The sequence below is a fragment of the Carcharodon carcharias genome, chromosome 2 (assembly GCF_017639515.1).
Source record: "Carcharodon carcharias isolate sCarCar2 chromosome 2, sCarCar2.pri, whole genome shotgun sequence".
Taxonomy (NCBI): domain Eukaryota; kingdom Metazoa; phylum Chordata; class Chondrichthyes; order Lamniformes; family Lamnidae; genus Carcharodon; species Carcharodon carcharias.
This window is the reverse complement of record NC_054468.1, coordinates 236,750,035-236,811,292: the sequence shown is the minus strand read 5'-3', so window position 1 is coordinate 236,811,292 and position 61,258 is coordinate 236,750,035. Positions and strand designations below refer to the sequence as shown.

Genomic DNA, 61,258 nt, shown 5'->3' with positions numbered 1-61,258 from the left:
GGGAGAGAGGGAGAGAGGAGAGGGAGGGAGGGAGGGAGAGGGAGGGAGGGAGGGAGGGAGAGGGAGGGAGAGAGAGGGAGGGAGGGAGGGAGAGGGAGGGAGGGAGGGAGGGGAGGGGAGGGAGGGAGGGACAGGGAGGGAGAGGGTGTTGTGGGGGGAGGGGTTTGGGGCGGGCAGGGGGGGTAATTGGGGGACGTGGGGGTGGGGGAGGAGCTTGTGGCGTCCGGGGGCGGGGCTGGAACCTGTGGGCGAGGCCTGTGCTGGTGGGCGGGGCTGGAGCCGGTGGGCGAGGCCTGTGCTGGTGGGCGGGGCTGGAGCCGGTGGGCGAGGCCTGTGCTGGTGGGCGTGGCTGGGGCCGGTGGGCGAGGCCTGTGTTGGTGGGCGGGGCTGGAGCCTGTGAGCGAGCACAGTGCTGGTGGGCGTGGCTGGAGCCGGTGGGCGAGGTTTCTCCCGGTGGGTGGGGCTTGTGCCGGTGGGCGTGGTCCATGTGGCTGCATCTGCCATCTCCGATTGGCCCCGGTCCCGACACTGACTATTACCCGCGAAAGCCGGGCACACGTGACCCTGTTTGGCGCGAAAGCTGTGATGGCGATGGCGGAGGATCCGAATGTGAGGGAGGCCCAGCGGCAATACCTGGATTTCCTGGATGATGAGGTACAAGCGGGAGAGAGCGGGGAGCGGGAATGGAGGGGGGGAGGGGGCGGGGGGGAGAGGGGCAGGGGTGAGGGGGCAGGGGTGAGGGGGGAGGGGTGGGGGGGAGGGGCGGGGGGAGGGGGGAGAGGGGCAGGGGTGAGGGGCGGGGGCGGGGGTGAGGGGGCGGGTGAGGGGAGAGGGGCAGGGGTGAGGGGGCGGGGGCAGGGGTGAGGGGGCGGGGGCAGGGGTGAGGGGGGAGAGGGACAGGGGCGGGGGTGAGGGGAGAGGGGCAGGGGTGAGGGGGCGGGGGCAGGGGTGAGGGGGCGGGGGCAGGGGTGCGGGGGCAGGGGTGCGGGGGGAGGGGTGGGGGGGAGGGGGGGGGAGGGGGGAGAGGGGCGGGGGTGAGGGGGGAGAGGGACAGGGGCGGGGGTGAGGGGGGGAGAGGGGCAGGGGCGGGGGTGAGGGGAGAGGGGGCAGGGGTGAGGGGGAGAGGGGCAGGGGCGGGGGTGAGGGGAGAGGGGGCGGGGGTGAGGGGGGAGAGGAGGCAGGGGCGGGGGGAGAGGGGCAGAGGGGCGGGGGGAGAGGGGGAGAGGAGGCAGGGGGTGAGGGGGGAGAGGAGGCAGGGGTGAGGGGAGAGGGGGCAGGGGTGAGGGGGCGGGGGTAGGGGTGAGGGGGCGGGGGCGGGGGTGGGGGTGAGGGGAGAGGGGCGGGGGTGAGGGGAGAGGGGCAGGGGTGAGGGGAGAGGGGGCAGGGGTGAGGGGGCGGGGGCAGGGGTGAGGGGGGAGAGGGGGCGGGGGTGAGGGGGAGAGGGGGCGGGGGTGAGGGGGAGAGGGGGCAGGGGTGAGGGGAGAGGGGGCAGGGGTGAGGGGAGAGGGGGCAGGGGTGAGGGGGGAGAGGGGGCAGGGGCGGGGGTGAGGGGGAGAGGGGGCGGGGGTGAGGGGAGAGGGGGCAGGGGTGAGGGGGCGGGGGCGGGGGTAGGGGTGAGGGGGCGGGGGCTGGGGGTGAGGGGAGAGGGGCGGGGGTGAGGGGAGAGGGGGCAGGGGTGAGGGGAGAGGGGCAGGGGTGAGGGGGGAGAGGGGGCGGGGGCGGGGGGTGAGGGGGGAGAGGGAGAGGGGTGTGAGGGGGAGAGGGTGGGGGGGGTGAGGGGGGAAGGGTGAGTGAGGTGGGGGGAGAGGGGGAAGGGGAGTTGGGGGGGAAGAGGGGGAAGGGGGGAGTGGGGGGGAAGGGGAGAGGTGGGGGGGAGGGGAGGGGTGGGAGGAGAGGGAGGAGGGGGGAGAGGAGTGGGGGAAGGGGAGGTAGGGGGAGAGACAGCGCACAGGCCTGCAAACTGCGTAGGGCTGTGGAGAGGGGGGAATGGGCTGTGGGGGGAGTGGAGAATGACTGGAGGGATATTCTGAAGCTGCTGAGGCCCCTCTTAGCCGAGCAGCAGCATCTCCATGTCTCTATTCACTGCATCATTGGGTGAATGCTCTTGTTAAATTCACTGAGCCCCTCCAACCCATTCAATCACATCCTACCTCACCTGTGTCCCTGTTCCACCCTCCCTCTCCCCTGCAGTCAATGCTGACAAGTTAGTTTTCTTTGCTTCTGTTATGTTTTATGTTTTTGGAGGCACTTGTCATAGAATATTGCTGTTTTGCTCCCTCTGACCTTTATGCCCCCCCCCCCCCAACTGTTGATAAGCAACAGTTCATGGTGCCTGATGCAATTCTCCAACCCCATTCATTCATAACAACTGGAAGTGAATGTTTGGGATGCAGAGCAATGTTTGCTACGTTCAGTCATTGTCCTGTTTATGGGTGAAGTTACTTTTGGAGTAACTGAGTCAGTCCGACTTAAACACAGTCACTCATCACCAAAGGTGGCACATCCCTGATGAGAGATTCATCAGTTTCTCTGGGTATGCCATGAGGCTTTCTATACTGTCACTAGCTGTTGTAAAGGAACCGCTGAAAGGATTAAGTTTTTGAATTTTTGTTCACAGCAAGATCAGGGGATTTATCAGAATAAGGTGAGGGATATGATCAGTGAGAACTTGTACCGACTGATTGTCAACATCAATGACCTGCGCAGGAAGAATGAGAAAAGAGCAACACAGTAAGTATCTTCAAACAGTGAGTAAGCTCAATTTTGTCACCCATTCCTGATCTTCAGCCCCTGTCATTGAGGGTTATTCTCTCTAGCTTAACGTTAAACTTATAGAGCAGAGGGGCAGGGGTGCAGGCAGAGCTGTCAGGCTCCTGAACCTGCTCTGCCATTCAGTAAGATAATAGTTGACCTTCCACATCAACTTCAACTTCCTGTCCCAGTTTCCATATTTCCTTATGCACCTTGGCCTTGTAGTGTGCAATGAGGCATCCACAGCTCTGGGGTAGAGCGTTCCAGAGAGTCCCTACCCTCTTAAGTGAAGACTTCTGTGCTTAAGTTTGAAACCTGCTTTTTTAATGTGGTTCAGTTGGCTGAGTGATCATATCCCTCTATTGGAGTGATGTTCTCCTGTTCTGTTCACACGTACCAATAGAATTGCAGCGCAGGGGGAGGTGATTTGATCCATCATGTTAGTGCTGGCCCTTTGAGAGAACTGTCCACTGAAGCCAACGTTTCTGCTCTTTCCTGCAGCCCTGCATATCCCTTTTCTCAAACATTTAATTGATTTCTTTTTGAAGGTTACTCTGTTGGCATCTTTTAGTGAGTTCCAGATCATAATAACTCCCTTTTCAAAAAAAAAAATCTCCTCAACTCTCCTTGTTTTTTTTTTACCAGTTATTATAAACCTGTTTCCCCTGGTTACTAACCTCCTGCTACTGGAAACAGTCAATAAAGTGGAACAATCAAAGCCCCTCCATGTTTTGACTGTCTCTCTGAGGCATGTTTTTATTGGCAGTGCCCTGCCAGTGTGTTGCTATTGAAAAGAGCGGTCCAGGTGGGATACTTAATTCTACCTGCCCAGGCATGTGGGAGACTAGAGACACTGCACTTGCTCAGCAAGAAGTCAGAGATCTTAAGGGCAGGTCACCCAATGACCATGGTGTGCCTGGCACAGTGATGTGGCAGCAGGATACCTACTGTACCTCTGGTTGGAGAAATTCTGTTCTCCGGGGCTGGGAAGGGGGTTACGTTGAACATTCAAAAACCCTGTGCTGAAACCTGAGTCAAGCTATTGCCTGTTACCTCTGTCTAACCCTCCCGCAGGCTTCTGAACAATTCTTTTGAAGAACTCTTGGCCTTTCAACGAGCATTGAAGGATTTTGTTGCTTCAATTGATGCTACCTATGCCAAACAGTTTGAGGACTTCTACATCGGACTGGAAGGCAGCTTCGGATCCAATCATGTCAGCCCACGAACCTTGACCTCTCGTTACCTCAGTAACGTTGTCTGTGTGGAAGGGATCGTAATCAAATGTGAGTCTTTTGATGGGGTGAGACTGGGTGGACTGGGCCCCAATAAGATGTAGATTGCAGTGCATCTTTTCATTTTAGTTTTTTAGCTCATGGCAGCTCACTGGTACTGTTGGCTGTGGGTTTAAGCCCATTGGGAGAAGTGAGCAGGTAAATATAAGTTGATACTTAGTGTAGAACTGTGGGGGAGGCAGTGGTGTGGTGGTATTGTTGCTGGACAAGTAATCCAGGCACCCAGGGTAATTCTCAGGGGCAGATGGTGGAACTTGAATTCAATAAAAATCTGGAATTAAAATGGAACCATTATTATACTGTCTTGTGCCGTGCATTGTCGACTAATGTCCTTCAGGGAAGGAAACCTGTCAGGCCTTCCCCGGCCTGGCCGACATGTGACTCCTCTGAAATGGCCACTCAGCCTTAACAAACAGCTACAAAGTCACCAAAAAGGAATGAAACTGGACAGACCACCCAGCATCAGAAACGACAATGGCAATCTCAGCCCTGTCAACCCTGTGAAGTCCTTCTTACTAAAATCTGGGGGCTCGTGCCAAAATTGGGAGAGCTGTCTCACAGACCAGTCAAGTGACAGCCTGACATGGTCATCCTCACGGAATCATAAATTACAGCTAATGTCCCACACTCCACCATCACCATCCCTATCCCTGGGTTTGTCCTGTCCCACCAGCAGGACAGGCCCAGCAGAGGTGGGGGCACAGTGGTATACAGACGGGAGGGAGTTGCCCTGGGAGTCCTCAACATCGACTCCGGACCCCATGAAGTCTCATGGTATCAGGTCAAACATGGGGAAGGAAACCTCCTGCTGATTACCATGTACTGCCCTCCCTCAGCTGATGAATCAGTGCTTCTCCATGTTGAACATCACTTGGAGGAAGCACTGAGGGTGGCAAGAGTGCAGGAGGGCACGCCGAGAGCAGCACCAGGCATACCTAAAAATAAGATGTCAACCTGGTGAAGCTATGACACATGCTGTTTGGCATGCAAGTAGTCCTAAGCAGCAAGTGATAGACAGGGCTAAGCGATCCCACAACCAACGGATCCGATCTAAGCTCTGCAGTCCTGCCACATCCAGTCGTGAATAGTGGTGGACAATTAAACAACTCACTGGGAGGAGACGACTTCACAAATATCCCCATCCTCAATGATGGAAGAGCTCAGCATGTCAGTGCAAAAGATATAGCTGAAGCATTTGCTACAATTTTCAGCCAGAAATGCCAAGTGAATGATCCATCTCAGCCTCCTCCGGAGGTCCCCAGCATGACAATTGCCAGTCTTCAGCCAATTTGATTCACTCCTTGTGATATCAAGACATGGCTGAAGGCATTGGAACAGTTATGGGCCCTGACAATATTCTGGCAATAGTACTGAAAACTTGTGCTCCAGAACTTGCCATGCCCCTAGCCAAGCTGTTCCAGTACAGCTGCAACACTGGCATCTACCTGGCTATGTGGAAAATTGCCCAGGTATGTCCTGTACACAAAAAGCAGGACAAATCCAACCCAGTCAATTACCGCCCCATCAGTCTACTCTCGATCATCAGTAAAGTAATGGAAGGGTCATCAACAGTGCTATCAAGCGGCACTTGCTTAGCAAAAACCTGCTCGCTGGTGCCTAGTTTGGGTTCCGCCAGGGCCACTCAGCTCCTGACCTTAGTTCAAACATGGACAAAAAAGCTCCTGAGGTGAGAGTGACTGCCCTTGACATCAAGGCAGCATTTGACCAAGTGTGGCATCAAGGAGCCCTAGCAAAACTGGAGTCAATGGGAATCAGGGGAAAACTCTCCACTGGTTGGAGTCATACCCAGCACAAAGGAAGATGGTTGTGGTTGTTGGAGGTCAGTCATTTCAGCTCCAGGACATCACTGCAGAGTTCCTCAGGGTAGTGTCCTTGGCCCAACCATCTTCAGCTGCTTCATCAATGACCTTCCTCCCATCATAAGGTCAGAAGTGGGGATGTTCACTGATGATTGCACAGTGTTTAGCACCATTTGCGACTCCTCAGATACTGAAGCAGCCCATGTCCAAATGCAGCAAGACCTGGACAGTATCCAGGCTTGAGCTAACAAGTGGCAAGTAACATTCACGCCACGCAAGTGTCAGGCAGTGACCATCTCCAACAAGAGAAAATCCAATCTTGTACCTTGACATTCAATGGCATTACCATCACTGAATCCTCCACTATCAACATCCTGGGGGTTACCATAGACCAGAAACTGAACTGGACTAGCCATATAAATACTGTGGCTACAAGAGCAGGTCAGAGGCTGGGAATCCTGTGGCGAGTAACTCACCTCCTGACTCCCAAAGCCTGTCCACCATCTACAAAGCACAAGTCAGGAGTGTGATGGAATACTCCCCACTTGCCTGGATGAGTGCAGCTCCCACAACACTCAAGAAGCTGGACACCATCCAGGACAAAGCAGCCCGCTTGATTGGCACCCCATCCACAAACATTCTCTCCCTCCAGCACTGATGCACAGTAGCAGCAGTGTGTGTACCATCCACAAGATGCACTGCAGGAATTCACCAAGGCTCCTTCGACAGCACATTCCAAACCCATGACTGCTACCATCTAGACGGACAAGGGCAGCGGATAGATAGGAACACCACTACCTGGAAGTTCCCCTCCAAGCCACTCACCATCCTGACTTGGAAATATATCGCCGTTCCTTCACTGTCGCTGGGTCAAAATCCTGGAACTCCCTCCCTAACAGCAGTGTGGGTGTACCTACACCACATGGACTGCAGCAGTTCAAGAAGGCAGCTCACCACCACCTTCTCAAGGGCAACTAGGGGTGGGCAATAAATGCTGGCCCAGCCAGTGAAGCCCACGTTCCATGAATGAATAATAAAAAAATAAAACCAGAAAGTTCTGGAATAGCTCAAGTCTGGCAGCATCTCTGGAGAGAGAAACAAAAAGAGTTAACATTTTGAGTCCAATGCAACCACTGTAGAACATCAGAGTGTTCCAAACAAAAGTCACATGGGACTTGATGTTAATTCTGTTTCTCTCTCCGCAGAGGCTGTCAGGCCTGCTGAGTTTTTCCAGCATTTTCTGTCTCTCTTTATGATTTGCAGCATTTTGCTTTTATTTTGGTGTAGTACTGTGTTGTGAGCGCTATTCTCTAGTGAAGATGTGAAGCTAAAACCAAACTGCTTATTCTTGTGGTTCAGGTAGTTTTTAAAGATCCCAAGGCATTATTTGAAGAGGACCCAACAGGACTTCCTGCCTCGTCAACTTTCCCCCCTGAGTCAGTGCTGCCACGCGCTGATTGAGTGATAGTTGCTGGTTGTGAGGTCTTGCTTGCTGCAAATGGCTGTATAAGCCAAGTGATGAGGCAGGGTATGGATGTAGATGCCCGTTCTAACCTCGCTGTGTAATCTCCTGCCCAGACCACAGCCAGGTGAGCATTCGCCATGTATGGGTAAGATTTATCGCCCTTGCTTTTTGTTCTCATTGCAGGTTCACTGGTGCGTCCCAAGGTGGTTCGCAGTGTCCACTACTGTCCTGCTACAAAGAAATCCATTGAACGCAAGTACGCAGACATGACATCTCTTGAAGCCTTCCCCTCCAGCGCTATCTACCCGACCAAGGTGAGGTTTCTGAAGCACAGCATGGGGGTGCTGAACTGGTTTCAGAGTTACACAAATTATTCTTGGCCCTCTGGAACTCGGTGCATTTCAGTTCACCTACAGAGCGTGTATCCTGAGGTGTGAAGTAAGGATGTGGATACTCATTACTGGGTGTGGGATGGACTCAACTTGTTTATTGTAACAGTGGCATTTACACTGAGTGCTCAGCTGTATTTTTGGTAACAAAATGTAGCTTCCATGAGCCATCACATGTCTTTGGGATCCAGGGGCCTATGAGTGGAAGTAGAGTGTCACAGGACTAACTGTTACGCATGTACTGAATTTATACCAGAGATTAAACACCAGCACCCTGATCCCTTTGAGAGTCGGAAAAACATGGCACTGGGAGTGAAACTGCCACTCGGGGCTTTTTATGGGGATTAGAGCTGCACTCGAGTTAAAGAATATCTCACAATTTTGATGGTATGGATACATATAAAATAACAGAGATTAAAGGAGATTACAAGAACCTTTGCCAGATCATTCGCAAAGATACCATAAAGTAACATAAAGAGACTAGAATATTAGTTGAACTACTGTAAAGCGATTTAAATCATTTTCTGTAGGGAATACATTCTCACCAGCTACATGGTGCCTCCTGTTGGTGGTAAACAGTCACCACCATCACAAAGCTGTCTGGATATTCATTTCTAGCAGACAGGATGGTTCCCCCATTGGGTTGTGGTTCTGTTCAGTTGGTCTCACTGGTCAGAGAAACTGTTCTGTTGCGATAAATCAAACCCCTTCATACATACCAGAGCATTTCAACCTGCAGAGAGAGTGTGATTTCATCGGGGGGCCAGGGAGAGGTACTGTGGGGGTGGGGGGTGGGGGGGGGTGTGGGGGTGTGCCAGGGAGAGGTACCGTGGAGGGGGGGGCCAGGGAGAGGTACCGTGGAGGGTGGGGCCAGGGAGAGGTACCGTGGAGGGTGGGGCCAGGGAGAGGTACCGTGGAGGGTGGGGCCAGGGAGAGGTACCGTGGAGGGGGGGGCCAGGGAGAGGTACCGTGGAGGGGGGGGCCAGGGAGAGGTAGACTCGGGGTGTGGAGGGTGGCAGGGGGAGGTAGAGTGGGGAGGGGTACAGTTGGGGTGGGGGAGGTTCAGTGATCCATGTGAGCTCCTGATGTTCTGCTATCTGATTTCATCTCATCATCTTGAGAATAATCTCGCCCAGTCATAATTGTCCAAGGAGACTGGCAGATGTTGATGTGGGATAAAAACTACTGCAATAAAGAGATCTGCAAGTGACATTCCCACCACTTTACTGATGTTTCTGGGAAAGGAATAAATTTAATTTTCCCAAGTAAACACTGTTTCCCAGGTATTAACTCACTGGCAGACATGGCCACTTACCACGTAGTGTTAAGCACAGGGGCTGGCTACTCCATTTGTGTGTCCGCTTCGCTTACGTTGTCTGCTCTTAACAGATCTATCCCTGGAGTTCTGGACATGTTGGTTCTTCTGACCCTCCTGAGCTGGCTGGTCAGAGTACGTGAAGACTTATCAGTGGATTTGACACTGTTCACAGTAATTGTATAACTTTAAGATGTGAACCTGAACCTTGTCAGCCTGGTCCGAGCTTGTTGGCATTCTGCCCTGTGTGGCAAATGTATCACCTGCAGCTAGTTTCACAGATAGATACAGCTCCATCCAAACCCCTCACGTTATGAGATAAAGTGAATGGACAGTGTTGGGACAGCCCTTTCCTGATGGTTTATGAGGCTTAGTAACTCTTAGCTTTTTGTGTGTTTGTTTCAGTGTTCTTAGACATCTCTCTTGTACAACACAGTTCCCCAGTTCATTCCATTGAATTTTTGGTGCCTTCTACAACGAAATAATTTTGAGCTGTGCTGGTCGTCTGTCTGATGAACAACTACAGAAATAATCTTAATGTTGACATCAAATTTGCAAAGCAAAAAGATTGTCTTTTTGTTAAGAACAGAATAGGTCCAAGTGAATTCCTCTTGGGGGCGCTTTGGCCTGTAATGTTGAAAGTTTGTACATCCCTGTAATCTAATGCCTTACAGACCTTGCCTCCTCTAAATATCACTGGCATCCTTTTTGTACTGTTTTTTTTTCTGTGGAGGAACAACCGAATGGTGAGGTTACTTGGCACAATGAATGGGAAGATCATTATCCTTTTGCCTAAGGCACGCAACATATGGCACCTGCTCAGGATTTAGCTTGTGGTAGCTCTGTCGAGCTGAGGAGAAACCTTCTGTAGCTTTTGGATACAGCGCCCAGTGACTCAGCATGTTAAAGCTCCAATGTTTGGGTTCCACCTGCTGCGATTTCCCCAGCGCACGAGCTCCCTGCATCGATCCTGCTTACTTACAGCAAAAGTCTTGCACTTCCCTATCAGCTCTTTCCTTCCCTGAAGACTGAAGATCAAGCAATCCGCTCTCATGAAAACAGGTTGAATTAATGTGTTTGGTTTGCCTGTTCGTTGATGTAGGAAATCTTAGTCGTAAGCTTCCATTAAGGTGCTGCCATGTCACCATCAAGACTCTCCTTTTCCTTTCGATTCAGCCAAACAGCAGCTTGTGAGTTGGTGACCTCTGACTGGTGGGGTAACTGAATAAGTATTATCGCCAAGTCCTTTAATGAGCTTGGGTTAGGCCTGGACCTTTCACTGAAGGGTTTGGTGTTACTGTGCCCCCTTCCTTTCTGTAGACCTGTTAAGTGAAGTCTGGATGCTGCAGATATGCTGCTCAGAGTTAAAGTAATATTTGCTACAAAAGAACGTTGGAGAGCATTTAAATAACCGCCTCTGTATCAGCTGCATAAACTTGTGCACTTTTATTAAATCCCCAGGACGAGGAAAATAATCCCCTGGAGACTGAGTTTGGACTGTCCTTGTACAAAGATCACCAAACCATAACCATTCAGGAGATGCCAGAGAAGGCTCCTGCTGGCCAGCTGCCTCGCTCAGTTGACATCATTCTGGACAATGACCTAGTGGACATTGTGAAGCCTGGTGACCGGGTGCAGGTCATTGGTACCTACCGCTGTCTGCCTGGAAAAAAGAACGGTTACACCTCAGGGACGTTTAGGTATGTCTGACGTGACTTGGTGCAAATGGCTTTAATCATTAGCACAGGAACGCATTGCACTTGGGGCCACCTAGTGCTGGGGTTTGAATGGAGTGAAATGGTGAGAAACATAACCCGTACACCTTTAACCTAATTCTTTATTCGGCTTCCAGTCTCCCACAGAAGGCCAGGTAAACTGTTCACCTTTTCAAGCTCTACCTGAGGGATTCGCTGCATTACTGCATGTTCCTTGATTGGTAAGGGGGATCAAAGGTTACGGGGAGAATGGGGCTGAGAAACTTATCAGCCATGATTGAATGGCGGAGCAGACTCGATGGGCCGAATGGCCTAATTTCTGCTCCTATGTCTTAGGGTCTTATGGTTTGACCTCTCTGAATCCGTCTATCCGAGAGTAAATATTAGTGTCAAAGATTGAGGAACCCAGTCTGTCAACCCCCTTTAGAACCTCAAATGTGTCAGTGAGAGAGTCTGCAAACTCCCCCTCGTGCCTTACAGAAGTAATGGGGAGATCATCTGGTTGAATCAACTCGTAAATAATTTTTTTTACTGAGGTGACCATTAAACAAGGTGAGCTTTACTGCACAAAAATTAAGAAATAATTGTTGGGGAAACATTTTATCAACATCTACTAACAGATATATTAAAAGCCTAAAAGTACCACCGCAGCTGTCTAAGAACAGTAAAAAGGGACTGCTTAGTCCATGGTCATTCTAAAAGATTTTGTAGCACCATTAAGCTTTTGTGCCAACCACTGTGATCCTTTCTTATCATTGCTGGGGGGGGGTGGGGGATTGGAGAGATGAAGAAATGTAATGGTTTGCACCTTATTTTTGCGATATTGTCTGGTGAAGTGGATGCTAACCCTTCGCGATATTGTCTGGTGAAGTGGATGCTAACCCTTTGCGATATTGTCTGGTGAAGTGGATGCTAACCCTTTGCGATATTGTCTGGTGAAGTGGATGCCAACCCTTTGCGATATTGTCTGGTGAAGTGGATGCTAACCCTTTGCGATATTGTCTGGTGAAGTGGATGCTAACCCTTTGCGATATTGTCTGGTGAAGTGGATGCTAACCCTTTGCGATATTGTCTGGTGAAGTGGATGCTAACCCTTTGAATAATTAAGGGGGAGTGATCTGGATGTACTTTTTCAGGTCAGTAAAAGCCATGTAATGAAACTGTTCTCTACAGGACAATCCTGATTGCCTGCAACGTCAAGATGATGAGCAAGGAGGTGTCACCGATGTTTTCTGCAGATGATGTGGCCAAAATCAAGAAATTCAGCAAATCCCGCTCAAAGGTAAGATTTGTTGAATGTGGTAATAGAGTCAATGATGTTAGGTTGGGGGGGGTTGCTGATACCATGTGTAGTTGATTGATATCAACAAAATAAATCCTCCGCTGATACCATGTGTGTTTGATTGATATCAACAAAACAAATCCTCTTTAATAATCACTTGCTTGAACTTGGATATTGCTGAAAAGAGAGACATAGCTAGGGATTTTCATCTTGTACTCACGGGTGTAAGAGGAAATGGTGTATTCCTGCCTCCTCAGCAATATTCTCAAAGAAAACCTTCAGGCCAGTTGATGCGTCTTGAATAATAAGTGAGTGTTTCATTTTTATGTTACAAAATTTTACTCTAGAGAGTCTGACCTCAACTTTTTACTTGTTTAAACGTTTCTGGGAGGTATTAAGTGTGTGTTATTTCCCTGAGGTCAGAGTCAGAAAGCCCAATTTCAATCTTTTTGAGGAGTCACTGTGTTCATTCACACTGCTTTCCTCTGCTCTGTTTCCAGGATATCTTTGAACAGCTTGCCAGGTCCCTGGCTCCCAGTATTCACGGGCACGAGTACATCAAGAAGGCAATCCTCTGCCTGTTGCTGGGCGGATCAGAGAAAATCCTCGAGAATGGGAGCCGGATCCGTGGTGATATCAACGTCCTGTTAATAGGTGCAGTCTGCAAGCATTACCACTGAGAGCTGGCGAACGTTCTGCTCTTTGTAGTTGCATTAAACTGATGGGTGTTTGATTTATCATGTTCACAGCTGAGGCTGAATCTTGTCACAGATTCTGTTGATATTTATCTTTGGCTTCTGGCTGTTTGCTCATGGTGGAGCTACAATTGGCTCCTACTTGGCCAATCACAAAACTGTGGGTACAGGAACAGGTCAGAGGTTAGGAATCCTGTGATGAGTAACTCACTTCCTGACTCCCCAAAGCCTGTCCACCATCTGCAAGCCAGTAGTGTGTTTGAATACTCCCCACTTGCCTAGATGAGTGCAGGTCCAACAATACTCAAGAAGCTCGACACCATCCAGGACAAAGCAGCCCCACTTGATGGGCACCACATCCACAAATTCATTTCTTCCACCACCAGCACACGGTAGCAGCGGTGTGTACCATTTACAAGATGCATTGCAGCAACTCACCGAGACTACTTAGACAGCACCTTCCAAACTCATAACCGTTACTATCTAGGTGGACAACGGCAGCAGACATATGGGAACACCACCACCTGGAAGTTCCCTTCTAAGCCGCTCACCATTCTGACTTGGAAATATATCGCCGTTCCTTCACTGTCACTGGGTCAAAATCCTGGAGCTTCCTCTCTAACAGCGCTGTGGGTGTACCTACACCACAGGGACTGCAGTGGTTCAAGAAGGCAGCTTGCCACTTTCAAGAATAATTAGGGATGGGCAATAAATGCCAGCCTTGCCCCAATACACCTCCCAAAACTGACTTTAAAAGAAGTAAATTTATTATCCTGTTCTTCCTGTCAGGTGATCCATCGGTGGCTAAATCTCAGCTTCTGCGTTATGTGCTGTTCAGTGCTCCAAGGGCCATCCCAACCACTGGCCGAGGCTCCACTGGTGTGGGTTTGACTGCTGCAGTCACTACTGACCAAGAAACTGGTAAGAGTTGATGATCAGCCGGTGCTGGTGGCACAGTTGGAGGCAGTAGCGAGGGAGGGACTGTAAAATTACCCCTTATGTAACGTCGGTGAAGTGGGGTGAGGGTGATTGTGTTGGGCGAGCGTGATTCGGAGCTACGTTTTGAAATGTCATTCAGTGTAGCTGTGTCACGTGGGCCCCGCGCACTCGTCTGTTCGAAAAGGAGCATGTCTGTTTCACTTTTATTCAGAATTCTTTTTGGGACTAATTTCAAATATTTGTAAAGCTTCCACCTGCCAGAGGGACCTCGCTTGTCAGTTTGGAATGTGGTTTCAGTGCAACTTCCCACAAATGATGTGGGGGTGCGGGGTAGGAGGTTTGATCTTTGTGGTCAGGGGGCTGGCACTTCACCTGAACTTGCTTTTGTAGCGCCTGTTGCTACTGTGGAGGTGCAGTGTGCTCAATTATTTTAGCAGTGTGTGTTTGCCATTTCATACATGTTGCTTCAACCTATAACCGTATACCTTCGAGAGCGGCCTGTACCCCAGGTTTTAGGATTCACTGGATGCAGCCATGCAAGCTGTGCAATGTCATTTAAAGGAAAGAGATTCTTGGAGGAGGATGCTTTCAGCTTGAGTTTGTTTGTAAAAGGATTTCTCCTGTAATAAGGGAAACTAGTTGAAGTAGAGAGGCAATGGCCTGCTGTGCAGCTTCTCAACAGGCTCTGTCCATCGTGGAGATGGGTGTTCCTGTACAGCTCTGAACCAATACTCAGTCCTTGCTCTGTGAGGAAGATGTGCATCATTCTTAGCTGGCCTTAGATATCACATTGATAATAACTGCTCAGAATATTTAGTGAGAACTGGGGAAATACTACAAGCGCAGAATAGTCATCCACACAACCTAAACTGAAGTGTTCCACAAAAACAACAGCATTGGCTTGAGCTATTTGTGAGTTGTGAAGGGTTTACTAGTGGTTTCTCATCTGCTGTCTTTAGAATGAATTGTTGGTCCGTTAGTGAGAGTTGCGGGGAAGCAGGAGTCTCTTCCTTCCGGGGCTCAATAAGAAGTTTGTCTGCTGACACCGCTTAAGTACATTGTTTAAAAACAGATTTCCGATTTTCTCTCCGCCAGGAGAGCGGCGGCTCGAGGCTGGAGCTATGGTTTTGGCAGACCGAGGAGTCGTCTGTATAGACGAGTTTGACAAGATGTCTGACTTGGACCGTACAGCCATTCATGAAGTGATGGAACAAGGTCGTGTGACTATTGCTAAAGCGGGCATTCATGCCAGGCTGAATGCCAGGTGCAGTGTGCTGGCCGCAGCGAATCCAGTCTATGGAAAGGTGAGGATCTGAGCTGTGATCAGGGGAGTCAGTACATATTGGGATTGGGAACATCTGGTGTGTTCTGCTGATCAGAGAGTTCATTTGTTTATCAGTCGATGTGCTTGACCTAATTTGTTTCCATTTTGTATGCTAATTGAGGTTTCTATGCTCTCTGCCTCTGATCAAAGGGCTGATGCAATATTTAACTGCGTACCCAACAAGTGTCAACATGTCAATGTTAAAGTAAAATACTGCGGATGCTGGAAACCTGAAACAAAAACAGAAAATGCTAGAAATACTTAGCAGGTCAGGCAACATCTGTGCACAGGGAAGCAGAGTTAATGTTTCAGATCATCAACCTTTTCATCAGAACACATCTGTGTGAACGATCTGTGAACATGCAGGCAGTTGCCCTGGGTAAAGAGGGTGTAATCTGCTGTTCAGTTACAGTGCTTGGTGATCTGTTGTTAGCAGCCTTGCCAGTCAGAAAGCAGAGTGAAGATGGATAAAAATGCTTGTTTATGTAGCATAACAATACTGTCACTGAGTGCTATCCTTCCTATCTTGTTTTATTTGGAGGTGGCCATGTTGACCTTTACACCTCCAGAGGGTAAATCGGTTACAAAACCAGGCACCTAAACTGGATTAGCACCTTTTATTCTAGCAGCCAGTGAGGGGGGAGGGGGGTTATGATGGTTAGGGGAGAGAATCCCTCCTATACCTTCAGCTCAGTGACCACTAATTTAATTGAAAGCAATGCAGAGAGGTGTGTATTGGCTCAGAGTCTCGTATGAAGCCATGAGGCTAATCTTGTTCCATTACAAGTCCATCTTCTCTCCGTCTTGTTGACCACGGTGGGACATTAATGCTTGTGTATCTCAGCTGAATTGCTTATTCTGTGTCATCTCTTTGTTTCCCAGTACAACCAGTATAAAACTCCAATGGAGAACATTGGCCTCCAGGATTCCCTGCTTTCCCGTTTCGACCTGCTTTTTATCATGCTGGACCAGATGGACCCAGAACAGGACCGGGCAGTTTCTGAGCATGTGCTGCGAATGCACAGATACCGAGCTGCAGGGGAACAGGATGGCGATGGTAAGCTAAGCGAGGCGCTTGGAGAATCCCTGATGTTGGTACTTTCTTGCTAATTGTCCTGATGAGTGCAAGACGAAAAGCTTCAACAAAAAAGTCTTTTCTCAGCAGTGCTCAGAAAATCATTGACCCAACGTGATTTTATAAAGGAAATCTTGTTTGACAAAATGGGTATTTTTGAGGATCTAGCCAGCAGGGTAGAAAAGGGGGAAACCATCAGATTTAGTGTATTCTGGATTTTCAAAAGACATGTGGTAAAGTGCCATGTAAAAGGTTATTGCACAAGACATGGGTTCTTGAGGTTAAGGATAACCTATTAGGATAGATGGTGGAGCGGTTAAAGAGGAGAAAACTGCTAATTTTCACATTGGCAGGCTATTAAAAGGGGTGTGACACAATGATCAGTGCTGGGGCCTCAACTTTACAATTAATGAGTTGAATGGAGAGGCTGAGAGTGATGTATCCATGTCTACGAACAATACCAAGCAAGGTGAGATGTGAGGAGGGCACAAAGACTGTAAAGTGAAAGATGGGAAGGAAGTTGGCAGACAGGGTATAATATGGGGAAATCTGAGGCTATTCATTTTAGTAAGGCTAGAAAAGCAATATTTCAAATAGCGGAGAGCTATTAAAAGATGATGTTCGGAGGGATTTGAGGATCCGTGTACATGTAATGCAGTTAACATGTAGGCACAGCAAGCAATTAGGAAAGCAAATGCTATGTTGTTTTTTATTGTATGGAGGTTTTTAATCATTTCACAGGATTTGGGTGTCGCTGGCTGGGCCCAGCATTTATTGCCCATCCCTAGTTGCCCTTGAGAAGGTGGTGGGTGAGCTGCCTTCTTGAACCGCTGCAGTCCATGTGGTGTAGGCACACCCACAGTGCTGTCAGGGAGGGAGTTCCAGGATTTTGACCCAGCCATTTCAGAGGGGAGTTGAGAGTGAACCACATTGCTGTGGGTTTGTAGTCCTACGTAGGCCAGACTAGGTAAGGATGGCAGATTTCCTTCCCTATAGCACATTAGTGAACCAGATAGGTCTTTACAACAATCAGTGATAACCTCCGTAATGGTGACCATGAAACTAGCTTCATATTCCAGATTTATTAATTGAGTTTAATTTCCATGGTAGGATTTGAACCCTTATCCCCCAAGCATTAGACTGGTCCTCTGGATTACTCCAGCAGTGACATTAACACTACTCCACTGTGCCCCACACTGCCACATTCACGAATGGGCTGCTAGGTTTCTTGCTACTTCTACTTGTTCAGCCTGTCATGAGCTGGTAGTTGATCTGTTGGTTGTGTTCTGAAAAGTGTAGGTGACAGTTTGTAGCTGGAGGTTTAATGACCTGAATCTCTTGTTTCTACACTGCTGGTGCCAAACCTGATGTTTGCGGACATCTTTTAGCTTTGCCCCTCGGCAGTGCTGTCGAAATCCTGGCGACAGAGGATCCAGATGCCACGCAGGAGGAGGAACAGGAGCTCCAGATTTACGAAAAGCATGACAACCTTTTACATGGAGCCAAGAGACGCAAGTAAGTCCCAGCAGAGTTTATCAGCACACTGCGCAGGCAGGAGTGAGTGTGGAGTAAACAGGAAGTTAAAAAGCTCCTCGCAGGTAACAGCACACACCATCTGTTTGTGCCAGTTAAGGTGTGAACACCCAGGTGGATAACTGAAATTACTGAGAAATCTTCACAGGTTGGCAGCATCCGTGGAGATAGAAACAGTTAACGTTTGGACTCATGTTTGATGCGGAAAGAGAGGAGGTGACTATCCTGTTATGTGGTGTTTTGAGCCACTGCTAGATATCACACTTGATGTATCTAGTCAGTTTGAGATGCACTAGGAAGCAAAATATCACAGCAGAATCAACTCAAACTCTGAGACCTGGGCTCAAAGCCAATACAAAAGGATGAAATAAAATTCCTGGAAATCTGTAGGATGTTGGGAAGGGACGGGTGGTGATCTAAGGGATGCTGTTCTTAAAATGTAATTTGGAAGTTGCAGCAGAGGCAGAAGCAGTTTGTAATGTTGGGCTGCTGTGCTGAAGAGATGATTGGGGGTTCAGTGTTAATACTGACCAGTTGAAGAAATGACTGGTCAGTATGAAGCAGTTATCAGTAGGTATTTGAATATTACCCTGCATCTGGAGGTATTTCACCATCCACTAGGATTGATTCAAGTCTTAACCTTATTTGCAGATGTGTCTACCTTTGGAATATTGAAGTCAGTTTAACCATTTTAACCTCCTGTAGATCGCAGGTGGTTCAGGGCAATGCTGGGGACATTCCTCGGACACGAGGTGAAATTGAGATGTCACTGAACTGAACTTGCCTCACTTTGAAAGCTTGGGAGGAAATGTGATCAGAGACTGAGAAGGATTCTTTCCCCAAATGTCAGCAGCTGTCGCTGGTAATACTTCAGTAAAAGGAGCTGGGTGAATATTGATTTGGAAATGGTACTGAGGTTTGTGGCGATTAGGAGAGTGGCGATTGACTGTCAGGAACCTGAAGCCTTCCAACCTGTTGATTGTCATGTCCAGGGTGTGGAATTGGATGGGTCTGTGCAGGAGGGAGATGCCAGAGAACCTTTCCTTGCAATGTTAATCGGATTGAGCCAAGTTCCATCGTGCAGGTTGTGAATAGTCGGGAAGTTGAGGGTTCGATGGGTGGAGTGGCCTTCTCTTCAAGGTGTTTGATGTCACACCTCATGTGGGATATGTTTGTATGGGTTGAGTGTTTGAACAGTCTGGACTGGCTGTGTTGCTCATCTTAAGATGTTGTCTGAATTTGTTGAATTTGTTTACTTCCTCTTAAATTCATGAGAAGCTGTTATCGAGCATAAGACCACGCTGACTTCTTTGTTTATTGCGAGGAGAGTGCACAAGCTTACAAATATTCATGCTTCATCTAGTTGTAAAATATAAAGGGTACAATACACCCTGAGTTTCCTGAGTTATTGAGAATATCCTGTTTTGCCTCAAATAATGAAACATAACTCTAATGAAGAAACCACATTAAAGACCTTGTAATACTGATGCACCACAACCTACAATGGTACTCCTTTCTTAGGCTCCCTGTCTAATAGTGAAGTGAAATGATTTGTACATAGTCTGCCTCGAATTACAATGTTCAGAGTGCAAGACTGGCTTAACTTGTGGAAAGCACAGCAGTACGTGGTCAGTTAACACATATCAAAAGGCACAATTGTGACTGATTTAAATTGAAAGGACTTTGTGGGCATGAGGTTTATTTGATTGTGAATTGTGGGTTAATGATTATGAGCAGTACAGTCAGGGCAGCTGGTGTAGCATTGGTGGTGGTGTCAGGTGGAACGTGCACACGTCTGGAATGGGTTCCTGTATCCAAACCGTCTCCTTGCTGAAATTCCTTACCCTTGGTCAATCTTGGGGAATCTGTTTGCTTCTGCTCTGTTTAGTGGGTTATAGTGCATTGTAACAGCTTACATTTTGTAACATGTACCTAAGTACTTCACAGAGGCAAAATCAAACAAATATTGGTTAGAAAATTGGTTAAATAGTCGGTGTTTCAGAAGGTGGGAGGGAGATCCAAAACTTGGGGTCCAAATAACTAAAGACTTGGCCCCTGATGGTGGAGTGAAGGGAGGCGGTCAGACAGACAAAGGACCAGAGTCTGAACAATGGACAGTACAGGATGGGTTGCAGGTTTAAAGAGGATTAGAGATAGGGAAAGAGGAATCTGTAGGGGGATTAATACAAGGCTGAGAATCATTTTAGAGTTGAGAAATTTGGTGGGTCAGGGGTTGGGGTGCGGTGGAAGATTGTGTAGGTCAATGAGCAGAGCACTGAGGCCTGAATGGGGTATGCTGCAGAAACAGTGAGGACCGCAACTTTCTGGATGGACAGAATACGAAAAGCCGGCCAGAACAGCATTGGAATATTTAAGTTTGGAAATGACTGATGAGGGTTTTTTAGCAGCAAAGATGGATAATGGTATAGAGGTGGCTGTTGACATTGTCCAGTGTCAGATGTGGACCTAATCTGGAAGCCTGACATAATGCTGGGTGGAAAGTTTTAGTTCTCAGTGCAGAAAGTTTAATTGCAAGAAGAAACTGGAAACTGCTGTGATGCTCTCATGGAAGTTGTTTACTCGTAATGGGACCTGACGCCGCTGGTGAATCCCCCATTTAGGTCAGACTCGATAGGTTTGTGTTAATCATCACGGGTTGTGTGTGAGAGGAAATCGTGCACATGAAAAGACCGAAATTGAAGTGTTAATGGCAATGGCGTTATGTTAGATTGTGCCAACTTCCTTGTGAAATCAGGTTTCCGTGGCAATTCTCCGGGTGTGTCAGTTTAGCTAAAGAGATGAAGATTTTGTGAAAAGCTGGTATTTGAGCTTGTTTTGTAGTTTGGTCTGTGTGTCGGGTCAATGAGGCAAAGAGTGAAAGAGATTTGAATGCGTCCGTTTTAAAGCAAATGGGACCATTTACCCTGACTCACTGGGCTTGGTGGGCAGGCTGACTGTTGTGCAGTGCTGTTTTTGCACTCTGCTTGGTTTCATTTTCTTAAATTAATGAAGACTAATATTGAGCGAGTGTAAATCCAGTGATACGTTCGATCCCATGGATTTCCTATCCAGCCAATTAGGTTTAAAATTTTACCCTCAAACCAGCTGTGTCCAGCACTGAGGGGGCAACACAGGATGGAGCCTCATTTACACTGTTCTATAAATATGCCTTAAACGTAATGTCACATTGTTGCCCATGCCCCATCGCAACATTTCCACATTCCTACACAAGGCACACTCGAGGTCTCTGAGGCAACACCACAAGCTTAGGCTCAGTGTGCCTGGAGCTAGTTGGTGTTGATTAGTACCCAGCCAAGGACAGATTTCAAGCTGTCCAAACTTCTGTATCTCTTGGGAAGGAGGCTTTTAGCCCAGTCATTTGAGCTGGATTAAATTAGCACCTGCGCACTGGATCTTAAAATACTACACTAAACTGAACCTGAAGTTAAGCCACATGAAGTGGGCAGTCTTTTTTGATGAATGTGGCCATTGTCCAGAATCGCAGATTATTACAGCTCAGAAACAAGGGCATTCAGCCATATCAGATATGAGAGCAATATTCTTCACAGTTTACCAATGAACTGATTCCTTTGTGAAAGTACATTTTAACTTTTCAGCAATGGCTTGTGATAGAACCATTCCAATCACGTGACTTGTGGAAAAGTTTCTAATCTCGAGATAGATAGGTTCTTGATTGGAAAGGGGATCAAAGGTTACGGGGAGAAGGCGGGAGAATGGGGTTGAGAAACTATCAGCCATGATTGAATGGCGGAGCAGACTTGATGGGCCGATTGGCCTAATTTGTGCTCCTGTGTCTCATGGTCTGTTGTGATAAATTTGTTCCCTTGCCAGCCAAAGGCAGTAGTATATTTAGTTTCATCTTAACCCTTGATACACTTGAAGATCCCGCAGATCAACCCTCAACCTTTTTCAATAAAAAATAGCTGTAATTTCTTAAGTGAGTCATGAATTGAAACCTGACTCCTCACTTCTGCATTGGCACACTCAGTGCAGTACTGGAGGGGAGCTGGAGTAAAAGATCCTGCGGCTCTTTTGAGCCCCTGGTTAATATTCATCCCTTGACCAATGCCCAAGTATTTAACAGCTTTATTCATTTTGTTGCTGTTTATGGGACCTTGCTGTGCTTCATTTGTCTATGAAACAGTAAAGTCATTCAGTGACTAAAATGACTTCACGTCCTATGAACATGCTATAAAATTCCTTTGGGCACCCTGCAGTCTCTCTGGTGTTAATATTCATTTTTTAATAACCACACGTTGGCTACATCATGCATGTTTTAGTATTTTTGGTTTTAGTTCCGCACCAACATTTTTACTTTTTTTTCACTTTTTCCAAAGCATGTTCAATCATTACTGTAGCATTTTCTGTATCTGTGTATCTCTTGCGCTCTCTCCTCTCCCACGTTCCCTCTTCTGTGCATATCTCTTATTGCTTTTATTAAATTTCCCGTTGTTGCATCCTGATTACCCCCCCTCCCTCCCTCTGCCTCTTTCCACCCATGGATTTTCTTAAATGCTTCTTCTCTGTCTTCAGCTCTGAAAGGTAATTTCTAAAACAGTAACTTGTCCTTTCCTGCCTGCACGTGGCATTTTCAGTATTTTTGATACCTTAGTGAAGCATCGTACACTTATAGTAGCTCTGTCCTTCCTGTAATGAGCTGTCATAAACTGTACTCAAATGCTGTACACGCTCCTTATATTTAATATTGTGAGAGACACATTGAATTCGCAGCAATTAAAAGTGGCAGGTTCAAGGAATAATCTGTTTTACATTCTACTGGATTTCTGTGGCCTCATGGTGATGTATTTTCAAAGGGAAAGTAAATACTTCCTTGAAAATGAATATTGAAGGGGTGACAGGGATCACACTAGGCAGCTCATATGAAGAAAATTAGCACAGATTTGGTGATCTGAGTGTCCTGTTTCTGCGTTGTTACATTCTGTGATTCAGAACTGCTGGATAATTTCCCTGCAGAGGCTGCAGTGGTTAAGCTGCTAGATGGAGTGTGACTTGTGAGAGGTATGATGCAATTGAAAAGCTTTCTTGAACTGAGTGATGTAAAGGTGTATTCAATGGTGGTGTGATTTTCTTCTGAAGCTTCTTACAGAGGAAATTCAGAGTGCTTTCTTTCTCTTTCTGTCCCTTTTTCTCTCTTTTTCTCGCTCGCTCACACGCTTTTGCTGTCGAGCTGGTGTGCACCTTACCAAATAAACTGTTTTACTTCCTAGGTATTCCTGCTACTCTTAGGTAAATCATCAGACTTGCGAGGGAAGATCCATTTGCTTTGGAGGTAGTGTTCCCTGTACTCATTATTTTTGAGCACCGAGGTTGACCCAGCACAGACCTCTGGGGTGCCCCATTTCCCATTTTGAATCTGGGTAACAACCATTTTACCCCAACTCTGTTCCTAGTCAACAAACAAACATTTATGTTTACGTTTGCTTCAGATTTTCTAACGAGCCTGTTTGAGGCACCTTATTGAACACCCTCTTTAAAAAAAATCCATATATCTGCATTTACAGCATTCCCTTTATCCGGTCAATTGCCTCTTCAGACACACTCTTACAATTGGCACATGCATTTTGCCTTTAACGCTTCTGTGCTAACTATCCTTGACTAATGCATGCAGTTCTAAATACTCTAATATTATATTTCAGTTTGCCAACAACTGATAGACAAGTTCACCTCTAATTAGCCCTTCTCTCTCCTTGAAACAAGAGATAATAATGTAGCTCCCTCAGTCCTCATTCAAGAATTTAATTATATCTAATATTCCAGCTCCTTCACTCAGCACTAAGAGATTCATTGATTTTTATCTACTCATAATCCAGAAATTTTAATTTGTGTTAAAGTTTTGGGCAAATTACTGGACTGTTACTCTGACATTTAACTGCACCTTGCATCAATTGAATAAAGGAAGGACAATTAATGTAAGTTGGATGATTAATTTTGGTACAGGTACTTGGGCTGCCTCCACAAATAGAATGGTATCAGCAGCAGTCAAATCTAAGTATTGATCTGCACTGTGGTTTAAATACAAGCGCAATCTGCACCCTTTTATCAGATTGTAAAGTGCAAAATACATAATTATACATCCTCGTGACCTGCAGTGCACACTGAGTCACCCCATGTTCTGAGCAGCGGGTTACTGCAGCATTGACTGCCTTTCAGCTCTCGGGTTGTCTGGCCATCAGAGCCTGGGTTCAGAATAAATAATCAACATCCATTAGAAATGATTCAAAGTAGCTGCATGTTTTGTTTGGTTATAGTAGGGGAAGGGTTCGAGAGTCATTAACTTGTAGTTTTGACCTGGACTGAATGAATATAAAAATCATCGGAACCAGCTCGGGGAGGAACTCCTGAGTGAAATCAGAAAACGACCTCACACAGAAGGAGCCTACTTGACCTATGGGTCCTGTGCTGGCTCTGTCAATGAGCAGTCCAGTTAGTGCCCCTCCTTATTTCTGCAGCATTTTCTCGAGGTAGTTCCTTTATGGAAGGCTACTATCGAATCGGGCAGTGAATTCCAAATCCCTAACCACATGTTGCTTAACCTTTTTCTCATATCACCTCTAGTATTTTTTTATCAATCACCTTAAATCTGTGTTCTCCAGTTATTGATGCAGCAATTTCTCTTTATTTACTCTGAAGCGTTCACTATTTTAATTCTTTCAGATTTCTGTTCTTAGAAGAGCAACCCGATTAGATTAACATCAGCGGAGATAACTGACGTCAGTATCACTCACTGTTCTACTTGCTTTTTAATTGGATCCCCAGTGCTATTGAGTTTCAATTTGCCCAGACTTATTTCTATCTGAAATCTGGAGAAGGGCTCAGCCAAAGCATTGACTGTTCTTTCCACAGGAGCTAACTGGCCTCTTCCAGGGCCTCCGGTTGCCTTTATTGCGGTGTTTACAGTACAGAAACGGGCCATTCAACCTGCCAGTGTTTATGCTCCATAAAAGCTTCCTCCAACTCCCTCTTCATCCAACTCCATTCTATTCCTCATTTGTTTATCTAGCTTCCCCTTAAATGTATCAGTGCTGTTTGCCTCAACCACTCATTGTGGTAGCGATTTCCCCATTCGTACCTTGTCCTTTAAATTCTGTCTCTTTTACATATTTACCCTCATTCCTGGCCTCCTGGACAAGTGGAGAGCTGAGTGTTGCTGAAAGAAGAGACCTGTTGTCGAAGCTTGATGTCCTGCACTCATCAGGACAGATGCAAGAATGCCAAATTTCAAGGGGGAGCAACCGTTCATACTGCATGAGGAAAGGATGCAGATTGCTTGACAAGTAGACTCTGGTGGAGCCCACTTGGTACATTCATCATGGCAACGCCCTGACAAATCGGCCAGCCAAACATGGCACGGAGAGTGAAACTACCACTCCAATTTATTCATGGAAAGTACAGCTGCAAGTGTCCACCATGTTGATGATTTAAATAATTATAAAACAAAATTGATGTTATGGTTATAAATTGGGACACCTGTACTGTGACCCAGTACTGTTCTCCATGGAGACACTGGAGAAGGTCCAAAGAAGATTTGCTGGAGTGATATCAGAACAGAGAGACTATAAACATCAGGAAACAACAAACTGGAGGGTCTTCTTTCTGGAATAGAGCAGGCTGAGACATGGTTTGCTCTGATAAAATACTGGAAACAAGCTGCGTAAGAATAAGTATCCTTTTATTAATTAAACTGCCTGGTGCAGCTGCTTTTACTGGCCAGCAAGTTAAAGTAAGTGACTGTGGATAGTGGGTTAAGCGCATTACAGTTCTGTCGAGGAACATCTTCAGGTCAACCTTGGCTCGAAATCTCGGCTGATTTGTCGCGATTCTAAATGGGGGATAAAAAATGGTTGTATCAATAAAAAAATCACCTTAAGAGTTGAGAAAGGAGTTAGAGAGAGGCCATTCAGCCCCTCAAACCTTTTCTGCCATTTTATTAGATTGGGGCTGATCTGTACTTCAGCTGTTTTCCTGCTTCTGCTCCATACTCCTCATTCTCCTTCTCAAAAAATCTTATCAAACAGAAAATGTTGTGAATGCTCTGCAGGATATGAGTCTTGGAAATTTCAATAGTTTCCTTTTGGGAATCCAGTTCGAGATTTCCACTAAGTTTTGTGTAAAGAAATTGCTTCTTGATTTTCCTCAATTTGAATTAAGGTTGGTAGTGTGCTAGTGTTAGTCAGGTACTTTGGAGTTCTGCTGAGAGAAGTGTCACTCTTGAGCCAATGTTCCTGGAGTGAATATCATAGCGAGTATACTAACTAGCTACATAATATTAACCGTCTTTTTTAAACTACTGAAGAAAGAGTTTGAAGAGGTCACAAAACAATGGTGGTAATGAAACAGTGTTGTTCAATAAATTAACCAGTAGCCAGATGTGACTAATTGCATTTCTGATTAGTCAATAATAAATAAAGCTTTAGACGTTCTCATTGACCACGTGATCTCAATATTGTTTTAAGAGACTTTGAATCCATATTCATACTCGTGTCTCCTGGACAGATGACACACCACCGCACATTGTTGTTGTTCATGGGCTGTGGGCTTCGCTGGCTGGGCCAGCATTTATTATCCATCCCTAGTTGCCCTTGAGAAGGTGGTGGTGAGCTGCCTTCTTGAACTACTAAAATCCATGTGGTGTAGGTACACCCACAGTGCTGTTAGGGAGGAAGTTCCAGGGTTTTGACCCAGTGACACTGAAGGAATGGCCGATTATATTTCTAAGTCAGGATGGTGAGGGACCTGGAGGGGAAATTCCAGGTGGTGGTGTTCCCATGTATCTGCTGCCCTTGTCCCATGATCTCATTGTGTTTAATCCCCTCCTATTCTGGTAATATGTGGGCTACCAGTAGAAGAATGTGGCCATACAAGAGCTACTGGATTGTCCTAATACCCTTGACTGATTCAGATAAAGGAACCTGTCTCCTTGACCTGAGGTGATGCAATCCCAGACTGCTCGACTTCCAATGCTTTTGGCAATTAGACGTGGGCAATAAACTTTGCCTTGTCTTTGCTGCTCCCACCCCTTGTATGTAAATTTAACCTGCTGCAATAACTAAACAATCTTCCTAACTGTCTTGTGTTGCAGAGAGAAGATTGTCAGCATGGAGTTCATGCGCAAGTACATCCACGTTGCCAAGATTGTCAAACCGGTGCTGACGTCCGAGGCGGCGAATCACATTGCGGAAGAATACTCCAGCCTGCGCAGCCAGGACCAGATGAGTTCTGATGTAGCTCGGGTTTGTAGGCTTCCGTTTTTTTATCATTGGCGTTTCACAAAATATTTCTTTAAAGTTATTGCGTATACAGGTGCGTTTGCACGTGCACGTTCTGGGCATGGTTCAGTTTATATTCATATCTACATTTTGAGAGGAGCTTGCGCTTACAGGTTTACATTCAGACACACGTTCCGGTGAACATTCCTATTCATATTTCATGTGGTTACAGCAGGGCCTGGCCCGGGTGTTTTGGCACGACTGGTTGTACTGAGAGCAATATGGGTCATGGGGGATGGGTGGGGCTGCTGAGCCATTTTGTTTGGTGTTCTGGACGTTAATTGGCCTTGGGTTTGGTGAATGATGCTTACTGGTTAATGGTCATGTTGGTTGCTCAATCTCCTCCTTACAAGAAGTGGTTTGTATATGCACTGAGGGGTTGTCTGTCTTAAATGGCTCCTTAGGCCCCAGTATGGTCCTAGACAGAAGCCCATCATTAGTCACTGTGATTGGCTGGCATCCTGTATGGTCCTAGACAGAAGCCCATCATTAGTCACTGATTGGCCGGCATCCTGTATGGTCCTAGACAGAAGCCCATCATTAGTCACTGTGATTGGCTGGCATCCTGTATGGTCCTAGACAGAAGCCCATCATTAGTCACTGTGATTGGCTGGCATCCTGTATGGTCCTAGACAGAAGCCCATCATTAGTCACTGTGATTGGCTGGCATCCTGTATGGTCCTAGACAGAAGCCCATCATTAGTCACTGTGATTGGCTGGCATCCTGTATGGTCCTAGACAGAAGCCCATCATTAGTCACTGTGATTGGCTGGCATCCTGTATGGTCCTAGACAGAAGCCCATCATTAGTCACTATGATTGGCTGGCATCCTGTATGGTCCTAGACAGAAGCCCATCATTAGTCACTGTGTTTGGCTGGCATCCTGTATGGTCCTAGACAGAAGCCCATCATTAGAAAAGAGCTGCTGGTTGAGCCAGCCTACTTATTGTAGGTGTATCTTCCTCTTCAGAACACTTCATGTTGTATCAGGTACTGAAGTCTAGTACTCCAGGGCAATGGTGTTAAGATTTCTTTTCAACACAGTTGCTAAGGAAGTATAATATTTGGCATTTTCAGTTTTGTGCTCCTGCATCTCTGCCATTCCCTTTAAGTAACAGATTGGTGAAAACAATCTTTGAGTTTCACCACCCACTTCTATCCCTTTAAGGCCAAGTAAAAACTGCCCTTATAAAGAATTGTGCTCGAAATGCTGCTTCATTAACATTCTACTTTAAAGGTTAATGGTTTCAAATTAAAATGCCGGTGCATTTAATTTCCCCCTTTTCTTCATATAACCAGCCCCACTTAAGTATTTGGTCACCCCAGAGTAAAGAAAATAAGGTGGGGTTGGTGGTGCTGCTGAGACCGTGGGGCTTGTGAATGTTCGACATAGTGATGATGCTTTTTTTATTTCGTGCTCATTGGCTGGTGGTTCATATGTTGCTTGCTCAGCTCATGTACTGATTTAACACGGATTCTTCATGTTGGCTGAGGATTTTGTAACTCATCATGTTTCCTTTCCCGCCCCACCCCTGCCACATTCAGACCTCACCTGTCACAGCCCGAACTCTGGAGACCTTGATCAGACTGTCAACTGCTCATGCCAAAGCTCGCATGAGCAAGACGGTAGACCTGCAAGATTCCGAAGCAGCAGCAGAGCTGGTTCAGTTTGCATATTTCAAGAAGGTGAGAATGTGATGTGCACGTAGCACAAACTTTAACTTGGCGCTCCACGGTTAACGAGGACTTAACTTTTGTATTTTATATCAACGTTTAATCGATAGTGCTGATTATACATAGAACAGACAGGGAAGTGGAATTGAGGTCAAGATCAGATCAGCCATGATTTTATTTAATGGGGGAGCAGACTCGAGGAGCCTAATGGCCTATTCCAGCTCCTATTAGGTCCTTACGCTCTGGTGACACTAATCCAATTGTGTGCACTAATTTTAGTAGAAGACCTTAACAACCAAAACAGATACATGTATATTTTCTGAATAAACATCTCCTACCATTCAGTAGCTAAGGAAGTAAAGTAACCTATGATCTATAAGCACTTCCACTCTGCTGTTCCTTTTACTAACCCAGATTGAGGGTCATGTGTGTCCTGTGAATGAGTATTGAGATCATGTGATCAACAGCTGCCTTTCGTAAAATGACTTTAATCTCAGTAACAAGAGCATAAGATTCAATTTCTGTTTGCCAAAGGAGTTGAAAGAGACTGCCTGCCTCTGTTCATCCATTCTCAATATGAGACCATTTTCATAGCTGTTGTCTCCCTGATTTTAAATCTGTTTGATTTTTTTTTTTAATACTGGCTGCTGTTGTCAAGAGTTGGTGATATTTGGATGGAGTTTAATTTGGTATCCTGATCATGTTGCATTTAAGCTGAGGCTGAGGTGATTTCCAAGGCTGGGGAGTTCCTCCCCACACAAGGTCTCACCCAGGGGGACCAGCTCTGGGTGCAAAAATAAGTAATAGACGCTTTGTCAAAGTGGGGTTGGTGGTGCTGATGAGACTGTGGGAGTGGGTGGGCTTACACCTGGACGTGTGTGTGTGTGCGTGCGTGCGTGCGCGCGCGCGCTGCTGTAACCCCACAGCTACTGCTGCTGCCACTGGCTGGAAGCCCACCCCATTGGACACCCGCTGGAGAGAACCTAACCCAACCCAACCCGCCCACCTCCTGATACCGCTATCGGAGGAGAGTGCTGTCCAGTGCTCCCTTGTGGCTGTGTGGGCTAGGGTCAGCGCATATGCAGTAACCCAGCACGCACTTACAGGACAGGAAAATGCGGACACACAAGACCTCCGGGTAGGAAGGCCTGACTTACCCCACAGGACGGAGAAGCCAAAATACGGAACCGTCTCTGAAAATCCGGGCTGGTGGACCACCCTGGTTCCACTGAGCCAAGGCCCAGTGTTTCTGCCAGAATTCCCACCTCAGACATCCTGTTCCCCAGAACCTCTGCTAGAGCCAATGATTTTTTTTTGCTTCAAAGTAGCTTTACACCCACCTTTCCTTTGTTGCTTTTTAAAGACAGTAGCTCAAGGCACAGAAGCATTGGTTTTATTCTTTACTTGTTACTAGAATGGTGCCTTGGTTCAGAGTCTCGACAGTGGAGATCATTATCCTGCTAAATAGGATAGATCATCAGACTAGAGGTGCACCACAAGAGTTGAAGCATGATTGAGAACAGCTTGCAATTTATCATGATACCATTGCTATGGAAGAAGAATCCAGATTAAACCTTCGACCTTTACTAACATACTACAGGATCAGCTGATATTCTCACGTCCATTGGTTACTGCTCCAGGTTAACAGGGGCAGCCTGAACCTGCTGCCGATCTAACCATTTTCCTCACTGTGAAGGAAACCTCACTGTTGAATTACCGCAAGTCACTGAGCTCTAGGGCAGAATTTTTAGGTCGGTACGTGGTTGTGCGCATGACCCGGTTAGACGCAAAATTGTGGAGGATGATGACAATTGAGAGGCCTATTAAGGCCATTAAAGTTGTAATTGTCTCCAATTTTTCGTGGTCCGTCCAACCTTACAGTTGCTGGATGGGTGAATTGGCCAGGCAGACTTTACATTTTTGATGAAACCTCATCCACGGGTGGGATGAGGTTTCTGTTATTAAATAAAAATTTTAAAAATCAATGGACAGCATTTTTATCATGTGTATGTTCAGGTGATTGATTGTGATGCGTGGACATTTTTCTTCCTGATTTTTTTTTTTTACAAACTTTATTTGTTGGTTTTAAAGTCTTCTGCTCACTGAGGCAGCTCTCTGCCTTCAGGAGGCTTTCATTCAGCTCTTGCCCTCCTCCCGCCCCCACCCCAGCTCACTGATCACCCCTGTCCGCCCACACAAAAATCTTACCCCTAGTGTTTGTTTTGTACAGGTTTTGGAGAAAGAGAAGAAACGGCGTAAAGAGGAGAGTGATGTGGAAACTGAAGAGGAGGAGCTGAGCCAGGATGATGGAGACAGCAAGAAGAGGTAAGAGTGTGAACGAGCAGAGAATTCTGACAAATTTAGGCTTTTATCATTAGCCATTGGCCTGTGCGCAACAGTAAAAACAAGTGTCGAGTCAGATTTAAATGTTCTCTGCCCTCGACTGCTTCTTTGTTCTGCAGAAGCTTCCTCTGTTCCTGGATAGGCTCACTCTGTGTGAAGAGAACCTTGAATTTAAGAATGAAATGCCTCTAGATGGTAATTTAATTTTTTTAAATAGTGAGCATTTTTGAGAGATTTGTGTGGTGCAGGTTCAATGCAATCATTCAGCTGAGATCAGTACCTGCCTTCTCTTGTCTCACTAATAATCCCGTCCACCCAAAGCTAAAACCTTACCTCAGTTGGTGAGACAGTAAATGGGGAAACCTTCTTCATTTACCCTCCAGTGCACTAAAGCTCTTTATTCCACCCCTCTTAGGAGAACAATGCAAACTAAAGACAGCGAAGGCAGGAAGAGACGACGTGAGCTGAAGGAGGGCGAGCAGTATGACCCCTACGACTTCAGCGATGCTGAGGGAGAGACTCCAGGTCGTAAGTTCCCATGCTCGGGCTCAGTTACTATTGATCTTAGAGCGGAGTACAGGTGGGGGGAGACTGACTGACTGAGGACAGTGGGTGGGTTTACTATTAACCCTCAGCGCAGTCTGAGAGAGCCTGAGTGTCACGTGTTCAACGGGGAGCCTGACTCTCTCTCTCTGGCAGCTTTGTTCTCATAGAGGTGACCTTGATGGTTGGGTTACTGAAGCTTTGAGTGGTCAGATGATCCGTGGTTTACGTGAGTGTCGAAAATTCAAGCTGCCAACTTAGAAATAATTGCCAATATCCTAAGTAGTGATGATTGGCTAATAAATGTGGCAGTGACATATCAAATTAAAAATCTTATTGAGCAGTCGATATTAAACCTGAACTAAGCTATAGAAATAAGTGCGCAGCGTGTGGGTTCAAAAACTCTGCAAGATGGTTCTGAATCTTAAATTTACACTGCAGGTGTTGAGGGCTGGTTGTAGCTGCCCTTTTTCACATGAAGCATTTCAAAGAGTTAAGACTAAGACAGTCTGAGAGTTTTGAGTTGGGAGATTTCTGTTTACTTCCTCGAGGAAAGGGGTCCCATTTGAACAATGTAATTCTGACCACATCTTTCAAACCTGTTATGATCCTTGGCCAGACCACCCCCCCCCCCCCCCCTCCCCCCCGCCAAATTGTTGGTGAGATTGGGTCAGGGACAATAACATTTTGTTTAAAGTCGACAAAGTTTGTGATTAAAGACGCTTTGCTAAGAGACCAAAGCCATGCAATTCCATGGGTTTTGAACAAACAAATATAAACTTTACTGTACAAAGTCAGAAAGTTAAGATAACTTACAATATCTATCTATACTCCCCCCCACCCCCCCGGCACGTGTATTCCCGAGGTACCCCCATGTTACATGCACAACTTCAGATCTTTGGCCACACCGAGTAGGACACTACTACTCCAAAGGGGTACCTTTGCCCCAGTGACCCTCTTCAATTACCAGGGCTTCTCATGAGCCCTCTTTAAGCCTGCTCCCTGCAGCCCTTTCCCTTATTTGGAGCTATTTCTCTGCTCTTTTTTTCCTTAAATGTGACCTGATACTGTCGCCTGTCTTTGTCCCTTACCTGGGACTCCCTTTTGAGACTGCTCCGTGTCCTCTCTCGCCCGTTTGGGACCTCTCCACATCCCCCTCCTTTGTCCTGTCCGGGACGCTTGTTGACTATGGTGTGCTGCACCCAGCTGTCTCCCTCTGAGTTTCTGTGCCCTTTCTGCAGCCCCTTCCCGCCCTGCCCACACACAGGAAGTCCCATCGAGAGTTGAAGTTCCCAACCTCCGTGCCCAACGCCAAGGTAAGTTTGGGTTTCATAATAAATCTCCGTTGCCAGGAGTTGAGGTAGGTGATCTGCCCCCAAGGTGGGCAGTAGCTGTCTCGGGTTAGGTATGAATGCTTTTCCCTTTCTGTGGGGGAATGCTGGGAGAAAGAAAGAGGCAGACCGCAGGTCAATTAGCCTGACACCAGTCATTGGGAAAGCCTTTTTAAAATTCATTTACAGGACGTGGGCTTCACTGGCTAGGCCAGCATTTATTGCCCATGAGAAGGCTGGAATCTCTTATTAAGGAAATCTTAATGCACTTAAAAAAATCATAGTTTGATCAGACAAATAAGGGGCACATGAGGAGACTAGGCCTGAATGAGACGTAGATGGAGTGGAGGACCTGGGGTTCAGGGCGAAAGTGATGCTCCACCTGATACCTTTTTTTTCAACCTCCAGTAGCTGTTGAGTTTTTTCTTGTCTCCAATTCTAAGGAAAATGTAAGGTTGTTTTAGAAAAATATAAAACTTTAGCATAACCCTTACCCCCCCCCCCCCCCCCCCCCGCCCCCTCCTTCTCCCCAGTATTTAACTTACAGAAACAAGAGAAGATGGGGAAAAATCAGGAACGGTAATGGACAGCAGAAAATCAGTGAGTGAATCTGGAAGGCAGAGGAAACAAAAGATATTAAATAAAAAGAGAGTTTGGCGGTGCTCAGGGGTATAAACTTCAACGCAAGGAGTGTAGCAAATAAAGCAGACGAGCTGAGGGCACAGATAGAAATGTGGCAGTGTGATATCACAGTTATCACAGAAACATGGCTTAAAGAGGGCCAGGAATGGCAGCTCAACATTCCTGGTCACAGGGTTTTCAGAAGAAATAGAGAAGGGGATAGAAAGGGATGGGGGCAATTTTGGTTAGAGAAACAAAATCCAGCTGTGAGGAGGGATGATAAGTCAGAAGGATCATCAACCGAGGCCATATGGTTTGAGTTTAGGAACAAAAAAAGGGGCAATCACACTGCTGGGAATGTACTATAGACCCCCAAACAGTCAGGGAGATAGAAGAGCAAATATGAGAGGTACAAAAACGGTAGGGCAGTAATAGTATGTGATCTTAATACCCCAATATTAACTGGGATAGTTTGTGTGTGAAAGGAATGGAGGGAACAGAATTCTTAAGGTGCATTCAGGAGAACACTTTTGGCCAGTACGTAGCAAGTCCAACAAGAGAAGGTGCAACTCTGGACTTGGTTTTAGGAAATGAAGCTGGGCAGGTGGAAGGAGTGACATGGGGAGGTTTTGGTGACAGTGATCATAATTCAGTTAGTTTTAACATTATAATGGCAAAGGCCAAAGATAAAACCGGAGTTAAAGTTCTAAATTGGGCAAGGCTAATTTTATTAAGTTGTGATTTTGCAAAAGTGGATTGGTACCAGCTACTTGAAGGTAAATCAGTGTCAGAGCAGAGGGAGGCATTCAAAGGGGAAATTCAAGGGGTTCAGAGTAAACATGTTCCCCAAGGAAAAAGGCTGGGGCAGCCAAATCTAGAGCCCCCTGGATGTCAGGGACCTTACAGGGTAAGATAAGGCAGAAAAGAAAAGCTTATGTCAGACACTCAGAATTCAATAGTCAGAAAGCCGAGAGGAGTATAGAAAGTGGAGGGGTGAAATCAAAAAGGAAATCAGGAAAGCAAAGAGGGCATGAAAGAATATTGGCAAAATCAAGGAGAACCCAAAGATGTTTTGTCAATACATTCAGAGTAAGAGGTTAACTAGGGGAAGAGCAGGGCCCATAAAAGACCAAAAAGATAACCTATGTGTGGAGGTGGAGGATACAGGTATGGTTCTTAATGAATACTCTATTTGTGTTCACAAAAGAGGGGACCATATGCAACTACATTGGTAAAACAATCTGATGTTATTTTCCTCTTCCAGTCCCACCACACACCCCAAAGACCCCGGAACCAGAGGAGCACATGGATACCAGTGATGCAGCTGCTAAGAAGCCAGAGTTGAGTGAACAAAGGTGAGTCTTATGCGCATGGTTAAACCTGGTAATTGTTCCTCAATTTACAAATGTGTATCTAGTTTGGTGCTATGCAGTTTCTGGATGTGCAGTCATGTCTCTCCATTAAGAGCAACATGGACAACTTTGTGCTATTTTGGTTAGAGTACTTTGTGCTGGCTTATTTACAGTGTTAGGAAATGTGGGTAAGTAATTGAAAGTGGCTTGTCCTCTAGCAGGTTTTATACAGACTACTCCAGTTCTTTGAGTGTTGTGGGTAGTGTCGGGCGAGTAAACAGTAACCTTAATCAGGAGGCTGCACGTCTCATCCTGAATGAATGAATACTAGGAACTGAAGTAGCCTCTAATGTTGATTCATCGGGAATTGGTTAATCTCTGAGAGAATATAACCAGAAGAGCCAGGTGGTCAGAAAGATTGAAAATTGGAGGCTAGCGACAACTGACAAAGACAAATCAAATTGGTGTGTTTACAGATTTTCGAACTGCACAGATTTGGGTACAAGTACATCCTTTTGCTACCAATTCACACTGCATTCTGTCAGGGGGGACTTATCCTCTGGTCTTCTGTATCCAAGTTATGGGGTCACATGAGCACATCATAGTTAACAGTATATAGTATTGAAATGAGAATTCAGAGTTGGGACAGTTGTAACCTGTTAGCTCTTTCAGTTGCTGAAGATAGAAAACACAAGCATTGGAGGGAAGAAGCGCACAGAACATATGAACAAGGAGCAAGAGTAGACCATTCAGCCCCTTGAGCCTGTTCCGTCATTTAGTAAGATCATGGCTGATCTGATAGTAACCTCAAATCTGCATCCCACCTACCACTGATAACCTATCACCTCCCTTGCTTACCAATAATCTATCCAGCTCTGCCTTAAAAGACTCTGCTTCCGCCACCTTTTCAGGAAGAGAGTTCCAAAGATTCACAACCCTCTGAGTGAAAAAATCTCCATCTTAAATGGGCGACCCCTTATTTTTAAACATTGTTCCCTAGTTCTAGATTCTTCCACAAGAGGAAACATCCTCTCCATATCCACCCTGTCAAGACCTCTCAGGATCTTATATGTTTCAATCAAGTCACCTCTTACTCTTCTAAACTCCAGCAGATACAGGCCTAGCCTTTCCTCATAAGACAACCCACCCATTCCAGGTATTAGTCTGGTAAACTTTCTCTGAACTTCTTCCAACGCATTTACATCCTTCCTTAAATAAGATGACCAATAATGTTAACTGTACTCCAGATATGGTCTCACTAGTGCCCTTTATAACTGAAGCATAAATACAAGCATGTGGTGGGGTAGCCATGCAGTACTGCTTACTTCACCGTCAGCACAAACTCTGGCCTTGGCTCAGTGCTTCAAGATCTGCTATGCTCCCTTCTGGATTGGAGGACTGGACTTTGATCGTACTTTCTTGTCAAGATATCTGCACTGCCTGTGCTTTTTATGGCTCTAACCCTGTCTTTAATCCTGGCACAGGTTCAAAGAATTCAAAGCTGCTTTGTTGGATGCTTTCAAGACTGCACATGCTCAGTCCCTTGGGATGCAGACTTTGATGGCATCGATCAACAAAGATAACACGGTGCCATTCTCCGATGTGGAGGTGCAGACTGCCCTGGACAAGATGCAAGAAGATAACCAGATCATGGTGTCAGATCACATCATCTTCCTAATCTGATGAAGTGGCATTTGCCAACTGAATGGGGGGGGGCAGTGTGGGACACGAGTTTGTATCAAACTGCCTTAGAGACTCATCACTCTTATCAAAGCATAGGTGGTAACGAAAGAACATGCTACCATTTAATGCACCCAATTTTTTTGTATATAACTCAGATTTTTGCAATATGCCTCCACCTCTGGTTCCCTCATTCTTCCCACCTCGCCCCTACCCCTGCCCCTACCTCCTCAAGCCTGAGTTCCTGTACAGGTAGGCGGTGATGTGCCCACCATGTAGAACTTTGTCCTGATGTGTAATGTTGTGGATAATTACTGAGGGGAGCAGATTACAGATGAATGCAAAGAGCCGTTTTGTAATGAGCTCTGATTTAGTTGAAGGTAATGCTTGCTTTCTGCCATTTGTGTACAAGCTAGTTCAACTGAGAGTTGCAGTCAAGTGCAGAAGAAGTTTGCTGATTATATTAGACTAAACAGTTGAGCCTAATGATCAGAATCCTGGAGAGCTGAAGCAGAGTTGGGGAGGGGCTGGGGTGGGGCACGTACCTTTGAACGTATTACAGGAGAAGCCCTTAAAGATTGTGCTTGGAGTGTGTTTTCTGTAAATATCACCAACTCTTATCAGAACTAGTATGCTGTTGGTATGTGGTTGGGGGAGGGGGAGGCTGGGGTTGATTTTAATCTGCATTGAAATTGAAGTATTATATGCTGGGTGGTTGGTAATTTTGCAAGTACCAAAAGCTGTGCTTTCGTCTTTTTGCAAATGTCGTCTTGCTCTCTGGTCAATATTTCAAATTCGATGTCATTGCATAGGACATCATAGCCTTTGTTGGAATTCCCTGTCCAGTGCTCCGCTAATGATGGATACAATGGCCACTACAGTACACAGCAGGTATCAAATCACTCTGCTGGCATGGGATAAATCTGCAGCTTTGGGCACTGCAGAAGTGGCATGCTCTTCTCTGATGTGTTTGGTTTGTGATTTAACTTGCATTCGTATGTTGCTGCCAGAAGAATGGCAGCATTTTCTCACTTCATAATTGACCTGCTGTTGTGCAGAATCTGTTTCCCAGACATTCAGATGCAAGGATGCTCCTTCAATGTTCTTTTACCTCCCAGCAGGAGATCCATGTCATGACGCCATCTAACGTAAATCCCCTGGCCTCCTGAGCGTCCATTGGCATCAGACACCCTGGCTTTGCAGACCAGGTGTTGTTGGATCCTCTCTAGCTATAGGAGTTGACCCAATCATTGCGATCCAATTGTTGGGTGTGCTCTGTTAAGCCAAAAGGGTAATTCGCACTGAAGGAAGGGAAGAGAACCAGGAAATGTGTGGCATGCTAAATTTGTATTAACTGCTTTTATTAAAGTCTTGTGTTTTTCTATAATAAAGCTGAATTGTTGATTTTTTTGTGGATACTGTTCTATTCAAACAAGAAGCCGCTGTTTGGTTTCAATATGAGATGTTCCAAATGCAAAAGCAGCATGCGAGACCATAATGGAAAGAAATATATACCTCACTCTGACAGGTTTTTGACCTTGTTTCTCTGTTCTACTTTTCTGCATTTTGTCTAGGTTATACTGACTCTGATTAGAAAGCCCGGTCTCAGTTCGTCTGTAATGTGTGGTTTCGACAATTAGTTTTTTTTTGCAGTTCCTATTTTAGTCACACTTTCAAGGCATCTGTTGTAGCAGATAGCCAAACTAAACATTGAACAAGTTACAAAGCGAAAAATCTCAGACCGAACTGCACAATGTGACCCACAGTGTTCTCTGTGACTATTACTCAGCTGCACTTCTCCATCTTGTGCTTTTGTTTTGGTGATCCTTCTACCCTATTGGTGAAGATCCATTCTCAATTCCTTTTGAAAAACAGGACTGTTGCTGGAAAATAGCAGCCTCAGGAGTATTGATCCCTACTTTCTGGAATGGGCGCAGACTTTAGTGGTACACAAATCTCTCAATCTTGAGTATTGCTGAAGAAAAGAGATTTTTGTCAAAGCTTTTGGTCTTGCACTCATCTGGATGTTTCGCAAGAATTACAAATCCAAGGGGGACAACAAATTTATACTATATGAGAAGAGAGTGCTGACTGATTGGCAAGTGAACTGTGGTAGAAGAACTACCATGGGAAAAGTACCAGTTGATGGTGACTGACAGTTAACTGCCAAGCATTGTTTGAAATTTAAACCAGGCAGCTTGACTCTAATTAGTCAAAGCATTGCACTGAGTCAGCAAACGGCTGTCACTTATTTTGTTTAGCTGAAACAGGTGCAATGTGTATACATGTTCTTTCTGTGGAAAGGACAGGGCCCTGTGCATTAAAATATGTAGCTTCTGATGCATGCAAAAAGTCCACATTGTGAACCTGACTATCTTAAATTGGTTGTCAGCATAATTCTTAGCACACTGAGGGCAAATGTTGTCCAATTTATGAATCACATCTAATGTTGAGCACTGTTTTGAGTTTTGCAAGCACGTGCTGGTTTGTGTATGGTCTGTACCCCGTACGTGTTGGGTTGGGTATGGTCTGTACCCCATACGTGCTGGTTTGGGTATGGTCTGTACCCCATACTTGCTGGTTTGGGTATGGTCTGTACCCCGTACGTGCTGGTTTGGGTATGGTCTGTATCCCGTACGTGCTGGTTTGGGTATGGTCTGTACCCTGTATGTGCTGGTTTGGGTATGGTCTGTACCCTGTATGTGCTGGTTTGGGTATGGTCTGTACCCTGTATGTGCTGGTTTGGGTATGGTCTGTACCCCGTACGTGCTGGTTTGGGTATGGTCTGTACCCCGTACGTGCTGGTTTGGGTATGGTCTGTACCCCGTACGTGCTGGTTTGGGTATGGTCTGTACCCCGTACATGCTGATTTGGGTATGGTCTGTACCCTGTACGTGCTGGTTTGGGTATGGTCTGTATCCCGTACGTGCTGGTTTGGGTATGGTCTGTACCCTGTATGTGCTGGTTTGGGTATGGTCTGTACCCTGTATGTGCTGGTTTGGGTATGGTCTGTACCCTGTATGTGCTGGTTTGGGTATGGTCTGTACCCCGTACGTGCTGGTTTGGGTATGGTCTGTACCCCGTACGTGCTGGTTTGGGTATGGTCTGTACCCCGTACGTGCTGGTTTGGGTATGGTCTGTACCCCGTACATGCTGATTTGGGTATGGTCTGTACCCTGTACGTGCTGGTTTGGGTATGGTCTGTACCCTGCCCATTGCAAACAGTGGAAGGCACATAAATACAGAAAATGCTGGAAAAACTCAGGTCTGACAGCATCTGTGGAGAGAGAAACAGAGTTAACGTTTTACTTTTAGCTTAACATTTTGAGTCTGTGTGACTCCCCTTCAGAGATGCTCCCCACACATGATGTCAGACCTACTGAGTTCTTGCAGCATTTTCTGTTTTGTCAGATTTCCAGCATTCGCAGCATTTTACTTTTAATGGAAGGCACCTGTTATTCAATACAATCCAACAGTCTTTGGGACTTTTAGGATGGCCTACATACCTAGCATCACGAGGGCACTGAGATTCATGTACCGCATTATTCATTTATGTGATAGGTAGCACGTCTCTTTGGCTTGACAGCAGCATCCTGTTAGTGGTGAATGCCACTTGTGTTGCTACTGCATAGTAGCATGAAACAGCTAGCTTGGCACAATCCTTTGAGCACATGGGAGAGACATTCAGTTATTGGGAAGCCCTTCATAAATTAAACACTGCACATAGTAGTCTGGTATAAATCAGTGAAAAATCCAAAGCTTGTTTCAGTTGATTGGTGAAAGTGCGCAGAAATGGCTCTTGCGCACAGGATGGAACAACAATTTAATTTTCGTTTCCATCCCAAAAAACTCGTTCTGAATTCTTACTGTTTGAATATACAGAGTACACGTAGTGCCCAGCTTTATAATAAAGATGGAGCACTGTTTAGTCATTGTGACTGCTGCCTGTTGAACCAAATTGAGCTGGAGAGTATATTTTGAGGAGTAGCTTTATGCATCAAGACATCATCTTAAAGAAGAATTATGCTTTAGTTTGCACGCAATACTCATCGGGCTAAAGCTTTCAAAGCAATGCACCAGATACATTTGCAAGGGTTTCAGCATGAGATATCTCACACTAGGAGAGGTGAAGAGGAGTTGAGTTGTGGGCAGCTAATGATCAAATGGTTAGAGAATGCCTAAATGCTCTTGAAATCGGCAAAACAGCAGACCCAGAAATCTTTAAATGGCAGGGACTAGTGTCTGAAAACCATTATAGGGAGAGTTTGAAACAAACTAGGGATTGAATCAGACCCCAGGGAATTTGCAGTTGAATGAAGGATAGCGAAGTGATCAGCACTGGAGGTCATCTGGAAACATTCGTCTAGAAGTTTAGAAAATATTGAATTTGGCGCAAGATTTTATATACATCAATTTTTCAGAGTTCGGTTCAGTTAAAGAGTAATCTGAGTAAAGAGCTTGCAAAATATGCCACCAGGGAATGCTATTAACATCCTGGTGGGTTACCATTGACCAGAAACTAAACTGGACCAGGCATATAAATACTGTGGCTACAAGAGCAGGTCAGAGGCTGGGAATCCTGCGGCAAGTAACTCACCTGATTCCCCAAGGCCTGTCCATCTACAAGTCAGGAGTGTGATGGAACAGCCCCCCCCCCCCCACCCCCCCGGATGATGAGTACAGCTCCAACAATACTCAAGAAGCTTGACACCATCCAGGACAAAGCAGTCTGCATTTTTGGCACCCTATTCGTCACCCACACAGTGACAGCAGTATGTGTCATCCGCACAACGCACTATAGGAAATCACTAAGACTTCTTCGTCAGCACCTTCCAAATCCACAACCTCCGCCATCTAAAAAACAAGGTCAGCAGCACCTATTTCTATTACTTTTAAATTTATTTCCATCCATTGTTTTATCTCCACCTGTTAGCCTATTTCAATCCCTTCCCCCTCACCCCACCCCCACTAGGTCAATCTATCACTTGCTCGTCCTGCTTTCTACCCTTAATGCCACCGTTAGCACATTCCTTAGCTAATATCGCCACTCTCAACATCTCTTTGTCCTTTTGTCTATGACATCTTTGACAATCTCTTCTTTGCCTCCACCTATCACTGGCCCTCTATCCAGCTCTACCTGTCCCAACCCCCTTCAACCAGCTTATATTTCACCTCATTTCTATTTTTCCTTAGCTCTGATGAAGAGTCATTTGGACTCGAAAAGTTAACTGTGTTCCTCTCCACAGATGCTGTCAGTCCTGCTGAGTTTTTCCAGCTATTTTTGTTTTTGTTTCAGGTTTCCAGCATCCACAGTTTTTTGTTTTTATCCTTATGACCAATGTTAAGCTAATTGGCCTGTAGTTTCCTGCTTTCTGCCTCCCTCCTTTCTTGAATAGTTGAGTTACATTGGCTATTTTCCAATCTGAATGGACCTTTCCGGAATCTCGGAAAATTTGGAAAATTAAAACCAAAGCACCCACTATCTCAGCAGCCAGTTCTTTTAAGACAGTAGGACCAGGGGACTTGTCAGATTTAATTCTAATAATTTTCTCAGTATCCTTTCCCTGGTGATTGTAATTGTTTTAAGTTCCTGTCTCCCATTTCACCTCTTTTGATTCAATTATTTGTGGGGTGCTATTTGTATCCTTCTCAGTTAAGATAGATGCAAAATATCTATTCAATTCATCTGCCTTTTCCTCATTTTTCATTATTAATTCCCCTTTCTTGCTCTCTAGGGGACCAACAATCTTTTCGTTTTTAAATACCTGTAGAAATTCTTACTGTTTTTATTTTTCTAGTTTTCTCATTCTCTAATTTCTCCCTCTTTATCAATCTTTCAGCCATTCTTTGTTGCTCTTTATATTCTGTCCAATCTTCTGACCTGTCACTCATCTTTGTGGAATTATACACTTTTTCTTTCAATTTGATACTATCTTTAACTTTTTTTGTAAGCCACAGATGCTGTGTCCTTCCCTTTTCTTTCTTACTGGAATGTATCTTTTCTGACTATTCTGAAATATCTCCTTATTTAAAGCACTAGTCTTAGATCCACTCCTCTCCTCTTCAAACTAAATGTGAAATTAAATCATATTATGAACACTGCTACCTAGGAGCACCTTCACTCTGAGGTTAATCCTGTCTCACTGCACAATACCAGATCTAGTACAGCCTGCTCTCTGGTTAGTGCTAAAATGTACTGCTCTGAGAAACTGCCCTGAAAACGTTATGGACTCACCATCCACCCTACCTTTGGCAAACTTAATTTTTTCAATCTATATGTAGATTAAAATCATCCATGATTATTGCCATACCTTCCTCACAAGCATTCAATACTACTTCCTGTATAGAGTTGACGTTTCGAGTCCTCATGACCCTTCGACAGAACTTGAGTGAATCCAAGAAAGGGGTGAAATATAAGCTGGTTTAAGGTGTGTTGTGGGGGGGGGTGCTGTTTGGTTGGGGGGGAGAGAAGTGGAGGGGGTTGGTGTGGTTGTAGGGACAAACAAGCAGTGTTAGAAGTAGATCATCAAAAGATGTCACAGACAACAACAAAAGAACACATAGGTGTTAAAGTTGGTGATATTATCTAAACAAATGTGCTAATTAAGAATGGATGGTAGGGCACCCTGCTCTCTTGCCCACATGTCTGTCCTTGGCTTGCTGCATTGTTCCAGTGAAGCCCAACGCAAACTGGAGGAACAACACCTCATCTTCCGACTAGGCGCTTTACAGCCTTCCGGACTGAATATTGAATTCAACAACTTTAGGTCTTGAGTACCCTCCTCCATCCCCACCCCCTTTCTGTTTCTTCCCCCTTCCTTTTGTTTTTTCCAATAAATTATATAGATTTTTCTTTTCCCACCTATTTCTATTATTTTTAAATATTTTTAAATCTTTTATGCTCCCCCCACCCCCACTAGAGCTATACCTTGAGTGCCCTACCATCCATTCTTAATTAGCACATTTGTTTAGATAATATCACCAACTTTAACTTTAACACCTATGTGTTCTTTTGTTCTGTTGTCTGTGACATCTTTTGATGATCTGCTTCTATCACTGCTTGTTTGTCCCTACAACCACACCAACCCCCTCCACTTCTCTCCCCCCACCCAACTCCCCCCCCCCACCCCACACACACCTTAAACCAGCTTATATTTCACCCCTTTCTTGGATTCACTCAAGTTCTGTCGAAGGGTCATGAGGATTCGAAACGTCAACTCTTTTCTTCTCCGCCGATGCTGCCAGACCTGCTGAGTTTTTCCAGGTAATTCTGTTTTTGTTTTGGATTTCCAGCATCCGCAGTTTTTTTTGTTTTTACTTCTTCCTGTATACCCTGTCCTACAGTGTGGTTACTTTTATGAGGCTATAAACCACTCCTACAAGTAACTTCTTACCTTTACTGTTTCTTATCTCTACCCAAACTGATTCTACATCCTGATCTCCAGAATAAAGGTAATCTCTCCCTATTGTACCAATGTCATTCTTAATTAACAGAGCTATCTCTCTTCCTTTTCCTTGCTCCCTGTCTTTCCTAAATGCCATGTACCCTTCAGGTCCCAGTCTTTGTATTAATTAATTTTTAAAAAAATTATAAATAATATACACTGCTACTCCCAATAACCTTTACTACTGATAGTAAACTTTACTACAACTAATAAAACCTTACAATTCCTCTTTTCCTATGATGTCACACTTTGATTTCTTTCAGAACTCGTCCACTCCTCTCTGGAGTCACAAACTGGACTGAATTGGATAGATCTTCTAGGTGGGGGCCAGTACCTCTGGGTCTTCTTCCCTCTGCTCTTCTAGGTTTTTGTTTGCAAAACTACACATTATTCATGAAACACCTGAAGGAACATTACTAAACATTTCAAAGTGGCCATCACAAAAAGTGCAATCAGATTCAAGATTTCCGCGTAGATCATGTTGCACCCTGAGGTGATTCAATATAATCAAATGAACATTACAGACTCTTCATAATGGTTATAATAGACAGCCAGACAGTGCAATGGTATTTATGTTATCTGCATAGATCATGTCGCACTCTGAAGTGTTTCAATACAATTGTGATACATGTAGTATTCACTGCATACATTCAATGTGAGTCCTACGGCCCGAGGGGTCTATACAATTCCCAGCCCCTCAGTGCACTTCTAGGTGGTGGTTACAGCCTCTCAGCCTTCTTTTTGCCCACTCTACACATTTCTTCACACTTAATTTTATTCGTGATCACAGCAAAACAGTTTCTGTAAGTAGATCTGTGTCTTACGATCTGAAATGTACGCCTTCACTGGTGTGCATTAGATACCAGCTGGAGAGATAACTTAGGCTTTTTCCAGTTGCTGCTGACCAACCTAAAAGGTGGAAAATGTCAGATTGTTGTCCTGTAGCATTCTGGCTAAAATTAATGGCTGTGTTTGTTTACAAGGAATGGGGTTACAAAGAAGTAAAAGAATGTGTCAAGTAACCAGAAACAGAATGCTCAGATGACTCCAAAACAAAATGGAAGAACTAAGAGAAGACCATGGATTGAGCTATTGATAGAGAGAGTTAGTAACAGAGTGAAAGGGAACCTGGAGGGAGTTGGAAGTGCTAAGTAAACCAATTGTTGTTACACGTCGGCAACTTAAATTTGTAAAAATGGTAACAGAATGGGACATTGCCACTTGGTCTAGGAGTTTCAAGTTCCTGGTGTCGATGCTGGAAATGTATCTCTGGAGAGTGTCATCAACCCGTTGAGTTTGAAACGTGAGAAGGAGGTGAGGACAATTTGGCATTTTGAGAATGGAGACCTATTTTTGGAATGAGTTTGAGGGTAGTCACACTGATATCAGGAAGCAGGCAGTGCCACAGGAGACTATATGAAAACCCTCATCATTGATGATGGTGGAACCGAGCACCTGAATGAAAAAATATGAGACGAAAGCCAGAAGGGGGCAAAGTGGATGATTCATCTCGTCGTCCCCCTGAGGTCCCTCAACCTCACAGCTGCCACTTCACTCCGTGATTATAAGAAACAGCAGAATACACTGGATGCAACAAAGGCCTAGGACCCTGACAACATTCTGACTGTAGTTCTGATGACTTTTCTTTTCAGAACTCGCTGTCGCTTCTAACCCTATATGGTTCCAGGACTGGCATGTACCTTACGGCCTGGAAAATAGTCCAGTTGTGTCCTGTTCACCTAAAGTAGGACAATTCCAACCTGGTCAGTTATTGCCTCATCACTATGCCCCCAATCATCAGCACAGTGACAGAGCGAGTCATCAATGACCCACAACAGTATAAGACCCCTCAGGCCCCACTGCCACCTCCTCAGAGGCAATTAGGGATGGTACAGCACTAAAATAGCTTGGTCAGTGCCACCCAGATTTTGCATGTTACTTGTTACTCACCAGTCCAAACCTGATTATTAGCCAAATCTTGCTGCATGCGGACATGGACTGGTTCATTACAAATTTCGAAAGGAGTCCAATACTGCAATCGTCAGCATTCGCCTATTTCTGACCTTATGATGAAGGGAAGATCATTGGTGAAGCCACTGAAGATAGTTGGGCCAAGGACACTGCATTGAGGGGCTCCTGCAGTGATGTCCTGGGGCAGAGGTGATTCGCCTCCAGCTACCCCAACAATCTTCCTTTGAGTTTTCACCCTGACTTCACTAATTTCAGCTTTTACTCAGGCTGTTTGGTTTTGCACTTAGTTGAATACTGCCTGATGTCAAGGGTATTCACTCTCGAGCAGGGGATTAGAGGAATAAAATCAAATAGACTAATGACATGTCTCTAAGGCATGCAGTGTGTCATGAACTGTGTAAATGAGACTTTTTTTGTTTGTTGCTTATTTAAGATAGACCTTGCTGAATCAAAAGATGGCTGTAACAGGTCACATGATTCACTAGATCAGCCACAGTTTCTGAAAATTTCCAACAGCATTTACAAGGACAAAAGAATCCAACCCTCATCCTCGTGGAATCTCACATGTCATTGTAATAACACATTATAATCCACAAAACCGGGAGAGCAGCAGACAACTTGTCTCCCCAGCCTAGACTATAACAATGAGAGAGACATCAAAACTCGTTATACCCACAGAGGCGTTAACAGCCACCATCTGGCTCCTGAGAGGAACAATGGATTTTGGCCAGAAGCACAAAAAACTGCTTGTTAAGCTGCAATTAACTCATTCATGGGCAACATCACGTTATCCAAGCATCTAGGCTTTGGACAGCTTTTTGATATTTCACCTCTGGCCTCAAAAGGCAGTGTGCTGATTTAGTTCCAACCTGCGAACATCAGGAAAAAAAACCCCTGGCTGACAAAGCAGTCTGCTACAAGCTTGAGCCTTTTCAAATCTTGTTTATCTGGAAGCCACCGGTCATCGTCTGCCTGGAAGACCAAGGGGAGGACTTTTCCCTCGTTGGTTGGGGTTAGCGGGGGAAGCCGACTGGTCGGGGTCGGACTGCCAATTAAGGCCCACCCAGTGTGAAACCCGAGCAGCAGCACTCAGAGCTGCCTGTGTGTGTGTGGGTGTGTGTGTGTGTGGGTGGGGGGGGGGTGGGTGGGTGGGTGGGGGGGCGGTGAGTGCGAATTTCACACACGCGCATAGATGCACACTTGAAAATCTCCCTGAGGCACAGAGCTGAACATTTTGAGGCATCAAAAATAAAGATTTTAAAAATGTGATAAAATGTGACTTTCTGGACTTGGGGAAATCACATGAACTGATATCTATTTATGTGGTTCTTTTTACTGTTAAGTTATTCATAGTTGTAAAACTCCTCTTTTCTATTCCCCCTTATTGTATATTTGTTTGTTTGTTTGTGTGTGTGTGTGTGTGAGAGAGAGAGAGAAGTTGCAATCAACCTCTGGGTTTGAAAGTGCGAATAAACTAAACTCCTGATTTAACCCTAAGAGAGTTTGCTGCGAGTCAATTTAAAAAACTGACTACACAAATATAGGGTTTTTTTTGGAATAAGCACCACAGCCAATTTTTTAGAACAAAATTCCTCTGCTCACAGAGAGACAGCGAGAGTTTAAAGGAGTTCAACTTTGCCCCTCTCTCTTATCCAAAACACTAGCTAGAAATGGAAAGGATTGAAGTGAAGCTAGGGGTAGCCTAGACAAAAAACATGGAGAAAGGAGATGTGTTTAAATACAGAAGTTGATGTATGTGTTTCAATATTTCAATGGGCACAGTACAAGGTAACAACTGGAAGCAATCTAGATTTAATGGCATTAATAGAAAACTGGTGCAAACGGGACAAGAGTATAAATATTATCAATTATCAATTTGGACAGAGGAAGCAAAAGGAATAGAATTTCTAAATTTTCTACAGGACTTCTGCCTCAAGCAATATGTTAATCAGCCTCCAAGGGTGGAGGTGCTGGTGGTTCTGGTTATGTGTAATGACACAGTCCCGGTAGATGATCTGAAAGTGGATGAGTAACTTGGGCATGGTGGCCACAACAAGAAATCAGCAAAAAAGTTAGTACAAAATCACAAACAGATTGGATTAGGGCAAAAAGCAGAAAGGTGAGGTAGGAGAAATTGACACAAGTTGACTAAAACAATAGTGGGATGGGGACTGGGGTTACATAGATCAGAGTAGGTAACTCTGAAATTTTCTTGCCCTGACTGCTTCATGGTCACTTTTCCTGAGAGCAGCTTTTTATTGCCGGGTATTTTTTTTGAACAAATTAGCAAACTTTGAGCTCTCATTCCCTGGCTGACACTTCATTGTTACTCTGTTGAAGGCAGTGTCTTTCAGATCAGACACTAATCCATGGCTGGACTGTCCTCTTTAAATATATGGGAAGATCCCATGACATTCCATTGAAGAAGAGTAGGAGAGCTGTCCAGGAATCCTGGCCGATAATTATTCCTCAGCCAGTGTCACTAAAATTGATGATCTTGCTGTTTGTAAATTGTTTTGTCATATATCTCCTTTTTGCAGCCCTGGCTGCAGTATTTCAAAAGTCATTTATTGACCGTTAAGCAATTTAAAGCCATGGAAAATGCTATGTAAATGTAAATTACATGTGCATGGTGACTGTATGTTTTAAAGGGAAGCTAGATCAATGTATGAGGGAGAAAGAAAGTGAAAGATATTTATTGGGTTAGATGAAGGTGGAAGGAGGCTTGTGGAATATTAGCACTGGAATATCAACTATTAGATGGGATTCCCTGTTTCTTTGCTGAAAATGCAGTGTAATTTTGTCCTTGTTACTCCAGAGCACCAGACTGGGCTGCGGTTGATACAGCTGTCGAGACTCTGATGATCTGAGCCTGTTTCTGAATGTTTAACCAGCAATCAAGTTTCATTTACTTCCCCATTTCAGTATTGCGCTGTCATATTAACGCATATAATATTTTGGAAAATGTTTTTCTTTTAAAATCAAGGTTTAGTCTGTTGATGTGTCTTAACTGGATTAAAGCCAGCTAGTCTGGGTGCTTTGATATGTACTAGTTTTGATATGTAAAAGAGATAACGTGCATTTGCATTTTTTTAATAGAGAAAACTTGACGTCTTTCTAGCAGCTTCCAAGCAATATGTTTATATTACTAATAAAATTGTTTCATTGTTAAAGGGTAAAGTTCAAAGATGCTGGTGAGACAATGAGAATTTGAATTCAATCAGTGGTGGTAGGTATAACTTTAGTAGTTTTCGAGTGTGCAGAGCAGAGGCAATGTGAGATCAAAAGGCAGCTGGAAGCCTCCAACTGGCTCCACAGTGAAAGAACCTCATTTTGAATTTGTAAGGTGCAAATGCTTTGCCTGGTGTTTGGGTAAGTCTATGGGTTGCTGTTGCCTTAATGGAGATTCATTTGGGAATTTGTTAAAAGTTATGATAGTAGTATTTTGTAGCCATGTGTATATATATTTTAACCTGTATAAATTAATAAAATGTTTCAATTGGTTTAATGTAAAGCCTCAAGAACTGATGGTCTGATTCCTGAAGTTAGAGTCGCATCTCAAACATAACACTTAAAATTATAGGTTATGACAGTTGTTTAAAGTTTCCCTCTGGGAATTTTAAATAACTCCGCTTTACCAACTGCATCAGTCATAACACACTAAAACAAGACACATGTTGTCGAAGCTTTTTGTTTTATACTCATCAGGACAATTCACAAGAATACCAAATGTAAAGGGAACAACAATTTATAATTACATGAAAAGAGACTGCTGATTGATTGGCAAGTGGACTCTGATTGGTAGAGGCTTTGCCATGGGGAATGCACCAGTTAACTGATAACTGACATTTAGCTGCCAAGAGTTGTTTAAATTCAAACCAGGCATGTTCACTCCGATCGGTCAAGACATTGCCCTGGGGAATGAACCAGAGAATGGGTGTTGCCTATTTTGTTTAGTTGAAACAAGCACAATGTGTGTACATGTTCTTTCTGTCTGCAAAGGACAGGACGTTAGATGTGATTCTGTGATTGGACAACACTTGCTAATCAATCTTGAGCGTGCTAAGAATTATGCTGACAACCAATTCAAGATTATCATTCAGGCTCACAGTGTGGTATATTTACGTGTGCTAGAAGCTACATGTATTACTGTACCGGGCCCTGTTCTTTGCAAGGCATAGTTTATCACTCTGTTGCATAGTTTATCACTCTATTACATAGCTTATCACTCTATTACATAGCTTATCAACCTATTCTATAGCTTATCAACCTATTACATAGTTTATCACTCTATTACATAGTTTATCAACCTATTACAGGCAAGTGCAACTTCTTAAGAAAATTGAGAATTAAATGTGATTAATATGACAATCAGACTGTTTGTCACAACGTCAGTAAGCTGAAGCATTTACAATCATTTTCATCCAGAAGTGCTAAGCACCTAATCCACCTCTGCCTGTGCCTGAGGTCCCCAGCATCAGAGATACCGAACTTCAGCCAATTTGATTCACTGCATGTGATATGCACTGGTTACAGCAAAGACTATAGTACTGAAGACTTATGCTCCAGAACTAGCTTGGTGCCCAGCCAAGGTAGCCCAGTACAATTACAACATTGGTATCTACCTGCCCTGTCCACAAAAATCAGGATAAAGCCAATCTAAACAATTACTGCCCTATCAGCCTACACAGAATCATCAGCAAAGTGAAGGAAGGTGTCACAGACAGTGCTAGCAAACGGCACCTAGACAACAAGAAGCTGCTCACTGACGCTCAGTTTGGGTTCATACAGGGTGACTCAGCTCTTGACCTCATTACAGCCTTGATGCAAACATGAACAAAAGAGCTGAGCTCCATAGATGATACGAGACTGACTGCCTTTGAAGATAAGGCATCAAGGAGCCCTAGCAAAATTGAAGTCAATGGGAATCACAAAACTCTCCACTGGCTGGAGTCACACCTAAGACAAAGGAAGATGGTTGTGGTTGTTGGAGGTCAATCATCACAGTCCCAGGACATCACTGCAGGAGTTTCTCAGGGGAGTGTTCAAGGCCCAACCATCTTCAGCTGCTTCATCAGTGACCTTCCATCCATTGTAGGGTTAGAAGTGGGGATGTTCACTGATGATTGCAGTGTTCAGTACCATTCACAACTCCTCAGATACTGAAGTAGCCTGCCCTGCCAGCATGCAGAAAGACCTAGAATTGTGGGCCATATTGACAGGGTAAAAGGTGGCAAGGGACAAGACAGTGCTCCGGGACAATATCCAGGGTGTCACTAATCTGGCCAATCATTGCCTGGCTCACCATGGAGGGTGTTAAGCGCATCTCTGGCTTAATCTATGAAAAGTTTGTGAAGTTTTGAGTTTGAATCCCCGCTGAGCATGCCAAGCACAAATCTGTGATGGTCATGGGTATAGTGTACATGCTAAAGCACCAGGGATGGACCCTGTATGTCTTCAGTGGTTGATAGCTTAAAGAAGAAGACCTGGACAGCATTCAGGCTTGGGCTGGTAAGTGACAAGTAACTTTTGTGTCATGCAATTACCAGGCAATGACCATTTCGACAAGAGAGATTCCCCTAACAGCATTACCTTCGTTGAATCCCCCACTATCAACATTCTGGAGGTTACCATTGACCAGAAACTGAACTGGACTAGCCATATAAATACCGTGGCTGCAAGAGCAGGTCAGAGGCTGGGAATCCTGAGGTGAATAACTCACCTCCTGACTCCCCAAAGCTTGTCCACCATCTGCAAGGCACAAGTCAGGGGTGTGTGGAATACTCTCCATTTACTTGGATGAGTGTAACTCCAACAATGCTTAAAACTCTACACCATCCAGGACCCACTTGATTGGCAGCTTATCCACCACTGGTGCACTTTTACTACAGTGTGTACTATCTACAAGGTACAGGGCAGCCTGTAACCACGCCTCCTTCGTTAGCACCTTCCAAACCCATGACCGCTACCATCTGGAAGGATAAGGGCAGAAGACACATAGGAACGCCACCACCTGGAAGTTCCCCTCCAAGTCACTCAACATCCTGACTTGGAAATATATCACCGTTCCTTCATTGTCGCTGGGTCAAAACCCTAGAACTCCCTTCCTATCAGCACTGTGGGTGTACCTACACCACATGGACTGCAGCGGTTCAAGAAGGCAGCTCACCACCACCTTCTCAAGGCCAACTAGGAATGGGCAATAAATGCTGCACATGGACTGCAGCGGCTCAAGAAGGCAGCTCACCACTGCCTCAGGATCACTGGCTGGCAGGATCCTGAGCTGTCCTGGGATTGTTGGCTGTTGGTTGGATTATTACCTGGAGAGACCAGTTCGAAAATGTTCTAGTTTTATGTTTAGTTTGTGACAAAGTGTGTGTGCCAGTTTGGATTAATTTCTTTATCTTGGCCGTGAAACCTGTTCAAATACTCAAGCCAGTATCAGTGATTGATTGACGCATGAATCTTTATTTAAAACCAAAATGTACAGATGAGGCACTTTAGTCAGATATATTTTATCGTTATATAAATATATAAAAATAACTTAATAAATTAACACAATTATTACATTCTCACATTTCAGTTTGAATATGCAACCCGGCTTTGATTTATTTGCTAAGGTCTAAGGTGCTTTGTCCCAGTTTTCCACAACTGCCCATTACTTTCAGGATTGCCACAACCGAGAGGGCTGGTTCCGTCTCCGGCTCTTGCCCCGGCTCCTGCCCCGGCCTAATAGACTTCAGCTGGTCTTAGTGGGTGTAATGTGGCTGATACTTGGTCAGTGTTCTCATTGCACAGTGAGTGCCAGCTGGCCACACTGTAGATGTGATGTGCTCAATGTTGACAGGCACTGGCTTGCAACCAGTTAGCGAGCCCACAAATTGCATAGACACTAGGATCAAGAGGAGGCCATTCGGCCCCTCGAGCCTGCTCCACCATTCAATACGATCATGGCTACGTCCAACTTCATCCAGTGCCAACACCGCGGCAACCAATGCAGACTGCAGTTGGCCATTCTATTTATTCTGACTCACTTGCGTACAGGCATTAATTAGCACTGCAATTTGAGAGCTAGGTACAGAATCCCCTCCCCCTCTTTACCAAGCCCTGACACCCGTTGTTACATTGATTGAGGTATGCTGGGGTCAGTATCAGGAGATTATTCTGCCCCTCCAGTCTGGGAAAGAGTTGTCATTCACACTGAACAGCTATTAAAGCAATGCATCTAATATTGCAGTTTAATGTTCGCTGGCAAACTGACATTGGGTGGATTGTAATCTCTGTCACTGCTCCCAGAGCAGTCAGTGACCCCTGCGTCATCATGTTTCCTGGTCCTACTAGAAAGGGAAAGAATCATGCGAGAAATGGCAGAGGAAACAATTCCTAAATTGGGCCATTCTGTGTGGAAACTGTACTGCTGTTGTGTGTGACCACACAGAATGGTCTAAACACCCCCTGAAGTTCAACAAAATGGCAAAGCCACAAATAGCTCAATTGAAGCAAAAATTTCAGCACAAGCTAACACACAAGCAAGGTATCAGCAAGTTCCATCTTGCCTCTGACATAGTCAGTACTTCAATAATCTGCTACACTCAGAGTTGATTCCTTGTGTATCACCGTCCCTGTGTCCAACCAAACGCCCACTCACATCAAGCTCACTTCTCTGTCCTGTTCCCTGGGTAGCCACTTCATTTTGGAGTAGATGTTGACAGGGTTTGCAACGACTGGGGCCTGTGGCTGTCACATGTTCAAAGTCACGTCCCCTTGTTGGATTTCATTCATTGAATGTTATGTAATAATTCTGCAACGTGGACAGGAGGTGGTGGCAGCTCCAAGTGATGTCTGGGAAGGACACACGAGGCTCATGCCTCACCCTGAAAGGTCAACACGCCCAGGGAACGACATACAGTGTCTGGAATCAGTGCACATAGGCCGTTTGCCGAGGGGAGATCTGGTACTTGCTGCAGACTACAAACGGCAAGATCCCAAATATTGCAAACACACAACTTTACTTTGTCTAACTGAAATTGGGATCTGGCTTAACACAGAATACAGGATTGAAAGGTGTTGGGCAGGAGACGATCCATTCCATAGATAGGGGCATTGTCTTCAGAGGGAGAGGGGCAGGAGCATTGCTACCAGTAACGGAATCTGAACACTGGGTCAGGACTCCAGCCTTAATCAGACTCTTTCACGCTGGGATCACAGAAAGGCAGCGAAGCTGCATCTGCCTAATGGCCGAGGGAAGTTATTCCCCACAACGAGCATCTATCACAATCATTTACGCACGGGGGAGGAAGGGAAGCTTTTAATTGCATCTTGTTCCCTCCAATGAAAACTTAAAACACCGAGGATTTAAAAGCACTTGTTTTTTTTTTAACCCAAAAGGACATGGGATTTTCAGGGAGTTTCCTAATCGCATGGGGAATGAAGACTTGGGATGTCCCAGCTCTTTAGAAGGCACCAGAATCCCAACAACTCGAGTTAATGGAATATTTACTCCTCTGGCTGAGGGTGATTCTTCTAAGAGGCTGGGTCGCAATGCTGTTTATTTCCTAAAATAAAGGTGCCTCCTGTTATCCCGGGTGAGTGTGAATGAACTAGTGCCTCAAAATAATACTAATGACTTTCTGACAGTCTTGATTTTAATGGTTTCCTTTCTCACTATGAACTGGTAGTTTAGAATAATAAAGGCTGATTAGGATGGGTTTTGCTTAAAATAGCTTTACCCTTTGTTGGGGCTATGCTGACCCCTTTAGGCAGTGATGACCTCTGGGCGGACACAGACACAAGCAACAGGGACCATCATCTTCTCCGCACGGTAGATGATCTTGTGATCAGGGCCCTTTTTCCTTTTCAGCACAATCATCTCCTGATGGACGAGGTGGGTGTTGAGACCTGGATCTTCGAACCCTCTGCTGTTCAGGCAATGTGTGCTCACGCATTCTGCTTTAAAGATGGTGGAAGGGCAGCGATCAGAGTCAACGTCCTCTCTGAAACAGGAGAAGAGAAAGGGAAAATAAATAAAACATCCCCATGGGTTCAGTGGCAGATTCCCTGCTTCATTTGTTGATGAGAGTCCTTTAGAGGGAACTGTAAGTTACATGGCTTAATTTGGCACCTTGATCGTTTAATCCTGAATGGAAAAATGCTACTGATCAGCTTCCTATCCTGACAGAGAATGAGATCAGAAACCCCAAATATCAAAGACCACGAAAACAAATGGTTGGCAATCAGTGCCATAGCATGATGGACAAGTGAGATGGAAAGAGCCAGTGGTGTGAGTGGAGAGTTAGGGACCGTTATCATTATGCTGTACTGGGTGTGGGAGAATTATCAGCTTTGATAAGGGGGTTGGCATTTTGATAACAAAATAGAGGTGAGATGTGAAACAGGCTGAACTTACTTGTAGTTCCAGGGAGACAGGGAGCGATTTCTGAAGCTAGCGCTCGAGGAGCCCCAGTTGTATAATGGAGGGTGAAACACGTGCTTTATGTTTTCCAAGTCCAGCATGTACTTTGTGGCCCTCCTCAAACGTGGATGTCCCGTGTTCAATTTTCTGTTCCTCCCTTTTGCCGCAGAGGTGACCTCCATCAGGATGGTGAGCATTACCATGAGCAGCACAGCAGAGACCTGGTGGAGACCAGTCCATTGTTAAAGAAAGTCACTGGGATCAAAATCATCAACCATTGGCAATTAATTCATCCTCAACACACTTAGCCTGTCTAGAGCTTCTATCTCAGTTTGGGATCTCTCAGGAGAGGACATGTTGCTCATGTGTTCCCTTGTGAATACTTGTAGCAAGCAATCCTTCAGAGTTTTCATTATTTTGTGCTCATCTTCAGTACTGGCTCAGTTTTCATCTTTTACAGATTTTATCTCATCCCTTATTTCCTTCATCATCAATCATAAAATAATAGTGCACAGTAGGAGGCTATTTGGCCCATCACGCCTGTGCCAGCTCTTTGTCCCCTACTCTTCCTCTCCATAGCACTGGAATCGTTTTTCTTTTCATGTATTTATATAATGCCCTTTTGGAAGTAACTATCATTGTATTGAAAATATCTTTTCACTGTTGCAATCAGCAGCTGTATTTATATCCAGACCTCCGTCCTTTGGGTCCAACTTTTAACTGTGTTGCTGTATTTCATCCCAGTTAGTTCCTTCCCCTCTCTCACTGAAGAATATGTAGTTGCTGAGCTACATTTTTGCAATCCCTTCCACACAGGGCAGTGCAGCTATTGGGATGATATTCATACTTTTGTGTGGCAACGTTCAAGAACAAGAGAGCAGGAAGTCTGTGTTCATTGGGGGTGTGTTGCCACATTGACAAGTCACAATTTATTTCAAAGCCCTGCTGTTTAACCTTATAGATGAAACATGCAGAGTGGGTGCTGAGAGATCTAATCATCAATAAAATCATTTCGTCTATTTGAAAAAAAAGGCACAGAACCTTCACTGAAAAAACTTGTTTGATGTTTGGGCATTTCTGCCATCCATAGCCACAAACCAGGGGTGAATTAAATCTGACAAACACACTATAATAATCACCCATACACACACCTCCTCCAGTTGCAGGGATATCTTGTACCAGACAGTCCTCATTTTCTCTGGCATATACTCAGCATATAATCATTGACCAGCAAATAAGCACATCATCCAGGCTGACATCACTGATTGAGTGCTGCACTGTCTGAGGTGCTGTCTTTTGACCCAGGGATTAAGCTGTGGCCCTGACTGCCCTGTCAGATGGATGTGAGAGATCACATGGCCACAAGAAGAGCAGGGGTCCTGGCCAATATTTAACCCTCAATGAGCAACGCTAAGAACAGATTATTTGGCCGTTTGCCTGTTTTCTGTTTATGGCACTTTGTTGTACTTGGTATTTAATCTCCCCTCACATGCCATGTACACTCTGTCATTGGCTCTAGTCACCCATTTAACCTCTTTCCACAGCTGACATACAATCAAAAATCATTATTATTGTTAGTTTCTTTCATCAGCCCCTTCAATTGTTGCTCATTCAAGAGAACCACAGCAATTTTAACTAGGAGCACAGTCTTGGTTAAGAGTGCCATGGCAGACGCTGTTGTTACAATGATGCCACCACTCCACAACCACATGTCGCCCCTCAGCCTGCAGGTTGATAATTCTAACATTTCACTACCTGTCAATTGAAAGCCAATTCTGTTAAAATACAGCCAGTTGTACAGCAAAGGGAAAGATAATGTTCCGGTTGCTGTTCTTCATTGGAATTATCCAGATGAAGGGTGATCCCCAAACCATTCTCATGCCTTTCTGTCTCAAGCAGCTGTACGTTCCCATTGGCTATTTACATTTCTTGTTTTAATTATCCATTTACTCACCATTGGGGATCTTGGTGTGAATTTACGAAGCATCTTGCAGTTTCTTGCTTGCTTCCTTCTGAGTTATCTTGCAGAGTCGCTCTAACCTGAATTGGATGGTGCCTGTTGTGTGATCTCTCTTGAATCTGACTGTCTGTCTCCTTGCAGCATCTTCTTTTATAGAGGACAGCGTCCCGTGTGGTTTGCCGCAGTTTACTGGCATTAGCTCAGGGGTTTCCTACCTCTTCACGTGGAAAATGATATCACTGAAAGACTGAGTCAGGGGGAAGGGGGGTGTGGGGGGTGGGGCGGGTGTTGATACCTGCAGGCTCTCCAAACCTATGGACTTTCCTTCTTCTTTCTAATGATTTTGAGCACAAATAATCTGGAAACCACATCTAACCTACTTTACAAAGGCAGGATCTGTGCCGCAGCCTAGATGGGCTGGTACCAGAAACTGATTCATTAGCACTCTACAACTCACTTCTGAAGGTAAGATGTCTGTCCTGTTTCAGGGAAGGTAGTGCTGTTTGGCTGTATGTAGCCTCACACTGAGTAATAGGAATCATTTGTGCATCGACACGCTCTGACCACACAGACCAGTAATGTCCCAGATTTGACCCTGGTTTTAGCTGATTTAGTGAGATTTCACTAGGCAGTAGAGGCAAACTTAACAACCTTTCTAAACCCAATTGCGATCCAGTGACCCTGGCTGTTGTGAACCATGGAATATTATGACAGGTATCAGCATGGCTCAGTGGTGTCGTTCTTGCCTCTGAGTCAGAAGTTTTTGTCTTCAAGCCCCACTCCACAGACTTGAGAACAAAATCTAGGCTGAAACTTCAGGGCAGTTCTGAGGGAGAATTGACTGTGGGAGGTGCGGTGTTTTAGAACCATAGAAAAGTTACAGCACAGAGAGAGGCCATTCAGCCCATCATATCTGCGCCAGCCAAAAAAGGGAATAAGACCGACTAGCCGCTCAGTTCAATTCCACTTTCCAGCCCCAGTCTGTAGCCTTGCAGGTTACAGCACTTCAGGTGCAGATCCAGTTACCTGTTAAATGAGTTGAGTGTTTCAGCCTCAACCACCAACTTAGGCTGTAAATTCCAGAAGACCACCACCCTCTGGGTGAAAAAGCTTTTCCTCATGTCCCCTCTAATCCTTCTACCAATCGCCTTAAATCAATTCCCCCTGGTAATTGACCCCTCAGCTAGGGGAAATAAGTCTTTCCTGTCTACCCTATCTTGGCCCCTCATAATCAATGAGGTTACCCCTTAGCCTCCTCTGTTCTAAGCAAAACAACCCCAGCCTATCCAAAACAAAAACAAAAATACCTGGAAAAACTCAGCAGGTCCGGCAGCATCTACGGAGAGGGACACAGTTAACATTTCGAGTCCGAATGACCCTTCAACAGAACTAAGTAAAAATAGAAGAGAGGTGAAATATAAGCTGGTTTGGTGGTTGGGGGGGTAGAGCTGGATAGAGGGCCAGTGATAGGTGGAGATAACCAAAAGATATAGACAAAAGGACAAAGAGGTGTTGACTGAGCTCAGTCAAGCCAAACTTTGGGGGGAAGGCAGAAAGAAGGCAGCAAAGTCAGAAAATGGGACGTGATTGTCACAGTCAGGACAGAACATTTAATGTAGGAGAGAAAGCATTTGTGAAAAATTTTAGAGAAGGACCAGCATGGTTGTTCGGTGAGATAAGTGCAATAACTGGACCTCCCTCCTACCGTGTGAAAGTCAAAGATCGAGTGATTAGGAGGTATGCAGATCGCATAAGAGGAGGAGAAGCCAAATACCCAGAGATGATTCCACAAGTGTTCGAGGCTGAATTGGCATCTCCTGTTGAAAGAACTCAGCCGAGTACAAATGTGTCTGAAGGGCTGAATGTACCTGAAAGAGTCGAAGTAACAGATTTCCAGGCACCTACTGAGGAACCAGATGCTCAGACAACTCCAGTAAAGAAGGTTCCAAATCAACTTCAGAAGCTGTTGACCTGAGATGTTCGACAAGCATAAGGAAACCTCCAGAAGGACTGACACGATATAATTGATGTGTAAATAACTTGATATATTGGAAAAAAAATTGTAAAATGTATTTTCAGTAAAGGTGGAGAGATGTAGCAATCTGATATGTATTATACCTTTTAAGACAAGTGTTGTAATGTAAGATCACATGATCTTAATACCCAATAGCAGAGTAGCGGGGGCAACCTCTGTGAGAGAGCCTTGAGTTAGACACTGAAGATTTTGAGCTGTGAGCACACAAGTGTATCTGCTGAGTTTAGTTTGTAAATAAACAGCATGTGTTTATTCAAACAACCATCTCCTGATACCCTCTGTCTCTGTACCAACTCAGTCACTCTGAAATAAGTGTGCCACTTGGATCCTTTAACCCCAACAGCCACGGGCACTGGATCCAATAGGCTTCCTTCTGAAATGTTTACATAGTTTTTGCTGACCTGTGGAGCTGGGAGGAGTGAGAGATTTCCTTTAGGTTCCAGATTGAAACCGTCAGCCATTTCCAGTCAGTACTCCCCTCACCTAATTGCCTTAGCCCCAGACTTTACTAATGACTTTTCTTTTATTCTTTCATAGATGCAAGACCAGCATTTGTTTCCCACCCCTAATTTCCCTTGAGAAGATGATGGTGTCTGAGTTTCCTAATCTTGCCTCAAAGCCCCTTCCCCAACTCGCCTGAACTGGTGTGCTGTCTCCGGGTTCACAGTTGGCGCTCTCACCCAACAATAATTGGTATTGAATTTTATGTCCCATTTTTTGCCTATTTCACCGTCTTATCAATGCCCCTTTGTAGTTTGAATATAAAAACAAGAATAATATCAGAGATGAGAGCCTTGTAAAACTAAGGTTGTGTTCAGCGGAATCGAGTAGTTTAGGGGAGGGTCTGAAAGAACTGGACAAAGTTCTGCAAAGTTTGAGAGGGTAAATGATAAAGCTTGCTTTCACAGGTTTGTGAATTACTGATAAGCAGCTTTGATTTCTGGATTAGCATTTGGTAAAATATCTGACTTGCAAGATATCTTTCACTTACACTTTGTCAGTTATATTAGCTTTGTAACTAGCTGCCCCGCTGAGCACTTGCACAGAATTAGCACAAAGAAGCTCCTGATTGATCTCTTGCGATCAACTCACAATAACCTTCTTAGAATGAAAGTGTAGCTTCAAAGTGATCTGCCAAGCAGCCAGGATGTCACAGTGATGTTAGATCAAAGAGGGAGGATGTGTTTCATGTGTTGCAAGCTCTCTGAAAAGCACACAGAGTAAACACACAGACATGGTCAGAGTTGGTTGCAGTGGACTGGGAAGGGAGTTTAGCAGAAAAAATGCTTGATGAACATTGGCAGACGCTTAGGAAAATAGTTCATGATTCAGTGAGGAAGAAGGATTGTAGGAAGGGGACAAAACAATCATGGTTAACCAAGGAAGTTAAGGATTTTATCAAAATGAAAGAAAAAATATAAAATGTGACAAAGATTAGTGGTAAACCAGAGGATTGGGAAAGTTTTAAAAAAAAACAACAGAAGATGACCAAAATAATAACAATGAAGGAGAAAATAAACTTTGAGGGTAAACTAGCAAGTAATATAAAAACTGGCAGTAAGAGCTTCTTTAAGTATATAAAAAGGAAGAGGGAGGCCAAAGTGATCATAGGCCCCTTAGAGAATGAGGCAGGGTAAATAATAATGGGGAACCAGGAAATGGCAGAGGAGTTGAATAAATATTTGGCATCAGTCTTCACGGTAGAAGATTAGTGGCATTCCAAAAATATTAAATAATCAAGAAATAAAAGTGGACGGTGGTGTGGGGAGGAAATAGTGGATGCACTGGCAGTAATCACCCAAAATTCCTTAGATCCTGGAAAAGTCCCAGAGGATTGGAAAACTGCCAATGTAACACCCTTATTCAAAAAGGGAGGGAGACAAAAAAACAGGTAACTATAGGCCAGTTAGCTTAACATCTGTCATTGGGAAATGTTAGAGTCTGTTGTAAAGGATGTAATAGCAGAGCATTTAGAAATATATAATCTA

General features: G+C 45.0%; 2 protein-coding genes across 3 annotated transcripts; one reads left to right on the top strand and one right to left on the bottom strand.

Moving 5' to 3' along the window:
• Window positions 1–545: 545 nt before the first annotated feature.
• On the top strand, window positions 546–37,834 carry LOC121275055 (zygotic DNA replication licensing factor mcm3-like). 2 transcript variants are annotated; one of them, XM_041182458.1, is made up of 17 exons: window positions 546–654; window positions 2,618–2,730; window positions 3,826–4,034; window positions 7,512–7,642; window positions 10,494–10,732; window positions 11,921–12,029; window positions 12,530–12,683; window positions 13,514–13,645; window positions 14,759–14,967; window positions 15,870–16,044; window positions 17,451–17,577; window positions 26,717–26,867; window positions 28,449–28,589; window positions 30,808–30,902; window positions 31,336–31,448; window positions 34,680–34,770; window positions 36,252–37,834. In XM_041182458.1, the coding sequence occupies exons 1-17, from the start codon at window positions 586–588 to the stop codon at window positions 36,448–36,450; spliced, it is 2,457 nt and encodes an 818-aa protein (XP_041038392.1). In that variant the 5' UTR covers window positions 546–585; the 3' UTR covers window positions 36,451–37,834. The 2 variants fall into 2 exon arrangements, with proteins under 2 accessions (XP_041038392.1, XP_041038385.1); XM_041182451.1 differs by having other exon boundaries at window positions 17,418–17,577.
• A 16,784-nt stretch (window positions 37,835–54,618) lies between these two features.
• On the bottom strand, window positions 54,619–55,472 carry LOC121289008 (interleukin-17F-like). Its single transcript, XM_041207882.1, has 2 exons — window positions 55,270–55,472; window positions 54,619–54,856 (listed from the first exon to the last, which is right to left on the bottom strand). Exons 1-2 carry the CDS (start codon window positions 55,470–55,472, stop codon window positions 54,619–54,621), a joined length of 441 nt encoding a protein of 146 aa, XP_041063816.1.
• Window positions 55,473–61,258: the final 5,786 nt, after the last annotated feature.

What these genes read in the sequence shown, in the direction of transcription:
- LOC121275055 (XM_041182451.1), top strand. Translation starts at nt 586, where the DNA reads ATGGCGATGGCGGAGGATCCGAATGTGAGGGAGGCCCAGCGGCAATAC. An exon ending in CGAATCCAGTCTATGGAAAG is followed by an intron (nt 14,968 to 15,869) that starts GTGAGGATCTGA and finishes TTTGTTTCCCAG; the next exon opens with TACAACCAGTATAAAACTCC. An exon ending in GATGGAGACAGCAAGAAGAG is followed by an intron (nt 30,903 to 31,335) that starts GTAAGAGTGTGA and finishes CACCCCTCTTAG; the next exon opens with GAGAACAATGCAAACTAAAG.
- LOC121289008 (XM_041207882.1), bottom strand. Translation starts at nt 55,472, where the DNA reads ATGCTCACCATCCTGATGGAGGTCACCTCTGCGGCAAAAGGGAGGAAC. An exon ending in CTGTCTCCCTGGAACTACAA is followed by an intron (nt 54,857 to 55,269) that starts GTAAGTTCAGCC and finishes CTCCTGTTTCAG; the next exon opens with AGAGGACGTTGACTCTGATC.